Below are 72,089 nucleotides of genomic sequence, written 5' to 3'. Positions count from 1 at the left end.
CAAAGACACACAAGTTGGGAGGAGAAAGACTACCCTGGACGTCATCTTGCTTACCAAAGGGAGACAGCAGGGAAAACGGAATCAAACTAAATGGACAGAGAGATGGCTCAGCAAGGAAAAGAGCTTGCTGCCCAGCCTGACAGCCTGAGTTCCTTCCCAGAACCACGGTAGAAAGACAGAGCCAGTTCCTGGGTATTGACCTCCAACTTCCACACACACACATAGTGCATGTATGTGCCTTTGTATACACACACACACACACACACACACACACACGTACATAAAATGAGTCAATGTTTTAAAAGAAATAAAATATGAGACACAGTAGAAGTTGCAACACCTGTAGACTTGGAGATGTTAAAGAACTTGAAGAAAGAGATTCCCCAAGTGTCTGCAAATAGGCCATAGTTAAGATGCATTGATTTATTCCCTGGCATTTGGAATTGCATGATGGTAATATGATAGGATGAAACAGAATCAAATACGATAAATGAAATAATGAAAATAAGAAATAACTCCACAAGTTAAGAAAAAATTTAGGTTGTCTTCAACCATCTTGAGCGTGACCATGGGCAGAGTAAACAAGGATTCAATTTGATATTTCCACTATGGGGCTCAAACAGCATGGTTAGAAAATTTAGATATTTGTTCTGTGTTGCAGAATATTCCTTTACATTGTGTTAGTATGTGTCACTGTGATTGGTTTAATAAAGAGCTAAATGACCAATAGCTAGTCAGGAAAAGGTTAGGTGGGACTTCTGAGTACAGAAAAGACTCAGAGAGGAAGAAGGTTGGAGTTGCCAGCCAGATTCAGAGGAAACAGAACATGCAGGAAGAGAGATAAAAGCCACACGCCACATGACAGCATGTAGATTAATAGAAATGGGTTAATTTAAGTTATAAGTGCTAGTTAGAAATAAGCCTAAGCTAAGGCCAAGCTTTCATAATTCATAAGAAGTCTCCATGTCGTTGTTTGTGAGTTGGCTAGTGGGACAGAGAAAGACTCATTACAGTTCTGTAATAGAAATGTGGTGACTTCAATAAGAATGGCCCTCACAGGCTCACGTATTTGATTGGTTAGTCAACATGGCAGGACACTATTTGAGCAGGATTAGGAGCTGTGGCCTTGTTGGTAGAAATGTGTCACAGAGGTGAGCTTGGAGATTTCAAAAGCCCACACCTGGCCCAATCTTCATCTCTTCTCTCTCGATGTGTTTTTCTGTCTCTGTCTCTGTCTCACTGTCTCTGTCTCTCCCTCTGCCTCCAGATTAGGAGGTAACTCTCAGCTTCTGCTCCAGTGCCGGGAGTGCCATCATGTTCCCACAGTGCCCCCCAAATGGTAATAATGGACTAACCCTCTAAAACTGTAAACACCCCCAGTTAAATGTTTCCTTTTAGAAGAGCTGCCTTGCTCATGGTGTCTTGTCATACAACATCTCATCTCACACATTAAAATGCAATGACTTATCAACATTCACTTTATTATTGCACTTCCTTAATAGAGACAATTGTTATCCATTGTAAGTGGTTTGGAAAAAGAGATCTACTAGAAGAAACTGGAGCCAGAGATATTGGATTCAAATTTCACTTCTGTACTTTCTATTTATTTATCCAGGCTCTGTGTGTGTGTGTGTGTGTGTGTGTGTGTGTGTGTGTGTGTGTGTGTGTGTGTGTGTTTACAGCTGGTGCTGGGATAAATGCAGAACCTTGCATTGAACATGCTAAACATAGACTTATATATCTCAACCTCCAAGTCACCTTTTAAAAAGCTTTTAAGAAGATTTATTTACATTGTGTGTGTCTCTGTGTGGATGCCCACCTGTCATGGTATGTATGGAGGCCAGAGGACAGTTTTTAAGGAGTCAGTTTTCTCCTTCTACCGGGTGGGTGCTGGATATTGAACTCAAGTCCTCAGGCTTGGCAGCAGGTTCCTCTACCCTGAGTCATCTTGATGGCCCCATGTCTCTTCTTACACTGAAAGGTTTCTGCTAATTATGTAAAAAAAAGGCTATAATAGTACTGAATTTATGTTGATAAAATAAGATGATATATAAAATGAAGGTCCTTATTTATAAGGTATACAAAATAAAATCTTAAAGTTAAAATGAATTTTATTTTAAATTAGCCTCATTACACCATAATTAAACTCCTAGGAAGACAGAGGAAATATGATTGACAAACTTTGATGATTATAAAACGTACTCTCTGCAATTTGTCTAGTTATGAGGTACTGCAGTAACCATTGGCCACTTCAGAGAGAAGCTTCTGTGACTAAAACTTATGGCAGCAGCAATCTATGGGCATAAATGTGAGTTTTCAGAACTCATTTTGTAATTTGACGCCCATCACGTCCATTTTGCAGAACAACAGCTGCACCTTCCCTGCTAGGGCTGTGGGCATGCCACCCACCTCTGCCACAGGCTTCCGACCAGGTTTACGGCAGCAGATGTGAATTCCTTCCTGTATATGGGGTTTCAAGTCCAACCAGAAAGTGTCTGGTTACTTCCACATCAGTCATGCCTTTATCGCAGCAGTGGGCATGTACTGTGTGTCAGGTTGCTAGTGTAGCATGCGTGGTCTGCAGATATGGACAAATGGGGCCACAGAAACAGGATATCCACATGTAGAAGAAAAGAGCTAGGTCTATATAGCCCGCCTTTCACAAGAACTGACTCTCAGTGGACCAAAGACCTTTGATGTCTGTTGTACAGCTCTGCTTGGTGGCATCATCATTCATGTACGTCATCCAGGCCAGAAGACATTCTTCACATTGGTCACCTTAAAGACACATTATCTTATCCCTAACACTCTTCTTATTCTTGCTTTTATCACCAGCTTTTGCCTCAGTCACAGGAACCCACTTCATAAGAACATGTCACCAATGGTCACTCACTTTTTATCTGTTTGTGCACTTTCTCAGCTTTCATGACCCTCTTGACATCACCTCTGATCAGGATTTCCTTCCGGGCTGGAACCTAGCTACCTGACAAAGTTCTCATTGAGCTAGAAAGCCTGGGATGCACACCATGGTCCTGCTTGTGCTCCGTGGCAGCTACAGTCACATCCATCCAAGTATGTGGTGACCAAACTCTCAGGTCTTCGATGTGTCTGGACTCATCTTGTGTTTACTCTTACCAAATTGATGCATTGGAACCGACCAATGCCAGACAACTACCATCTTGAGATTGTAGTATGGAAGGAGTTAGCTTCTTTCTGGTCAGCAAGCTCATCTCAGATAAAGGATATCCCCGTCTTACAGGGTGGCACTGAAAATTCATAAACCCTAGTTGGGGAGGCGGCTCAGTGGCTAAGGTGCTTTCCTTGCAAGCTTGAGTGCTAACTCACTCAAATGCCTGGTGGGGTGGCAGCCTGCCTGTAATTCCAGCCTTGGAAGCCAGGGGCAGGCTAGCCCTAGAGGAAGCTGAGTAGTGAGATTAACTATTTTGGTGAGCTCTGTGTTTGCCTGAAAGATCCTGACTCAGTAAAATGGAAGATGGAGGATGATTCCTGACACCAACCTCAGTCTCATGCATGCAGGTGAGCACAAATGTGCATGCACATCTCTCTCTCTCTCTCTCACACACACACACACACACACACACACACACACACACACACACGCCGATCCAATCATAAAGATATACATGCAGGCATACACATGAAAAATGGAAACTGCTGTCCTTTAAGGAAATTAGGAAACAAACCGACAAAGCCAAAGAAACCAAGCACAAGGCTTTCTCTCCCCCTCCCCACTGCTGTGGCAATGTTATGATGTGTAACACAGGAAGAAAATGCAGGAAGGTGCCTGTCATCAGAGCCATGTGAAGCCTGGGGGGGTGGGGCAAGTTCCTCCTCTGAGAGTCCCAGGGCTTCAACCTTCCCCGTCTGCAAGACTAGGAATGACTCCTGAGCAAATGTTATTTCTTTGGGTTTATTGTATGGAGTAGATGAATTTCTAAATGGTCTTATTAAATAAAAACACAGAACCAAATATAGGGGTGAAGGCCTTAGAGCAGAGAAACAGGAAAAGCCACCAGCTAACCTTACCTCACCAGCTCAGCAGCTTCCAAATGTCACGACTTCCTGTCTATCCGCGTCTTTATTGCCTTGCTGTTCTGCCCTCTCATTGACTCTCTTAGCCCAGCTACTTCACTTCCTCTTCCTACACAGCTCTATCACTTTCTGTCTGTCTGTACAGACCTCCAGGTCTCTATGGTTGGCACCGGGTTTGAAGGTATGTGTCACCACACTTGGCTCTGTTCCCTAGTGTGGCCTTGAACACATAGAGACCCAGTCTGCTAAGTGATAGGATTAAGGGCAGGTGCTACCACTGCCTGACTTTTGTGTTTACTTAAAGTGGCTTGCTATTTCCTCTGATCTCCAGGCAAACTTTATTTATTAACATACAAATAAAATATCACCACATTTCAGCCCAAATAAAATATCGCCACAGTATCAATACTATGATAGTGAAATAGAGGGGACAAATGTCTCTCTTTAAAATACCTGCTCTCCTGCCAGGACAGTTACATTCTGACACCTTTTTTTCTGTTGTTCTTCTGCTCATGGCTCCTGGGAGAGCCCATGACAAAAAGGAAGTGCTGGGGTATTTCCCTTCATGATAACCATTGAGGGATATAAATGTGGACAACTGTTACTCATTTCTTCTTAATTTGCAGTTCTAACTCCCTGGCAACAGAATCACCTCCAGTTCTTTCCCCAAGGGAGCAAGAGATCTAAAGCCGTGTGATGGGTGGGCACAGCGGGGTGGGAGGCGGGTAAGGATCTGTCCTTTCAGCTTTCTAGACTCCTTGAATAGGGCTTAGACTGCCTAGAATGAATTTTGTAAAAAATAATGCAAACTTACTTTTAATAGACTTGATTAAGTTAATGATTTGATATGTTAGAACATTAAGACAGAATAATCAGTATTATACATATATACATATACATATATATATATATATATATATATATATATATATATATATATATATGAGAAATGTGTGTAAACAGTAACTGATAACCGTTTTGTCAGGGTAACTCTCATCATTCAGCAATAACAACATCCCTCCTCATCAGGACAAAGGGGCTGAGAAGAACAGAGCCAAGTTTTAGAACTAGCCTAACATTTAGCATTATACAAGCTTATATCAAGGTTTCAAGTTTAGTGTCAAAGGAGGTTTAGGGAGGCAATGGGGTGACTTATTGTTTGAGGGTAAGAAGTTTATATTAGAGTTAATAACACTGAGGACAGACAGCAGCACGCTGGGGCTCTGAAGCAAGATCTGTCTCACAAGCACATGGCCTCTCCTCACCTCCACTATTTTGTTTTCCTTCTCTGGCTTTGGGGAAAAAATAGATACTAATTTCTCCAGCGTTTTCCCCAGTGCTAAGGAGAAGCAGAATGTCCCATGACAGGGATGGAGGAATAGGAAGCAGATGGTAAGAATCTGAGTTCTACCTGCCTAGAAACCCTGAACTAGTCTTAAGATTGTGCACTGCTAGACTTTTTAAGGAAAGAAAATTTATTATTATAATATTTAGTTCAATGTTGTGATACTGTAGGACATTTAGGCAAATGGCAGTTTGGTGTGGAATGCCTGTAACACCAGCATTTGGAATTCCAAAGTATCTCAAGGTCAGCCTGTGCTATGCACTGACTGCCAGGTCAGCCTATGCTACATAGTGAGCATTAGGTCCCCCAGCTCTAAAATTCATCATGGCAAAGCAGTTCACAATATGCATACCTTTAGCTCATAGAGAATATGTGTAAACATAATTCCCACGCTTCTCACTGAGCATGCAAGACATTAGGAACACGGATGTCTCTGCTAATCAGAACATAGGGGCTAAACCCAGCATAACCAAGTTCTAAAAATGTTTTAATATTTAGTGAAAGAGAACTGTGTGTCACTGTGAAACCGGTGTGAAAGGAGAGAATGAAATCTACCCAACAGAAGAAAAGAAAGCAGGACATTAGAATGAGAACACTCCATGTCGCTCTGATTTCTGGAGGGGAATTGTTTTCAGACCTGGAGCTGTGAAGGTACAGGACTCTCTTGTGATGCTTATAAAGATGGAGAGCCATGGACCCACTGCTCCAGCCCATGAGACTCTGAAAGGTGACATCACGAAGAGTCATGAGAGAGAGGAAAAGCCACTTGATTATATTTCTGGATGGCAGCATATAGCAATGGCCAATGAATGTTCCGGGTGTAGACATGTTCAAGCCCCCACCTGCTTTGATGTAGCAGAGCAAGTTGGAGCTTATGAGAACATTACCAATCCAAAAGAGGAGGAGAAAGGGAAGAACTTGCCATGAGGTCTGTGGTTTGAGCTTTGTCCAAAGGGTGGTCCTGGGACTGATCGTGACAGCCTGGAACATGCTGAGGAGACAGGTGGTGCAGATGGAGAGGCCCCGGGCCGTCCTTGCCAGATAAACCACAGCTTTACAGCCAGTATCTCCGAGGAAGTTTCTGAAATAAAACACTGTGGCTATGTCTTTGATTACCGTGGTACAAATAATAATCGTATTAGAAAATGCCAAGTGGATGATAATAAAATCCACAGGCTTTTTCTCAGTGCCCAAGACAGACGTGTATATATGTCTCGCAAATATTAGGATATTTCCCACAATTCCAGGTCCAGCAAGAGAAAGGACGATTACTGTGTGGTGAATATTATTCCACTTCATCTTCTGACTTCATGCACAGCGCTAGGGAAAATCATTTGAGAAATACATGTAAGATTTTCTCTGTTTATTCTGATGAAAATAATTATATCAATTATGTAAACACATATGGTTCTTTCCTTGATGGTGCCTGATCATATTCTTTATTTTCCTGGTTTGTCTATTTTCCATTCCCACAGAAGTGGTGCTAGCTACAATCAGGGCATAAACTTCATTAATCCTGCTTTCACAAAGACCCTTCTTTGAATTCCTTCATCCTTCATCAACAGTCACATGTCCATGCTCTTCCCAGACAAAAACTAAATGCATGGCATCGCTTTGGCAGTTTTCCAAACAACACAGTCCTGACAGGACTCTTCCTTTTCCCTCCTCACACCCAGTGTGACCTCAGGCTCCTGGACTGTGCTGGCTCCTCATCCTGGTCCTCTTCACTGCCCAAATGCAACTATCACCTGATTGTTGAACTAATAAAAAGCTTGCAGCTTCTCAGAAAGCTGTTCTTGGTGAAGTGGTCCAGTTTCTCAGGGAGATGATATGGTATTCTCCTCTTCCCAAGCCCGTTGATCATAAATTATACAGATGTTAGTGAACTAGTGGGGCATGAAAGTCTAGATCACTGGTCTACTTACTCTGTAGACCAGGCTGGCCTCGAACTCACAAAGATCCACCTGGCTCTGCCTCCCAAGAGCTGGGATTAAAGGTGTCCGCCACCACCAAGAGGTTGAATTACTTTGAACCCCTCCCAAGCAAATGTTAGCATTCACCCTTACTTTTCCACAGGACTATGTGCTGTATCCACAGCTGATCTTTGCCAGCTATCTTGCCTTATTGAACCCTGATTGGAGTTTCATCTCTTACGCTTTCTCTGCTCTCGGAAGGCTCCCTTCCTGCACTGGGCAATGGGCAGGCCCTGGAGATGCTGCTTCTGTATGTATAGTTTATAAATACTGGCAGAATACCTGCTCAAAAAGTTTGTAGGTTGCTCAATGAAACTGTTGGTTTTAAAACTGCACTTTAATCACAGAGATGAACTGACAGAGGAATTTTGAGAAACGTTTGAATCGGGCTCTTGGATTAAGGTTGATAAAGCTGAGGACCCTCCAGAGTCTATTCTGTCTTGGTGGCCCACTCAGCAAGTGTTTAGCACTTCTTCACTTGTGCAGTGATGTGAGCTTTCAGGCTTCACACAACTTAGTGATGGGCATGGGTTATCCTCTAAGAACTTGCCAACAATGCTGTATTTTCTCTTGAAGTGCTTCTGTACTGAACTGCTTATAATTTGATACCTTTTCAGATGTACCTATGTGATCTCCTAGATGCCAATAGCAAAATTTATAACCATGAAATTGTCTTTGATTTCATGTTTCACAGTGTCAGAACTTAGCTGGAAAACTCTCTCTCTCTCTCTCTCTCTCATTCTTTTACACACACACACACACACACACACACACACACACACACATACACACACACGTCTATTCCAGGGTGATTGAGAATATACATTTATATACATCTTCATATGCATATTTAATATGCTTTCTCAACCATTACTCCTCCAGCATGTAAGAAATAGCAAAAAGCAACCTGTGTGAAGCTAATCAAGTCAGAGTTTTCCTTCAGAAATAGATCATGGACTCTATGGGCAGATGCAAGGTCCAGATACATGGAAGAGAAATCAGTAAATTAGAGAAAGATTATTGCAAAATCAGCAAGTTTTGTGACCAGCTATCCTGTCTGTCAGACCCCGCCTTTCCTATCTGCTCTGCTCCTGGCTTTGAACAGTTCGCTGGGCCCCTTTAAGGCTCACTAAGGTAGGGATGGTGCTTGGCACCACTCACTTGTGTTGTGAGGATTCACTGGAGTGGAGGCACTAGTGCTCAGGATGTGCCTGCTGAGTGTCAAACACTCTAACAGCACTGTTCTCTGGCTTTGTGTCATGTCACTTTCCCCCATGATTCTCTGCACTTGTGCACTGTGTGATGGTTTGAGTCTGGACAGGGAAGCTTCGGGAACAACAAAACCACAACAAAGAAGGGCAAAGCCACCCAACCCCCTTCTGAGAAGCTGAAGGACTCCAGATCTCAGATACTGTTGAGCAGAACCCTTCACTCCTGTGAGGACAAACACACAAACTGGAGACCGCAGAGAGGAAAAGCTCCTCACACTCAGGCTCAGATCTCAGCCCATGTCTCCTAGACCTGCCTGGGCTGTCATGAGCATCTCTGGCCCAGAGCATCCGACGCAGCTGCACACGGCTCCCTCATGGACCTGGAAACTTTCCTGCATGGCAGGTGGGAATGAGGGACGCTTTTTCCCTGGGTCTTGTCACCTTCCTCTTTCACAGTGACAGAGGAGCCCAGACCCTTCTCTTCAGTCGCTTCTCTCCCCAGCCTACCTCACAGCATCTCCGTCAGGGGGAAAGGCAGCTTCAGTCCACCATGACGGATGGAACACCCACCTGCGGAGTCTGTGCGGGGCTCAGGGTGGGCGTTCTCACAGCACAGCCAGGCCCGTTTATCACCCTTAGCCCTGTGTTCCCAGCAACTGTCACTGCAGTTAGGATGTCACCCTCAGGACTTCCCTTCTCCAGGGGAAAGGGCTCCTTATGCACCTCTCCATCCTGGATGGCACCTCTGCGCTCTCCCTGGAGCCCTGCCATTTGCCGAGGCAGAAACTTTCTGTTCCTAATTACAATCCCTGTGTGGTGACAAGGAGGGCTGTGAGGACGAACAGCACCCCGAGTTTCCTGGCTCCTGGGAATTTTACCTCATTTTACCCCCAAGACAGGAATTGAATTGGGAGAAACTTCTGAGAAATTGAACAATTTTCTCTCTAAAATTTCCAAGTTCAATAGCCCTAGTGAGGGCTGGAGAGATGTCTCAGTGGTTAAGTACTTGTTGGTCCTACAGAGGTCCCAGGTTCAATTCCAAGCACACACAGAGAGGCTCACAACCATTTAATAGCTCCAAGGGATCTGATGCCCTCTTCTGACCTAGATGATCATCAAGCACACATGATGCACCAACATCCATGCAGGCAAAACACACATTAAATGAATGAATCTAATACAAATACATTTTATTTTATTTTATTTTTTAAAGCTCAATAACACCATAAACAAAATTTTCAGGGCCGGAGTCAGTGGCTGGTCTTCAGATGTGGTGTCCAGGGTGGGGCAGCAGGGGACATTTTGGAGGTCTGTCTGTCTGTCTGTCTGTTTCTTGCTCTGAGTGCTGACTCTACAGAGGAGTCACCTCCCTCCTGGCTGAGTTCTCCATTTCTCCTCCCGCCTGTTTCTCTTTTCTTCAATATCTCGATTTTCTTGCTGAATGTCTAATACGGATTGGTGACTTTCTGGTCTACACCTCGAATTCACCTCTGCCATCCCATTTTCTGAATCCTCTTTAAGGTCACTGATCAACTGAAAACAGCTTTTCTTTTATTCAGCATTTCAAACCTTTCATTATTTTCACGTACAATGTAGTATGTGTGAACTTAAGGAGACTCCCCGGGTGGATTCATAAAAGAACATTGCCATTTGAATTCAGTCAACATAGGATCAAGCAATACAGTAAAAAAGCAAACGGCTTGGAGCCCAGAAACTCACCAAAATTGGGTGAATACAATTTCTAAACTCCAGTGATGCAGCCAGTGTCATGAAGCAGGACACAGCAGAAGCTGAAGAACAGTGAGTTCCAAGAAACTTTGGTAAAGTTTCTGGTTGAAGCACTGAGATGGTCTCATGCACAGGCCGCTCTGGAGCTCTGTGATGAGCGCAGATCCTGAACACAGCGACAGGGATGCTCGAGACTGCTGGAGGACATCTGTCAGTGGAAAGGCCAGCATTCTGGCCCCCGGCACTCACCTTTCCATCTCAGGTAGGGAGGGAAGATCCTCAGGCTCACCTTTCCCGTTTCCTGATCGGGTGATGTTTGTTTGTTAACGTGTGTATCTCCAGGGTTTACAAAGTTATTGGCTACCATAAAATATCAGTGAAACTTCAATTTCCAAAGTTGTCACCATGTGAGGAAGAAGCAAGGCCACTGTGGAATCTCTCAGTGCCTGATACACAATTTTCATCTCCATGCTCCCACAATTATTTCATCTAACTCTCAAGTTTTCCTAGGCTTAATTATTTATTTATTTTTTACTACATTGGTTTTTTTGTTTTTTTTTTTTTTTTTTGGTTTTTTGAGACAGGGTTTCTCTGTGTAGCTTTGCGCCTTTCCTGGAACTCACTTGGTAGCCCAGGCTGGCCTCGAACACACAGAGATCCTCCTGCCTCTGCCTCCCAAGTGCTGGGATTAAAGGCGTGCGCCACCACCGCCCGGCAGTACATTGTTTTTTATGTAAGTTGACATTTCTTTACAGATGTATTTTTATATTTTGGTTTTAGCTCGATCTCAGGGAAGAGACATGTAGATCTGAGCAATGTCTCATGATTTGGTACAAGAATGTTTTGTGTAGAACATGTTTGCCTACATCTACATCTTGAAGTATTTTTTCTGCTGTAGTGTTAGAATTTGGGTCTTCACATGAAGGTCTGTGATTTATCTTGAATTGCCTTTTCCACAGGATGAAAAATAGGGTCCAAGATCATTCTTTACATGTTGACTTATTTTTCCAGGAGGATTTATTGAAGTTTATTTTTAGTTTTTTCTTTTTATTGTTTGAGACTATTCCTAAAAGTATTGTTTTGCTGATTTTGTCTCAATGTTGTTTTTATTAGCACATAAAATACCTTTGGATTTGTATATTGACTTTATATTCCATTTTTTTTAATGGTCAGATCCAAGAGATTTCTAGGGTCATTTAAGTGTAACATCATGTCATTTGATGCAAGGGTAATCACCATCTTCACTCATAATCAGTATAGTGCTTGAATTATTTGCCTAAGTGATAAGGCAAAAAAAAGGTAGAAATAGGAAAGGAAGAGATAAAATTACCCTCCTTTGAAATACTTCAGAAATACTTCACTGTTTGTTGATTCACATAGAAGTAAGTTTCAAAAATTAGGGTGTTACCTGAAAGTTTGTCCTTTTTCAAGAGTGACATTTGGGTTTTTTCATGGTTCCTTTTGAATTTTATATTGTAGCTTTTTGTTTCTTTTTCTAGGATATTATAGTGATTATGAAAAGCTTGCATTGAATTTATAGGTCTTATTAGCATTGACATCACAGCAATATTGTCTTTTAATCTATGGACATGAGGTATATCTTAGTTAAGGTTATAATTGCTGTGATATAACACTATGACCAAAAACAGCTCGGGGAAGAAAGGGCTTATTCTGCTCACAGTTTTATATCCCAGTTCATCATCAAAAGCAGTCAGGGCAGGAACTCAAGAAGTCAGGAAACTGGAGGCAGAGGCCATGAAGAACGCTGCTTACTGGCTTGCTCTTTGTGGCTTGCTTAGCCTGCTTTCTTATAGAACCCAGAATTTCCCTGGCACAAATGGAGAGCTTAAGCTATCTTTCACAGTTGAGAAGATATTGTTATTTGACAAGATATTGCAGAGTAGTCACGCATTTGCATTCATAGACAGGGAAAACCTGATCTTGAGTCACTTACATACACACAGCATCATAATAAGGCCCATTCATGGTTCAGTTATAATGGATCTTTCATGTTGTCAAAAACCTCACATACAAAAACATGTGCATGGTAACTGCTATCGTATGAATTACAAATAATTTCCTCTCACGGTCTTACCATTTCTGTTAACTATTAACACACACCCTAACTTATTTTATGAACTAACCACTTGGGGGAGGCATTGCTGTCCTTAGAATCCATGTCCTCACAAAGTAGTCATACCTCACCCTTCAGTAAATCTTTCCAATCTATTTCATGCCCCAAATTATAAGCTTATATGGTAGAGAAATTTTAACAACAACAAATTCTACAATATAAAGAAAGGAAAAAAGCCCAAAGTTAATACTATGGAAATATAACCTGAAACATAATATAATCCATTAGAACATGCTTCTGTATGATGATTTTTGCATAATAAATAAATATAAATTTTTTGACAGAAAACTTTGAAATAAAGCTGGAGACACCATCATCCTCACTTTGTTAAATGATGGCTGAGCCAAGCCACCTACATTTCCAAAAAATATAGAAAATCTAAAATATAATGAATCTGTATAAAAAGAGAGAAATCTGAGCAACACTGATTTGCCATTAGTGATCAAGTTTAAAGTCACCAGTGGTATGTCACGTCAACAGGGTCCACCCCACATGATGTCTCTTCCCTCAAGGCCAAACTTCCCTCAAGGCCAGTCCACCCCCAAATGGTTGTTTTTTTTTTGTCTTTTTGAGAAAGGATTTCTTTTTGTAATAGCTCTGGTTGTTTTGGAACTCACTTTGTACACCAGGCTGGCCTTGAACTCACAGAGACCTGCCTGCCTCCTCTACTTCCCCAGTGCTGGAATTAAAAGAGTGAGCCACTACTGCCCAGCTTCCAAATGCCATTCTTCCTGGTAGTATCCTGATACAGGTTAGAATTCCAACATACAGTTTCTGGGGTGAGGTGGGGTGGGAAAGAAACATCCAGTCTACAACAGAGGAGACGAGAAGGGTACCTCATCTCTTTTGCATTGTCTCCCTAAACTCATAATCCCAGTTTATCCATAAACAGACTAAAAGACTAGTCCTAAACCTTAGATATCTGCAAACTACTTGATAGATTTCTCCAAATGACCAATGCACAAAACACAGAAAGGTTTAAAGACATTTTAGATTCACTAAAGCAATCATTGGTCCACAGCTGGTTGGTGAAAGTCAACTGTTTTGCTTTCTATGATTGGAGGAAGCAGACTGGGAGGATCAATGCAGCTGCTTTGGTGGCTTCTTGTCCCCTTCGACCTCAGAATGTTCTACCATTCAGTTTCCAGGAGACTGGCCTGCTTCAAGTTTTCTCAGGTCCCAGAAGGTTGAGTGGGTTGGAGAACCCATTTTGCCTTCAGGTTTTCTCAGCTTGTGTCTTGACACATCTGTGTAATCATGGGGAATGGGAAATATGCATTTTACAGAGTCTCACCCTAAAGGACTGAGGATCTGCCAGCAGCCTCCATTTGTCGCCTCTTTGAGATTACTTTTTCAGTTATCTGACTCATTTTCTCCTCACTACACTAGGGTATTTTAAAGAAAACCCAATTTATTCTTTTATTCAAGTGCTAAAAACTTGAATAAATAACTTAATAAAGGATGATAAATATTGACAAGAATGGAAATGCCACACACTGTAATAATACTAATTCTTTATTAAAATATGATATCTAGCAGTTTTCACACAGTAGTTGTTCAGTTATCAATTATTCAATTATCTGTTTTCATTAATTTCCTTAATTTATTTGAAGTAAGACTCTAATGAAATCCAAACTGTGCTTTCTTCAAAGTTCTTTAGCTCTCTTTCTATCTGTTAGATTCTTGGCAGAGTGTGGTGGTAATCCCGGCACTTGAAAGGCAGATCTCTGTGACTTCCAGGCCAGCCAAGGCTACATAGTGAGACCCTGTCCAGGTTATTCCCATAAGAACTTCACCAGGATGGACAGCTTCAGCACCAAAACTCAGAGGTGGGTCTTCCCTATTGACATGGAATCCCTGGTCACATTGGGATAATCTGAATCTGAGGGGACAGGTTGGCATGGTTACATAACACACAGAGATCATAGTAGCTCTACTCACAGCAATCTTTGGTACTGACTGGTTGATCACAGAGTTGGGTATCTGTGGACCTGAAGTAAGGGAGAGCCTCTGTTGGTTGGTTTTTGTCAACTTGACATAAACCTGACATACATAGGAAGAGGAACTCGTAATTGAGAACACACTTCTATGAGATAGGCATGAAGGCAAATCTGTGGAGTGTTGTCTTGATTAATGATTGACCCAGCTCATTGTGGACAATCTTGAATTCTATAAGAAAGTAGGCTTAGCAAGCCATAGGTCACAAGCTTATAAGCACTAATCCTCTGTGGCCTCTGCTTCAGTTCCTGCTTCCAGGTTCCTGCTTTGAGTCTCATGTGACTTGAGAGTGAGTGTAAGCAGAAATAAATAATTTCCTCCACAAATTGCTTTTGGTCAAGGTGTTTTATCACAGCAATAAAAACCCTGACTAAGAGAGAGCTCTGCCTTAGTCTTACTTGATCAGCTCAAAGAGGAAAACCCTGGATTCAGTTAAACAAATCTTACTTGAGTCTCTAGAACAGGTAATCAGTAAGGTCCCAGGTTTGAGTTAGTGCTCAGTCTCTTTAAGCTCCACCCCCAAGGAAACGGGAAACCCCACATCAGCCATGCTGTCCTATACACACACTGACTATCTGTCACAAACATTCCCTTGGTCACTAGTTAGGTATCATGTAGGTGTAGTTGGGACTGAAACTTAGTGGGGACTTTCTGAGGTGAATGAGTATTTGGTACAAATGACACTAGTTTCTGGAGACCCAGTTTGCCATTCTGCGCCATCGGTCAGAGAAGGCATTTCCTAAGGGAAGATGATCAACTGAGTTCTGTCTCGCTTTTATGGTGTCTTATGAGAAAACAGCGCTATTTGGAAGCCTCCCACTGCTGTGATAAACAGCATAACCAAAAGGAACTTCTGAACTTTGGTATGAAATAGACATCATTCATAGCTATTCGTCCCTTTTGTCAGAGAGAAGGGAAGTGACTCCTTTTGGTAGGGGGAGGGGAACCAATTTCCTTTGGATCTAATATTCCAGCATTTTGTTAATGATAAGGGGCAGGGTACTTTCTTTCATCTGAAGTTAGGATGCCATGTTCAGGCCTCAGGAAGGCTGGAATGCCCACCAAAGGCTGGGAGGGGGCAGGATACATCGGTTTTGCTGTCCTGTTTATGTTGGACCACTGGGGTTATGCAAAGTGCAGGTAACTTTGGAGCAGTCTCGAATGCTGGGTTGAAACTGGGGCTCAAGTTGGTAGGAAGTTTTCTCAGAAGCATCTGGCTTAAAATGGCTTTTAGTAAGTCCAGGGCTTGCTAGTTTTGAAGGACCACCTGAGGCTGGTGGGTTTGGAGCAGTTTACAGTCTCCAGTGGCTTGGAAATCTGCTGGAGCAAATACAGACTAGGAACAGAAGGTAAAGTCAAAGATGTCAGGGGAAATTTGAACTTCACTTATTAATGTTAAAACTCTGAACTTTTGAAGTCTTAATATAATAATAGCACACTGAGAGGGAAAGAACTCTGAAACATTTTTTAATTTTTTCCCATAAACCTTAAATCATTTTTAGACCTTTACAATTTGCCTTTACATACCTTAAGTTACCTTTTCAGAACCTCACGATTTACTTAAGCTTTTATATCTCCGGACCTCTATAATTTGCATTTATATACCTTAAATTTCTTTCTTAGACTCTCATAATTTATTTAAGCTTTTATATCCTTAGATCTTTAGAGCCTGCATTTTAAATCATTTTCCTAGATACAACCTTTAGAAACTCCAAATCTCTTATAATGTGAAGCCTGTTTGCAATGTAAACTGTGTGAGTCTGACTTTTTTAGCTGGAGACCTAGTATCTCTAGAATAATGAAAGCCAGATTTTTTTTTTTTAAATATATGCAATGGACTGACCAGCCAGCCTCAGCCTTGGGGAGGAACAGGGTGCTTGCTGTTGTCGACCTAACAAAGCTACAGTTAGCCGTCAATATCATCTGAGATCTGAGGGTAATTTGAGCAGGAATTAGAATCCAAATGGCCTCTGTATCAATTAAAATGGCAGAGACATACCTAGATGGTTACTGTAGGCTCCTCCATGGTGGTCTTTAGGGCAAAGGTTGTTGGTCTTTGGCAATTATATAGGACAGAATTAATTCTTCCATTGCCACATAGGGTTTTATTAACTTTAGGTGCCAGACCCAGAAGATAGGACAGAATTCCTGTGGATGAGGAACTTGAAAGACTGGCCTACCTTGGTCAGGCAAAGAGGGACAGTCAATTCTCCAGTGTCCTGCTTGTCCAGAGTTTGGGCAGGGTCCTGATGGCAGGCATGGCGTGGAGCAGTTCTTGGCCCAGTGGTTAGTGTCGTGACAATCCAGGTGGAGCTGTTTGAGCCCTGTCATCTACTCTGGAGGAAACCTTGAGGCTGCCTCTAGGAGCTGACAGTTTTGTCTAATGTAAGCTTTTTTGTTAAACATTTTAAATGCCACATTCAGTAGAACTCTGAGGCATTTGAGGGCCAACATTTAATTTATTTAGTATACTTGATTTTAAATAAACTTTGTTTTCAGTTACTTGCTTCAGGCTTAACCTTGAAAATATACAGAGAAGGATATAAAGCTTGTTGATGTAGTTGAATTACATTTGTCCTTAGCATGACTACAAGCATAGTCCTGAGCACATTAAAGAATTTGATCATTTATAAGGTGAATGACTATTAACTTGTATGTATTAATTATCTTTAATAATTTATAGCAAATTAGCAGCTTTTATAAGGTTAGGATTTTACAGTTTTATCCCTGTTAAATCTTAGCCTTAGAAATTACATTTTTAAAATTGAAACTCTTTTAGTAACAAAATAAAACTTTAAATCATAAATGCAGTCCATAGAGAGATTGGAAATTTTATAAAGCCATAAATATAGCCCACAGAGAGACTGGAAATCTTATTTTCTTGATCTTTTCACAGTGTACCATTATAGAATATCACAGTTTCTGCTAAGTCTCACTTATCCAAATAGCTACAGCTTAATGAGTTTAGCAAAGACCAAGAGACTATACATATACCTTTAAGTCCTTTATTGTTAACCTGAGTAGAGCATAGGAATTTATAAACATTTCTTATTAAATATGTTTTATTTAATAAGCATAGTTGTTTTTTATTTACATTTTTTATTTTAGGACAAAAATCATCCTATAAAGATCTATCCTAATCCAAAATATCTTGCAGACCTCTTGTTGTCTATTTAGTCTCCAAAAGAGACATAAGATTTGATTTTAAGTTACATATACGTGTGTCCCAGAGACTGGGTCTACATTTGTGTTCAGTTTTTTTTTTTTTTGGTCTCTCCAAATGCTAGAACTCCAAAACAGAAGACAGCTCACAATCGGTCCAAACTTGAGAAGTACATGGGTTGGAAATTCTTTTTGTTTTGCTTGCAATTTGCAAGTCTGGGGCATTTGTGGTCTGGGCTCCCCATGGCCTATCAAGTCCATTTGGACTTGCTCACTCTGGGGCCTATCCTGGACCCCCTGGCCTGTGACTGGGGTCGCCACTGTATTTAAAAGATCCATTGATTAGCTGCTGACAGGGTAACAGCCTTAAAGCTGAATCTCAGGCATGTTGTGAAACAGGGGAATGGGGAAGGCCTTTATTTTTTAAGGTGAAAAACACAGGGAGACCTTCAATCTCTACCAAAGAAATTAAGAACTGCCAAGTTTAAATGATTAAGGCACCCCAATGCAATATTTCAGTGTCTGCATAAGCAGGTTACAGACACCAAAATAGCAATTAGTCATATCATAACAGGTTGATGGTCATGCTGTAAATTTCTGGCTTGGGGTCACTGAGTCAAGGTAGCTGAGAATTTATTATCCAGGGACTGAAGTCAGAGACAAATGACTAGTGGGCAACAACGTAGATGTCTACCATAAAATGGAGCAATCACAATTACATGTCAATATCTTGGGAATTACTTTTCAGTGTTTATTCTTACCAGTTCTTTAGAGCTTGGCACCCAGCAATGCCAAGCATTCACCTGCTGCTGTGAATTCGCTTCTCTCCCTGGTCATCCCACTTTGCAAGTGATCTTCAGATAAAGGATGCTTCCTGACATCCTTCTTCTACACTTGCTCTCCTGCTCATTGGATTTAGAATAGCCTCTGACACATAGGAAGTGCTTTGTAAATAAGTAGAGAAGTTGATGATCACAGAAGTACATTAGAAGGAAGAAGAAGATAGGAAACGTTTGTTAGCCTTGTAAGAGTAAAACTCCAGCATACAGAAAAATACAATTCTACTTTCAGGTGATTGTATGTCCTCCTGCATTTCCTGATGAAGGATGCAGCAAGCTAAATAAACTGCTTGATAGACATGATGTGATGGTGGGATAGAGCAGGAATCTTAACAGTTCTTATTAATAAAATCAAACCTGAGGCCAGGTATTGGAGTGAACACTCGAAGATCAGAGAGACAGAACAAGCCACAGCTACCTCGCCTGGCCAACTTCTCAGCTGACCTGTTTCCTCAGACTGGAAGCCTCTGAGTCCTCAATCAGAATGAATCTCAGCTGAACTGCTGCCTGAACGTCTGAAGCTTAACCTGCTAAAAGCTTAACCAGTCAAATGCTTAACCAGCCAAATGCTTAGCCAGCCTAATACTCAACCAGCCAAATGCTTAACCAGCCAAATGCTTCTAGTTTCTGGTCTTCACGCCTTATATACCTTTCTGCTTTCTACCACCACTCCCTGGGATTAAAGGTGTGAGTCACCATGCTTGGCTGTATCCTTGAACAGATGGATTTCTGCCTCTGGAATGCTAGGATTAAAGGTGTGCGCTACCACTGCCTATCCTAAGAAGCTGGTGGCTTTTCTGTTCTCTGACCCCAGATAAGTTTATTAGGGTACACAATATTTTTGGGAACACAATACCACCAGAGTGGGATAGTGAGAATCCCTGCCAAGTCCCTGGAAACTGAGCCAGTCTTCAATTATCTAGCACCAGCTGTCTGAAAAACAAAACAAAACAAAACAAAACAAAACAAAACAAAACAAACAAAGCTATTATCTCAATTAATTTATTGCTGTGATACATTAGAATGGCAAGGCAAAGCCATTCCAGTGTTAGCTTGAGTTCATAAAGAACTGAGTGTAGAAAGGAATTTCTTATTTCTCAGGGGACACTGCAGTGCTTAGCAACACGGACATCCCTGATGATCAGGACAAAGGGACTGAGGCCAGCATAACTAAGTACTAAAAATGCTTTCATATTGAGTATTGTGGAATCGTGTGTCACTGTGGAGCCTGTGTAGAAGGAAAAAATGAAATCTGCACAGTAAAAGAAAAGGAAACAGGCCATGAGAGTGAGAACACTATGGGCAGCTCTGATGTCTGGCCTGGAATCATTTGCAAACCTGGAACTGTGAAGGTACAGGACACGTATGTGATGTTTATACAGATGGAGAGCCATAGACCCACTGCTCCAGCCCATGAGACTCTGGAAAACAACATCACGAAGAGCCATGAGAGAGAGGAAAAGCCACCTCACTGTGTGTGTGGATGGCAGCATGCAGCAATACCCAGTATACATCCCGACTTCAGACCTGTTTGTGCTGCTGGCTGCTGTGATATAGTGAAGCAAGTTGGAGCTTATCAGGGAATTAAAGATCCAAAAGAGGAGGAGAAAGAGAAGAACTTGCCATGCAGTCTGTGGTTTGAGCTTTCTGCAAAGGATTGTCCTGGGACTGATGGTGACAGCCTGGACCACACTGAGGAGACAGGTGGTGCAGATGGAGAGGCCACGGGCAACCCTTTCTAGGTAAATTAGAGTTTTACAACCAATGTCACCTAGGAAGTTTCTGAAATAAAAAATTGCAGTTATGTTTCTGACCCCTATGCAATGAATAATGATTATGTTCACAAAAGCCAAGTGAATGAGCATAACATCTACATTTTTTCTCTGAGGACCCATGAAAGTATACACACGTCTCACAAATAAGATGATGTTCCCTAAAACTCCAAGTCTAGTAAGTGAAATGAAAATTAGTCTCTGGATGAGGTCTCTCCAGATCATCTTCATGAAATTTCCAGCACTAGGAAAAACCCTTTTGAGAAACACAAGGAAGTAAACATGATATGGTTCAGGCCTGTGGGTGTTCTGTTTTCTTTAGTGAAGAGAACAGTGTATTATGTAAATGCAGAGTCCTTTGTTACAGATGCCTGAGTTCGTTCTTGCCCCTCCTGTTCTTGTTTCCATGGATACAGCAATGATGCTGATGGTGATTGGACATAAACACCATGCTGATGCACTCACTGCTTTACAGAAGACAGTTCTTTATACCCTCCATCTCTAAACTCTTTTCCACGAGGACACCCAAACAAAGGACAGTATCACTCAATTTCTGAGACATGATATGGAGCATCAACTTAGATGCCTCTCTTCCCAGATCCTCTTTGCCATCCTGTACACACTCATCCCTCAAGTATCAAACTAATAGAAAATTGGAGATACTCCAAAGTTGTGTAATACTTGTCCAAATGGGGATGCTTTCCAGGGAAAGTCAGGTGGCTTTTCTCTGTCTCCAACTCTGAATTGACCTTGGAATAAAGGACACATAGTTTAATTGGGCAGGGCAGCAGCAGCCCATTCCCTCACCTTGACGGTGTGATTAATTTTGGTTCCCTATCGTCTCTTGCATGGGAGTAACAAACTCTTCTATTTATGTGCGTTTACTGACCATTCCCTAAGAACATTCTCCCAAATCTTAGCTCTCAGCATAGTCATTGTTCATTTGGAATCTAAACAAAGGCACATCCTACTGTTTTGATTTTCAAGGTTCAGCAAATGCAGTGATTTTATCAATCAGTATTGCCCCATTCTATAAAGGACAAGCCACCTAATACCTAGTACTGATTTGTATTTTTTACACATGATATCCATTTTCTTTCTTCTCATTCTGTTTAAAGTTCAAATCAGGATTAAAACATAAATGCATTAATTTTACTTACATTTTTACAAATCATAAATAGTTTTATATAGGATCCTTAAGTATATTTGACTTCCACACTTTAATATTCTGTGCTGTTCACCAAATTTATCTCTGAATTATTTTGGCTCCTCCCAAACTTATGTGATACTGGCACCTACCTTGCCACAACAGTACATGTAATATTCTCTATGTGATCTGACTCCCGCCTCCACACTACACAGCTCTATGCTCCCCACAGGTCACAAATGTATCTCCTACAATTTCTCTGAATCCTCTGGACTGTGCTGTCTGTTAGTCTGTTTTTATCAACCCCTCTGTGCTGGGAAACCCCAAGAGATGCTTTAGTACATCAGTTACCTTGTATTTTTGCAGATGTATCTCTTGGTTTTTGGATATATCAATAATACATATTGAATTGTTTACTGAAATCTTTTTTTCTGATTTTTTGTCACTCCTGGACTGCAAAAACATCTACTCAAGGAACTGTCAAAAAGAAATTTATATTTTACATCATATCTTTTTAATTTTAGTCATTTTTGTGTATTGGGTGTTTTTCCTGCATGTATGTCTGGATGCCACACGTGTGCCTGGTGCTTGCAGAGGCCAAAATAAGGAATCGGATGCCTTGAAACTGGAGTGGCACATGGCTGTTAAATGTCATATAGGTGCTGAGAGTTGAATCAGGGAACGCTGCAAGAGCAGCCAGTGCTCTTAACCAGGGAGCCAGCTCTTCAGTCCACATATGGACAATTTAACAGGCTTTCACAGGCTCCTTACCTCCGCCATGCTGGAACCAATGCAGTCTGTGTGCGTCCAGTTAAATGAGGGATTGTGCTTCAATGATGTGGTGGAGGCTTACACATACTCTAGAAACTGGAGGAATTTCAAAACTTTAGAAATAGAAATTTCAGGATTCACAAGAACCTGCTTTGTGACCACTCACTGTGGTTTTGATTGTGTCTTTCCCAATTCATATATTCATCATATTGAGAATATTATTTGGCTTCCTTAAAAATATTTTTATATGTAAATTGTATTTTGTGTAATACAGGTATATTTTAGAGAGTCAGTGAACTGACAGGTATAGCGCCTAGGGAAGTGCCCAGCATGCTTTAAAGACCCATTTTCTAAAAGCAGTTATTAGTGTTAGTGTTTAGCCTCATGTCTGCTTTATCCACAATTCTCATGTTCTATGGTTTACATTGGATCTAGGGAAGAGAAATTCACAAGAAATGAAATCATGGTAAAGAAGGAAAGAGTGCCCCATCTGCAAAAGACTGTAGTCACTAGAGGTTACACAGCTCAGATGGAAGCTCCCAGTCCTTGGAGGGAAAAACACACAAAGATTGTGCAGAAGCTGTGGGAACCGGAGCTTCCTCCTCCAGGCTGCAGTGCAGGTCCCCCTGTCTCCTGCTCTGCCTGTCCTGTGTAATGAGCAGCTCTGGCCCAGTGGCCGCACACACTGTCCACACGGCTGATGCAGCCATCCTGGATTGCAGGTAGGAAATGATAGACCATCTTCTCCCTGAATCCTGCCTCTTCCCTCTCCCAGAGTGACAGGGAGCCCGCATCCTTGTCTCCTGCATCTCTGCCCTCCACAGATTTCTGTCCACACCAAAGGCAGCTCCACCCCACCATGACGTGCAGTACTCACCATGCAGTCTGTGCAGCAGCTCGGGGTAGGTGTCCTCACGGCACCAGCCAGGCCCTGTTTATCAACCTGAGACCTTAACTCAAGAGAGGTGTCAAGATGTCACCATCAGGAGTTTGGCTTCATCAGGGGAAAAGGCTCCTCCTGCACATCTCCATCCCTGAGGCCGCTCTGCCTTCTCCCTGGTGCTCTGTCATTTCCTGAACCCAGGAACTTAATTACAGTGCCTGTGAGTAGGTGATGAGCAGGGCATGAGGGGTCTGGGCTCTTTGAACTTAAATCCATTCTTTCCTCTTTCCATTCATTTACCCCCTAAACCAAGAGCTGCTTCGGAAGAAATATCTGATACTCGAAAGGGATCACTTTCTGAATAATTTTCAAGCATATTCTTTATTAATAACAAAAGATCATTTAGTGCTACAGGCAGGGGCTATGGTCAAGGTCATGTTTAGGACAATCACCAGGACACTGTGGGAGCCTCTGTGACCTCACTACTGTTTTGAATGCCTTCCCCTCCTCCTTCCTTTTAGGCTATGAAGGTCTGTTTGTATTTCTCTTCACCATCGCCAACTTTATTGTGGGCTGGATGTTTTGCCCTTTATTCATGTTATTTTTTTTTCCTTTTGCGTGGTGATGTTTGTTTTTATCCTTTTGTTTATCTATTTCAGCATTTTTATTTCAGCATTCAGAATAGTTGGCTCCATTATGGCATTTTAATACCTGCTGGGTTTTGGTTGATCCTCTCCCAATTTCCTCCTCTTCTATTGCTCCTCACTTCCTATTCCCATCTAGACCCTTAGGATTTCTTTCTTTGTGTGGATGAATAATATTTCCTTCAGTTTATATATGACAGTTTTATGTATTGATCTATTAACAGAGTTAGGTTGAATCCATGTGCATAGTGAGTGCTATTGTGACTAAACATAGAGTGCAAGTGTCTCTAACATTCTGATTTCATTTCCTTTGGCTGTATATTCAGTAGTTGGGATTGCTGGATCAAAAGGAAGAAAACTACACTTACCTTAAATGCAGTAAGTGACTCTTAGAAACAGTACATATCTACAAAACCACACCCAAATCTTCACAGTAAGCCAGAAGCCCTTCCATGCCCCTCTCCTATCATGTCCTCAACAGAGCAGGGAAAAGCCCACCGTGAAAGACGCTACTGTGGCTCTTTCCACCTTCTACCAGTTTGACTTGCTATTTCTGTCAGTAGGAGCACTGACCAGCACCATTCCTACATCTCTCAGATCGTCACCACAGCCACCAACATAAATGTGAGCAAGGCATAGTGGCATATACCTCTAATGGTATATGCATAGTCCCAGCAGTTGGAAAGCTTGAGGCTGAAAGATCAAGAGTTCAAGGCCAGTGTGGTGGTTTGAATAAACATGCCCCCCATTAGCTCATAGGGAGTGGCATTACTAGAAGGTGTGGCCTTGTTGGAGGAAGTGTATCATGAGGGGGTGGGTTTTGAGATCCCAAATGCTCAAGCCAGGTCTAGTAGACATTCACTTACAGCTGCCTGCAGATCCAGATGTTGAACTCTCAGCTCCCTCTCTAGTGCTGTGTCTGCCTGCATGCCACCATGCTTCCCACCATGATGATAATGGGCTAAACCCTTGAACTGTAAGCCAGCCCCAATGAAATGATTTCCTTTATGAAAGTTGCTGTGGTCATGAAGTCTCTTCACAACAATAAAACCCTAATTTAGACAGCCAGCCTCTGCCTTAAAGCAAGAGGCCAATTTGGGTTCAATAGCCAAAATGTTTATTTTTATTTGTAGTTATGTGTGTGTGTGTGTCTGTGCACATGAGTACAGGTGCCAGAGAAGTGCAGAGATGCTGGATCCCCCCAGACCTGAAGTTATATGCAGTTGTGAACCACTTGATGTACTGGGAATCAAACATGGGTCCTTTGCAAGAGCAGTGTGTGATCTTTACTGCTGACCTATCTCTTCAGTTTCCTCATATTTTTAAAAAACAAAATAACTCAGAAAGGTAAAAGGAAGTACTTATTAAACTTCTGTTCTAGTTTTTCTCAAATGTAATAATTCTTATAGTTTTTTACTCTTGCAAATGATAGAGCAAATCTAATTAAAGCTATGACTATATTCCATTATTTTCATGCTTTTATTTTATTACATTGAAATGCACTTGAATATTTCATTCTATATCAATATATTTTGAGCTTATTTACCATCTTATAAATATCACACCAAAAAATCTTGTAAATTTTTAAAATACATTTATTTGTGGGAGGGGAGCACGCATGTGCCATGGTACATATAGAGATCAGAGGGCAGCTTAAGAAAGTAAGTTTACTTCTTCTTTTTTTTTTTTTTTTTTTTTTTGGTTTTTCGAGACAGGGTTTCTCTGTGTAGCTTTGCGCCTTTCCTGGAACTCACTTGGTAGCCCAGGCTGGCCTCGAACTCACAGAGATCCGCCTGGCTCTGCCTCCCGAGTGCTGGGATTAAAGGCGTGCGCCACCACCGCCCGGCATAAGTTTACTTCTTTAATCGTGTGGTTCCTGGGGTCAAGGTCAGGTGTCAGTCTGGTGGTAAGTGCCTTTCCCTGCTGAGTCATCTCCACCGGTCCTCAATGCCATAATTCTCTTCTAAGTGTGGAACTGCGGATGTGTTTCCTGTTGTGTTGTTCTCTTTGCTTTGGTTCTGGAGGCTGAGCCTGGGCCTTGTCCATAGAGGAAGTCACCCTGACACTGAGTTAACTCCCCAGCCCCCGGATATTATCAAGTAGCTAATAAATGCACATCGTTTGGTATTTAGGCAATGTGTTTGGAATGATGTAGATAATTTGTAAATTGTATTTCTTCAGTGAACACCTGTATCTGAAGGATTAGTTCCTAGAAATGGGGTTCCTGAGTCAAAGGGATTCACTTCAGTAATTTGTGCAGATGCTGACACATCATTCTGCTGATCTTCACTACCTAAAGCTCAGTGGAGAGAAACTTCCATCTATCTATGCAGAGTTCACACCAAATGACCTCATCTATCTATGTAGAATTTACACCAAATGACCTCATCTATCTATGCAGCATTCACACCAAATGACCTCATCTATCTTTGCAGAATTTACACCAAATGACCTACATCTATCTATGCAGAATTCACTCTGAATGACCTCTGTCTATCTACACATAGTTCACACTGAATGACCCCCATCTATCTATGCAGAGTTCACACCAAATGACCTCCATCTATCTATGCAGAATTCACACTGAATGACCTCCATCTATCTATGCGGAATTCACTCTGAATGACCTCCATCTATCTATGCAGAGTTCACACCAAATGACCTCCATCTATCTGTGTAGAGTTCACACTGAATGACCTCCATCTATCTGTGCAGAGTTCATACCGAATGACCTCCATCTATCTATGCAGAGTTCACACTGAATGACCCCCATCTATATATGCAGAGTTCACACTGAATGGCCTCCATCTATCTGTGCAGAGTTCACACTGAATGTTGAAGTATGATGTGAGAGTAAATGAGAAGATACCTGGGTCCCTCTCTCTTTGATCTGACCCTCGTATCAGACATAGGCTGCTCACCCCAAGCTGTACTGTGTGAGACTGTCTTTACCTGCTTAAGCTTTTCTTACTTGATTAAAAAACATACACAAGGCATAGAAAATACTAAGAGCCGTTTCAAACCTCCTTTTCTGAAGCAACGTGGCTCCTCCAATCTTACTGAGCATGCCAACATTCAGCCAGGTGTCCTTCCCTGTGAATCAGGATAAAAGGGCTGAGAACTGCATAACCAAGGGTCAGAAATTCTTGAAAATGCATTGTGAAGGAGTCATTCTTCAAAGAGAAAGATAAATACAAAGAGACAACACAATCTGCCCAATAGAAGGAAAGAAAACAGAGCATCAGAAGGAGGACACTCTGGGCAGCTCTCAGCTCAGGGGGAGTTCTGTAGAGAAGCTTGGCCTTCTGAAGGTAGAGGACATGCTGGTGGTGCTTGTGGAGAAGAGATACCATGTAGCCACTGGCCCCTCCCATGGCTCCCTGAAACACTGCATCTCTCAGGACCATGAGAAGGAGAAACATGCTGTTTATTTTCTGACATTCTTTTTTGAAATAACAGTATAAACTATTGTTACTCAGTTGTAATGTATTTGTGACTCTGTTTCTGATGGAGTGGAGGAGGTTCATGCTGATCAAGGAATTGAGAATCCAAAAGAAGAGCAGGGAGAGAAGCATATACCATGTGGACCTCAGTCTGAGCCTCCCCCACCAGGAGTCTCTGGGGCTCATGATGATGGCCTGGACCACTGTGAGGAGACTGCTGGTGCAGATGGAGAGGCCCCGGGCCATCCTTTCTAAATAAACAATAATGTGACAGCCCACATCACCTAGGAAGTGTCTCAGACCTAAAGCTGCAATTGCCGTTGGTATACTCTTGGAGAAAAGCATTATAATATTTGTAAAAGCCAAGTGCATGAGAATAAGGTGTATAGATTTCTTTCCAGAACCCACAAAACCGCCTATGTGATTCACAAAGACAGAAATATTCACCATAGTGCCAAGTCCAGTTATAAGAAGGAATATTGTTATTTCACTAATATTCAAAACCATTTCTTACTTCGTAGGGAGAAAATTTTGCATCTTCCAAGTAGAGTCTGAGGAAATGATATGTATCTATAAAATATATTTAATGTCATAATATGTTTCTGGTATATAAAAGACAGCCCTGATGTTTAATGGAACATATTTTCTATTTAAAATATTCTTTTTTTCTTGTTAGTCTTTATGGGACATCTTATACCTTAAGTGGAATCTGTGGGAGAAGATAAAAATATTTGAAATCACAAAACAGATTTATATTAGCAAATAGACTTCCATATTACCAAAAATTAAATTACATCTTCAGATGTTTACATATTCCATGTATTTTGAACCCCAGCATGTGTTGAAATAAACTCAAATGCTCACCAACCTGAATGTCTCCTTGTGTTTTCTATTTCATTTTGTTACCTCTGCTGTGAGTCTGTTCCCAACTGGGACACTCCCTTAACCTCCCCTCCTGCACAGCTAATCAACAGACACTTCTTTAAAAAACTGTGTCAACCCTGGTCATTCACTTCTGTAATCCCAGCTCTTGAAGAAGGGTGAGGCAGGATTATTGTGGATTCCCTGCAATCACAGTAATCAGGTCAGCCACAGTCACATAACAAGACCTTGTCTGAGCCCCCACCCTAAGAAAACCCTAGAGCGGCCCCAAAAGCAAAAGAAAAATCAATATGAAGCAAAATAACCCTATCTTACTGCATCAACATTACCATCTTTCAGAGTGGGAGACCTTTCTTCTTCTGTAATTCCTTTTGTTTTGTTATTATATGGCTTTTCTGTTAAAATGAATATAGAAAAGATCTGTGCTGTGGGATGGTCTTCCTTTATGCCGTGAGTATGTGTTGTTATCATTGCTTAATAGTAAGCTTCTCTATGGCAAAGCAGCTAGGAGGCAGGTGGGAAACCCAAGCAGAGATACATGGAGAAGAACGCCGGGGCTGGAGGAGATGCTGAAAGCTGCCCAGGGAAGTCGGGAAGCCAGATGTGATGTAACAAAGGTAAAGTCATGGGACATGTGGTGACACAGAGATGAACAGAAATGGGTTAATTTCAGATACAAGAGCTAGGTAGTAAGCTGAACCATAGACCAAACAGTCTGTAATTGATATGTAAGCGTCTGAGTAATTATTTTATAAGTGGCTGTGGGACTGCGGGTGGAGATATCTGTCCAGACCATGGGCCTGGGTGGCACAAACTTCCCCCTACAGACCTTTTTTATGTCCTGTCTGTAGTTACTGTATCTTTGATTCATTAATTTTTATACTCCATAGATGTGTGCCTCTATGCCTGTCTTTTATCTTTTATCTCCAAGATCACTGGCAGCAAGAACTGTGTGAATATTGGCTTGTTCCCAAGTCTGGGATGATGCATCCTCATTAGTAGAAACACTCACAAAGTACTGTCTTTCAGCCTCAGTTTCCTTGACTGCAAAATGAGACATTACAATCTGTAGTCATGCATTAAATAAAGAATGCTGTTGTTTGAAATTCTCAGCCCATAGTGCAATAAAGCACCAGGTACATGAGCAAGAACAGTTGAAATTGGTATATTTAAATAAGAGGTGATTAAGACTTTAGTCAGACATCGAGAATCTTAAAACAAATTTCAAACAAATCCCAATACCCTCATGTCATTAACAAATACATTTATGATTTTCTGATTTTGGTCTAGTGTTTCCCATCTTCCCAGGATTCCTACCTTAATGTTAGTGAGGACCCAAAGCTCCAAATCAGATTTGGGGTAAGCTTTGAGACACCTATTACAATACTTCCAGCAGTTTTTGATCAACAATTTGAACAGTAGCAGGGACAATATGGAATTACCTTCCTAAACAGCTTTTGAATTATTGTTGGAAACTACTTAAAAGGGTGTGCTGTGCATTGAGTTAGGTAACAACTCAGGCAGGCAACTGTGCCCATTTCAGACAGAGTTTTCTCAACTAACAATGGCAACAGTGCTTGATGCTTCAGAAAACTAAGTCAAATTTACAATGGGTCATATTAACTTGCAGCCTGGCCAAGATAAAGAATAATTATAATTTTCAATACAAATTGTTAGCAGTTTTCTCCATCATATTGGTATATAATGAAGTTGACTCAGAGGTACAGTATGTTATTTATAAGATTAGGGGATACTTTGAGGATGAGTGCAGAAAAATATTTAAGATAAATACACATACAGAGATAGAGAAAGACAGGGGGACAGAGGGGGTGGCCATTTGTAGAATTAATATCTTAATGGGTTAAGACAACGTTTGTTCACATGTAAGAGACAAATATGCCATGAAGACATTTTGTGGAAACTGATAATGGTGCAGTCATGGTACAGGTGAAGGCAGAGCTTACAGAAGAGAAAGATTTCTGGTTTGTTTCCCCCTAGGAACTGGAGATATTCTTGTATCATTCTTATTCTCCCCAAAAGGAAAGATGCAACACACGGAAAGACCCTCCCTGAGCTCCCCAAAGCTGCTGGCTCCTAAGCATGGAAGCCTGGCACTTAACCATCTTTCCAGCCTGTGGTACATACCTGTGGAGATCAGGTTCACCCAGCCCTGTGCCTCACAGTCAAAGAAAAGGAGCTGATGTGCTTCAGAGGGAAATTTTGCAGCCCCAGGGAGGAACATCAAAGAGTGGTCAGGTGTGCTCACTGCAGGGCCGAGGTGCAAGACAGGCTCTGGATGAGTCCTCTGGCCGGGTGAGCCTTCCAGGGCTGTGTTTGAACCTTCTGGATTCAGTCTTGTTTTCAACAACCTGTCACTGGACTTCAGTTTTCATACTTCTCAGTGTGTAGGGGAGAAAGAAGTTCTCTGTGGAATCTTGTCCCTGGGGCACATCTCTCTCTCCCTCCACAATTACTACATAGGTTTCTTCTAGAAGCTCTTTCAGACTTAATTGGAATTTAATTACCGTATGTAACAAACTATAGAAGTGATCCCTGGAAGTACAGTCTGGAGTTGAATTACTTTAATGGACACGCAGTGAGGAAGTGAACAGCAGCTAGGTTCTGAGTCTCGCTGCCTATGTCTCCAGTCTGTGTCTCTTCGCTGTCACAAGGTTTTGAAGCTGGGAATTAGAAAGGACTTGCTGTACAGGTGCAGAAAAAGCAATGTCCTATTCTTTCCTTGACCTGTTCCACACGTGAGAGTATGGCAAATGTCAACCACCTCTGGAGATTCCACTTTCTCAGTGGAAAAAGTCTCAGATACATAGTTGGGAGCAAGAGGCTCTCCTTACTGTAGGCATGTTGATGGTTCAAGGTCTTCCATGAGTGACTGTTTCCTTCTTTGTCCATCAAACAGCAACTGGGACCCCGAAACCCACTGGAACTCCATGTGAAAGATTTGCATGTCCTGTAATGACTGTCAGTACATACGGGAAGGTTATTGGCGGATTTATTGGTGGAGGCAGTAAATTTACACAAGGAGCCAAAGTACCAGGTGAATTTAGGATAAACTGTATTTTACAGAATGTTATGCCCCTTATTTGTCATAGAGTTATAGTTTATCTTGGAAAGGTTTTTCTGTTGGCTTAGTGCATTCTCACTAATGGCTGCCTGTCTTTCAAGCAGAGGTCAATACTGTCACTACTTGGTGGAGAACAAGTGGGTCTAGTTGGTAATGACAGGCTCCATCACGATGGTGGTCTCCCTGCCTTCCATGTTTCAAGATGGAAGTCTAATACTACATCATCATGGGGAAGGGCAAGCTGGCCAGTCCTCGGGACAAGTGTATTACTGCTAATTAAATAGACAAAGGAGCTCTGGCTAAGCTGGTGGAAGCCATCAGGACCAATGCCAGATATGAGGAGATCCATGATCATGGAAAGGTGATGTCCTGGGCCCAAACGTCCATCCCTAGTGACACAAGAGACCACACCTACTTTAACATTCTTTCATGTTATTCTTTCAAATGCCCTAATTCTTTCAAATGCCACTCCCTATGAGTATATAGTGTCCATTTTCATTCAAACTATCACAATTAGTGAGAGGTGTACTTATCTGTGGGCATAAGCATAAATATTTGGAGCGCAGTTTAGAGCTTTATTGATTTAGGAAAACGGCAGTAGTAGGTTTCTCCTCTACAGTCTGTGACCTTTCCACCCATGGGGTCTTAGCTAGCTTTACAGATAGGGCCAAGCATGAGTTTTCTCCTATTGAGCATCCATTAAATCCATTTAGACAGCTGTTAGTTATCCCCAAGATGCTGTTGGTTATCCCCAAGATGCTGTTAGTTATCCCCAAGATGCTGTTGGTTATCCCCAAGATGCTGTTAGTTATCCCCAAGATTCTGTTGGTGATCCCCAAGATGCTGTTGGTTACCCAATATATATGTGCCTCTGTTGAGCCATTAGACATACCTTGCCAGGTCACCCATTGTGGTTTGCAGGCTTTACAGCTGAATACTACTACTGTTTGCTTTTCTCCCTCAGCAGTGTGTACATCACCTTATAACACTATTAAGTGGTAGCTCTCAGGAAGGAGGCTTCCAGGTCAATTACCAGGCTGATTTCCCCAAGTTCTTTTATGTGAATTTGTGATATCCTCAGCAATAGGGTCTTGCCCTCAACTTCTGGGAGGTAACCAAGTACCTGGAAATTTCTCCGGTCCTGCCTCACCCAGCAGTCCAGACAAAGCTCTCCCACCTGCAGTCTCACAGGCGCTTATAAAATAAATATTCAGAGGCTTATATTTTTTCTTTTTCTTTTTTCTTTTTTTCGAGACAGGGTTTATCTGTGTAGCTTCTGCACCTTTCCAGGAACTCACTCTGTAGCCCAGGCTGGCCTCAAACTCACAAAGATCTGCCTACCTCTGCCTTCTGAGTGCTGGGATCAAAGTGTGTACTATCACCACCCGGCGTCAAAGGCTTATGTTATTTACAAACTGTATGGCCGATGGCTTCGGCTTCTTGCTAGCTAGCTCTTTCATATTAAATTAACCCATTCCTATTAATCTACATGCTGCCATGTGGCTGTGGCGTTACTGGTCTGCTGGCGTCTCGTTACTCCTGTGGAGGAGCTGTCGTCTCTCTTGACTCCACCCTTCTCTGTATCTCTGCTTGGATTTCCCACGAGCCACACATATTCACAGCATATAGAAATACATCCCACTGCAAAGCAAGGATGATGGCTATAGACTATATTGTTTTGGGGGTCTTTGGATATCCTTGACCAATAACTCAAAGAGCAGTATCCCTTACTAAGCACTAGGGTTCTTTGTCCATTGCTTTTTGGGAGGTTTATTATCCTCTGTGTTGGGTAGCTCTATTTAAACTCTCTCTCTCTCTCTCTCTCTCTCTCTCTCTCTCTCTCTCTCTCTCTCTCTCTCTCTCTCTGTGTGTGTGTGTGTGTAGTATGTGTATATTTAAGTATACATATATATATATACACACACACACACGTATATATACACACAGAGATAAATAATATATATCTTAATGTAAGCTTATGAAGTTTCCTATAGTGTTATTTATCTTACTCCTTTTTTACCCCTTTGTATTACTTTCCATCCTCCTCCTCTTGTGTTTCTTTTTCAGACAAAATTTATTTTTCAAATGATCATTATAAATTTATCTACTGACAGTTGAAAACTTTCTAGATAATTCTGTATTTTACCTTAACTAACCCATTGTTCATTTGGTATTTAGCAGATTTCTTCATAAGCCTTCTGGTTCCAATGATCACCTAATCAATATGGAATCCTTTAAAGATCAACATTAGAAGGTTGTAAATGTTTGAAGCTGGGGGAGGAAGATTCAGAGAGATTCAGAGTCAAAAGTTCAGGACCTGATTACACACACATTAGTTAGCACTGTGAGAAGAGATGATCTTGGAAACATGTTGATCGTTTATTTTCCACAATTCACAATGTGCTTGTGTATGTGGGGACACATGTATATACAGGTGTCAGAACGTCACTTTATACACTATATAGTCTTAGTGGTGCACAGCCTTGCACTGTGGCTGTGAGAAATCATTTAATAGAATAGACAGGCCCCAGCATTCTGATAAGCTCTGTGCTGGGGCTCACCAGTTGACATGGAATCTCTAGTCAAACTGTGATGATCTGATTCCAAGGGGCTAGGGAACAAGTGATGAGACCCAATCACCATAGGGAAGGTTGCTATGGTTATGGAAATAACAGTGATCAGAACAGTTCAATGCAGAGAAACTCTTGTGCTGATCGGCTGATCATGGTATCTGATAACTGTAAAATTCAAGTGGCCTAGAACTCCACCAGGATTCTATATGCTATATACAAGGGGGAAATCACCAGATCTGGATTCATTTCACTTGAAACACTAGAATGTTCATCAGTGAGTTCCCAGATATGAGTCAATGTTCAGTCTCAAAGCTCCTGCAAAGAGGGTGGAGCCAGATTCCCATTCGTAGATGCCACCACAAATATGTGCTGTCAGTCAATGTGCCTTCTGGTCAAATAAACTGCACTCATTTGCTAGGTTACTTTGTGGTGAGAAATGAACTTACTTACATCTTTTCAGATTTGATAGGACACTAGTCTAAACTGACATATTTTTAATTTTTTTTATATTTTATTTTTATTTTACATTTATGAGTATTTGCTTGCATGAGTATCTGTACTATATGCATGCAGTGTCTGTGGAAGTTTGAAGTGAGCATCAGGGCCCCTGGGAATGGAGTTACAGATGATTTGAGCTACCCTATGGGTGCTGGGCATTGAAATGGGGTCCTGTAGAAGAGCATTCAGTTCTCTTAACCCCTAAGACATCTCTCCAGGCCCCCACACTAGTTTTTAGAGGTGTAAAATGTCACTGTGCCCCACCAATCTGAGTAGAGGTTCCATAAGGAAAGGTGATCAATGCAAATTCTGTATAACATTCACTGTGCCCTGAGAAAACTCCAGTGTCATTTGAGAATCCAGGATTCTTCATAAGAAGTGTCTTGTTTCTCTCAGGTTAATTTATTGATTGAATATTTAGCAATTTATGATGTGCCTGGGTGTGAACTTACTCACTTACTGCTGAAGCCTTGCATGCTCTCTCTGTCTCTCTGTCTTTGTCTCTGTCTCTGTCTCTGCCTCTCTGTCTCTGTCTCTGTCTGTCTGTCTGTCTCTCTCTCTCTCTCTCTTTCTGCACATGTAAATATGGAGGTTGATATCTGATGTCATCTTCCATGGTAACCCCCCTGCACTATCATTATTTTTTTGGTTCGTGTGTGTGTGTGTGTGTGTGTGTGTGTGTGTGATGCACATGGAGGTCAGAGGGGAAGTTATGGGAGTCAGTTCTGTCCTTGCACTATGTGGGTCCCAAGGACCGAACTTGTTTCATCAGGCTTAGTGGCAAGTTCCCTTACCTGGTGAGCTCTCTCATCTGCCCTCTACATCTTATCTTTTGAGACAGGGTCTGTCTCAGATCTTACAGACTGGATAGACTGGCTGCCAGTGAGCTGCCTGGATCTGTCTTTCTCCACCTTTCTGTCCTAGAGTTACACAGGCCACTGTGCATGGCTTATTTTATTACATGGATCCTAGGGATCTGAACTCAGGGTCTCATAATGCACAGCCAGCACGTTACTGATAGAGTCATCTTCCCAGCTCGGCCACCACCTCCTTCTCCTCTTCCTCCTTTATCCTCACCCTCCCTGTCACCCCTTTCTTAACCCCTTCAGTCCTGAGATTGCAGGCATGCACACCACACTGGGTAAAACGCCTTGATCTGAAGGGACCAGAGTTCACAAAAGCACTTTCTAAATCAGTCTTTGAGCGCTGACTCAAAGGAAGTGATGTAAGATCCTGGGGATGGGGTGACACACAGCGTGCCACATCTGAACACAAGAGAAGGTTGCTGAGCATTAAGAGCAGACGGCAGATGCATGACCATTGACACAGCGCGAGAGAGGACAGACTGGAATTGGAGCTGCTTTCACTCTCTTCTCTTCATAGATTTTGTTGCCAGTAAAATAAAAATATAAAAACAAATCCTGCAGTGATGATTGCCTACAAAATCTTTCATAATGTTTGAATAAATGATAACTGAAGAAAATATTTGAAATCTAAGATATTTTTACATTCACACTGCAAGGTAATATTTATACTAGAAAGCCAAGCTACTTAAGGAACTATAGCATAAAATTATAACAGAAATTGCTAACATTTTTTGGTGCAACCAAACACAAAATAAATATGTATTCACCATTGTAAAGTAGAACCATGATGTACCCAGATGTTTAAGGGGTTCTCACCATAGGTGATAGAAATGTTATTTTCAAATAGGGTACAAATCTGTCTCTAACAATTCTAGAGTTTTATGTTCAAAGATAATATAATAAGTTAACTATTAGTAAGTATTTTTCATAATGGGTTCATCCAATATCTGATAACTAGACCCATATTCTCTACCCAGTACCTTATTGTGTGGCTATAATTGCAAAAATTGTCAATTAAATTAAATTAAATTAGAATCAGATCCTTATGCAGTTCTTTCATGACAGAGAGATGACTAGTGTTGTGGAGAGTCAGGGTGCAACAAAGGGCAGCTACCAACAAGTCCTGTCTGCTTGCAAACACATTTATTTATCAATATTGAAAAATGAATTCACATTTTTATGAATAAAGCAATTATAGAGGGATATAGAATGGCACTTTACTGTGCATACATTACCTGGTTACACAGTCTATAATCTATGTTACTGCAGACTCTCTTCATGCATCGATTAAGTGTTTCCATGCATTTCGGTTCTGTGATTGGTGTCAATGGATTCTATTGACTGAAATTTCATAGTACATGTCATTCCAGATAAAGGTGTCTTGATTCTTCACCATTTATTTACAATTCCATAAGATCCTTTCTGTGGCTGGATAATTAACCTGCTTTCAAGCAGTTAAAAATGGGCTTTTTGTTGTTAAATTATTGTTTTAGGAAACAACAATTCCATAATGTATAACATTTTCCCCCAGTGAAATTCTCAAAGAACAAATCTACCTGTGGCTATAGATCTAAGATAAGAAATTCCTGTCTAAAAGAGAAAAAGACTAGTTCTTTTGATAAAATTTACCCAATTTGTCCTCACACATCCCACTCCTGGACTCACAGTGCTGAGAAAATCTTTTTCATAATCTGCTGTTAAAGGCACTTCTCCAGGGTGCGTAGCTGGAGAAAATATCCATATCATTGTGCTTTGCTTAGAACTCTCTCAAGCCAAGGCTGTGAGTCACTAGGATAACTGTCTAAGAATAAAAACATCTTTAAAGTGCTTTGGTTGAATTTTGTCTTACCCACAATATTAGAGAACTGAGATTTCTTTTATGCTTATTAAAAAGATAAACGAGAGGGACATTTCCTCAATTTCTTCCACTGAGCATGCCAACACTCAGCCGGAAGTCCATCCCTGTGAATCAGCACAAGGGGGCTGAAGACTGCATAACCATGGACCAGGAATTTTTGAATAATCATTATCTCAGAATCGTTTTGAGATAAGTCTGAAGAGAGACTTAAAAATAGAGATAAAGCACAGTCAGTCCAATAGAAAAAAACAAAACAGAGCATGAGAAGGAGGACACTCTGGGCAGCTCTCAGCTCAGGGGGAGTTCTGCAGAGAAGCTTGGCCTTCTGAAGGTAGAGGACATGCTGGTGGTGCTTGTGGAGAAGAGATACCATGTAGCCACTGGCCCCTCCCATGGCTCCCTGAAACACTGCATCTCTCAGGACCATGAGAGGGAGAACAAGCCACTTTGTTTTCTGACTTTCTAGCGAAAAATAACAATAGTTGTCACCATTTTCAAGCTGTGACATATTCAGGTTTATACTTGTGATGGAGTGGATTAGGTTCACACTTATTAAAGCATTGAGTATCCAAAAGAATGAAAAGAATGGAAGGATGTGCCATGCAGACTTAGGTCTGAGCCTCCTCCACCCAGATGCTCTGGGACTGATGATGATGGCCTGGACCACAGTGAGGAGACTGCTGGTGCAGATGGAGACACCGCGGGCCACCCTTGACAGGTAAACGATGATCTTACAGCCTATGTCATCTAGGAAGTTTCTCAAACCAAAAGCTGCTATTGTCTTTGGCAATCCTTTAGCAAGAAGGATTATGATGTTTGCAAAAGCCAAGTGGATGAGAATAAGGTGTATGGGTTTCTTCTCAGGGCCTCTCCACCAACTGAACATATAATTCATAGAAACAGAAATGTTTCCCAGAGTGCCAAGCACAGTCATGAAGAAGAAAACTATTTCGTTAATAATCTTCAAAACCATTTCTTTCTTCTTAGGTAGAAAAACTTGTTTCCACGCTGTAAACACTTTTCAAAAAAGCATCAGTAATGCTAGACATGGATCTGAAAAACACATTTTGCACAATGGCATTTTCTAGTGTGCAAGAGGTAGCAATGGAAACATGTAATGTTTCAGATTAGATCTTTGAAATGCCTCCTTTTCCCCACTGTGGACTCTGGGATATTGTGTGTTCTTTGACAGATGAGTTCGGTAACTGCTATTCAAAAATCTAAAGTTTCAAAGGAGATTTTGATTTTTTAGCTGTGCACGAGCAAAATTGACTTGGTTTTGTGTATGTGTGTGTGTGTGTGTGTAATTGTGTATGTGTGTGTGTGTCTGTCTGTCTATTTATGTGCATGGATTATCCTAGTTAACTCTCAACATAGCTGAATTGAACTCCAAGTTTATCTAACCAACATTTCTTCCTCTGTTTCTCATTCTATTTCATCATATTTTCCTACCTGACTCCAAAAGCCTGAGGCTCATACTGAATCTGTGTGCCTTCCCCACATCACCTCCCAGACACTGGAATTCCTGCTGGGTCACCACCTGTAATTTATCTCAGATTTGGTACCTCACCCTCCACACTGTCTCCTCCTTTGTTGATATTCCTTTCTTGTCTGCATCTGGATTAGTACAACCATTCCCAGGTCTGCATTTGGCGTCAAAGCTTTATAATTTGGATTTCTCCATTTAAATTTTTTGACATTAACTATTCTGTGATTTCACTCCATATAAATGATTATGCTTTAAAAAAAAACAATCCTCAGTGAAAAGTCATATTGAATAATCTTTTCAGATAGGGTCCAACAATTAAAGCTGAATCATCAAAAGACATCCTGAAAAAGAGTCCTGGGTTAAAAAGTCATGTTACTACCCCGTTGTAATTAGGAAGAACATCAAGAGGAATCTTGGGACATTTCTTAGGAGAGTGGGTAGCAGAGGGCTGTGATCTCGGTGGATGTCTTCAGGGAATCTGTGACCCCCAATGAGCAACCTAAGGGCATCTAAAAGAGTTTGGAATATCTCTGGACCAGGAGATGATGATGACTTGGATGGGAGAAGGAGATTAATGAAGTATTATGTGATGCTATGAAATGAGTGCAGTTCATGACTTACAACTCCTCAGTATTTTCTACATACAGTACCATAGGTTGGGGCATACTGTGTGACCAGGGATTCCCATCTAGGAGTTCACGGTGCATTTGCCTCTGTGGGGCCTTGTGAGCAGCAGTTTGTCAGTTTGCTTTGCAGCTGCTTCTCCTGATTCTTCTCCATCCTGTTTATCAGGCAGGCTGCTTACTCTGCATTTGTGTGAGCTGATTCCAGAACCTTAGATCTCAGCAGGATGTTATTCTTCATGTTCAGGAACTCCGTTCTCATTTCTTAGGGATTTATGGTAAGCTGGGGCACCTTTTCTAGAATGAGAGGAAACTCGATATTTCAGTGGCTCCATGGGTTTGTGTGTTCTGAGTACTTGGAATGCCTCGGTTCCCTATGCTCCCTCCTGTTAAACTTACAGGATTTCTTTAAATGTCTGTGTCTTGATGATATCACCTGTGACCTGCATGACCATAGCCTTGTGGGTTCATGTAGCCTAATAACTCTAGTAATGTCATTTATGGCCTTTGAACTGCTCCTCTAACAAAGGGGTAATTATCTCCTGTGCTATTGCATGCTAGAACTCAGGATACCATCCTATATGTCTGTAAATAATGAAACACGCTCCAGACATTAGTAGCAGGCATATCAGCATCACTACATTCATTACTACATTTGGAATATTCATTATTTACCTAGAGATTGGAATCTGTAGAAATCCCTGCAATCCTTTTACCTCTAGTCCCAATGGAAAATATGAATGTTTTCCACTTGTTCACAGACTAAGGATTCTACGTTCTAACTCTTTCCTTTCCTTTTCTTTTCTCCAAGGGACTAGGGATTCTACTTTCTAACTCTCTTTTGTTTTTCTACAAACTTTAAAGCTCTGTGTCTTGTTTGAAGCCAGCTTCTGGGACATCTCAAAAGTGATTTATCTTTTCATATGAAGAATCACACGGAAATAGAGCCGGCTTATCTCTTAGATTATCTTGTGAAATGTTTTAGGAGACATGATTTCTATCTACAGAGACAAAGAATACCACATCCTGTATAACTCCAGAACCTTGAGGTTCATTGGTAATTTCTTCCATGCCAATAAATATAAGATTATTGCTTCTTTTCCTTAGCACTGGGATAAAATTACGATGAGCTGTTTCAGGATGTATCCTTCACAGCCTGGATCCTTTACGGCAGGGATTCTCAAGATGGTAACGGCAGCTGCTGCTCTAGTGGTTTATACTTCTCCCCATCTTCCAGCACACAATGATTAAAATTGACTTACAAGTGTGTAGGATATCATGAGACAGAATCAAGAAACTTTAACCAAATCCTTCCAGTTTATCTTCATTGTGTTTAGGACCTACCAACACTTTGTAAAAGAAAACATTTGCCAATATTTGAAATATGGAAATGCACCAAAATTGAAAAGTACAAATTTTATAGGCACAATGGTAATAACGTGTTAGAATCAGTATGCTAGTAAATCTGGAGACTGAAAACAACATTTTGTTTGGCTTTCTCTCTCTTTTTTTTTGAGACAAGGTCTTCTTATGTAACAGGCTGGTCCTCAGCATGTAATCTTTCTAATTCATTACTCTAGTACTGATATAGTAGGAGTCTTCTATTCTGCCTGTCTCAGTATTTATTTTGTTTTATTTTAGTTCATTTTTTATCAATTTATATGTATGGGTGTTTTGTCTGCATATATGTATATTCAACATGCATGCCTGGTGCCTGATGAGGCCAGAAGAAGACATCAGATCTCCCAGAACTATAGATTCAGATGATTGTGAGATATGGTGTGAGTGCTGGTACAAACCCAGGTTTTGTGGGAGAGCAGCAAGTGCTTTTAACCACAGAGTCATCTTTCCAGTCCCTGTCTCAATATTTTGATACACTCTTAAAATTTTTATACATCCTATACCTTCATTTAAAAAAAAAAAAGGCAAGGAGGTAACCATAGGCAAAGACCCAGGCAGAGCTCTGTCATGATCCTCCAGCCTGAGGATGGATAGAGATGCCTCAGCATTTCTGTTCCATTTCTGTGTCTCCAGGAACTTGACTCCTTTGATCTTTTTGGAGTCAGGGACCAGCCTCCTCAGGGTCAGAAGGAAAGCAGAGGTCCTGAGGATCACAGAGCCTCTGAACTGCTCCCTGGCTAGGTCAAAGGGAGAGACTTCTGCTTTAGTGAAACCCTCCCTGGCACAGCTGAGGGGATCGAAGATCTTACCTCCATGAACTCACCTGGACCTCTGTGGTGCAGACAGCCTCCGGAGCAGCTCTGGGAAGTGACACTTGCCAGGTCCTATTTGTACTGTCAGGATTTGTGGGGCTCTTGGCTGCCATCAGGTAGTGCGGACATCAAGTTTCATGTTGTCACGGTGTCAGGGGGAAGGAAGGCCTCTGCAGGGCCCCAGTTCCTGAAGTACAGCTTCCCCCTCTCTCCACAATTACTACATCTGTTTTGCTCAGAGGTTATTTCAAGCTTAATTAGGTTTAAATTATTTTGAGAGGAAGGATGTGAGATGAGAAAATGAACAACTAACTGAGTTTCTTTGTACAGAGCTCCCGAATCTCCAGACCGTTTTTCACCTTCCCAAAGAGACAAGCTATGATCTGGCAGGGGACCGGCTTCTAACACATAGACTAAGTCACCTGCTTCTCTTTCTTAAATCCCTCCTTAGACAGAATTAGAATAAATGATGCTCAGCACTGGGGATTCTGCTTATTGAGCAAGTTCCAAACATGGACCAGGATGAGTTTAGGTCCCTTGTTCTCTCTGTGCCGGTTGGTAGTTAAGGTGTTAGCTGTAATTGACTGTTTCATTCCTGCACTTTAAATATCTTATGAGACTTGAAATATAAAGTCCAACCTTCCCCAACCACGACCTTATTCCAAAAACAATGTTTAGTTGTTATAAGACTTCAAGGACACTTCTAAAACTCACGTGTGTCCAAGAGTGGTCCTTCTGTGTACTTTGCATTCTAGTGCCCAGGAGTCCTTCCTATCCCAAATGCAAAATGATGGAAATAAATGTGGGTGTAGGCTGACTGTGGAACTGATAGCATCATCGTCTTGTTCTTGAGGAGAAAGCACCACTGGGTTTCCTTGGGAGATGAGTTCGAGGTCACTCGTCTCTCTTTGTGCATTGTGTGGTGGTGTCTCTACACATGTGGGTGAAGCTGACATCTAATAGAAATCAGAAATGCTTCTGCTGTAAATGAAAAGACAGCTTTTGAGGAAACCAAGATTTCCATCCTCTCTACTGAATGGGGAAATCCAGGTACACAGAAACTCAGTTGTACATTACATATGTCAGGGTGGACAGAAGTTGAAAAATAAAATAATTATTTCTGGTCCAACAAGGAGCACTTTCCTCTGTTCTCTCTGTTAATTTGTGTAGAAAATTTCTTAGTGTCTTTTTTACCTTTGAAGTATAAAGAAAAATAAGCAATTTAAAGCTTGTAGTAGTTTCACTGATTTATTAAATAAAAGGCAAGAAAATATCAGAGAGTCCGTCATGTGGCTTCCATCGGGGATGAGTTCTGTGGAGAAAATTTGTCAACTGTAGGCTGTGGTAATATATTGTGTACCCTAATAAAGCTTATCTAAGGATCAGAGGAAAAAGCTAGCCACTATATTAAACATAGAAGTCAGGTAGTGGTAGCACAGGCCTTTAATCCTAGCATTCCAGAGGCAGAGATCCATCCTCTGTGAGATCAAGGCCACACTGGGAACAGAGCCAGGCGTGGTGGCACATGATTTTAATCCCAGCACTAACCATAGAGGTCTGGAGGCCTGTACAGACAGACAAGAAATGATGTAGCTGGTTAGAGAGAGGAAGTGAGATGCTGAACAGAAAGGCATATAGGCATGGGTATACAGGAAGTAGGTCTCTTTGGCTGAGGATTTCCAAGTGATAAGAACATGGCTGGCATCCAGATTCCTCAGTCCTAGGATGGGGTTTCTGGCACAACTATTAGGGTGTTTGGCCATCCCATTCCCCAGAGTAGGTCAGTTCTGGCTGTCTCTCAACCATTGCCAGCAGTCTATTGTGGGGGTATCTTTGTGGATTTCTGTGGGCCTCTTTAGCACTTTGTTTCTTCCTTTTCTCACGTGGTCTTCATTTACCATGGTCTCCTATTCCTTGTTCTCCCTCTCTGTTCTTGATCCAGCTGGGATCTCCCACTCCCACAGGCTCTCTTTCCCTCGACCCTTGCGCTTCATTACTCCCACTCATGTCCACGGCTAGGCCCCGGGTGGAGCTCCGGGAGTCTAATTAGCAAAGAAGAGGAGGGTTTATATGAGCGAGAATTGTTGAAACCAAGGTTGGATAAAGCACAGGGACAAATAGCCAAACAAATGGAAACACATGAACTCTGAACCAAAGGCTGAGGGGCCCCCAACTGGATCAGGCCCTCTGAATGGGTGAAACAGTTGATTAGCTTGATCTGTTTGGGAGGCATTAATGCAGTGGGACCGAGTCCTGTGCTCATTGCATGAGCTGGCTATTTGGAACCTGGGGCTTATGCAGGGATGCTTGGCTCAATCTGGGAGGAGGGGACTGGACCTGCCTGGACTGAATCTACCAGGTTGATCTCAGTCCTCGGGGGAGGCTTTGCCCTGGAGGAGGTGGGAATAGGAAGTGGGCTGGGGGGAAGGGGAGAGGGGCAGGAGGGGAGAGAACAAGGGAATCCCTGGCTGATAAATAGAACTGAATGGTATTGTAAAATAAAATAAAAATAAAATAAAATTAAAAAAAAAAAAACATGGCTGGCTTCTTTCTGCTTTTCTGATGTCTCAGTTCTTGCCCCAATATCTGGGTCTGGGTTTTTTATTAATAAGATCTTTTAGCAATTCATGCTACATTTGGTGCACAGACATGGTAGCAAGAATTTCTACCAAAAATCTGAGAATACCTTAAAAAATTCCAAAATGAAGCTAAAAACAGCTTCTTCAATGTGTTGCTCAGGCAAGCCATGAGGTACAATGTGGTGGGTTTGTGGTATGCAGGCTTGAGCTACAGCATGGTGGATTTAGCTTTTGCTGGTACATACCAGAAGAAAAACAAAACAAAACAAAAAGGTTTCTGGGCTACATGGTGCTTGTTGGAGGCATCGAACCACTACTTCCTGGAGTTGGTGGTAGGCATACCTCCACCATGTTGAAAAGCTAAGATGGGCAGAGTCAGCAGCCAAGGCTGCCGAGTTGGTCCTAGCAACACAGTTTAAGAGTTTAAAATCTCTCCTCGTCAGAGGAGGATCATAGATTCACAATAAGAAGGTTCAGATGGAGTAAAACTCTAAATGGTTTGCAGTGTATGTAAAAATGTACATTGGCTTGGAAGAGAGAGGAAAAGGAGTATACAGTTATATAAAGAAATAAATAAAGAATATATACAGTTATAAAAAGAAATAGTTAAAAAAATAAAGTCTTTAAAGAGACAGTAAAAGTAATACAAAAAATAAGCCACGTAAAGATGGAAATTACACAGAGAGTCTGGATTATATTGTCTTTGGGATTTTTAACTGCAGAAAGACATTTGATTGTAAAAGGTACTCAGTTCAACTTATATATATATACACATATATATATACATATGTATGTATATAAAGGTAAAGATACTTTTAATATATATACATATATATACACATATATACATATATATAATATATAATATATATATATATATATATTAAAGGTATCTTGCCTTCAAAATTTATGTCTAAGGATATGTTGCTTTGGAAAAGAGGTTCTGCTTTTGTTTCCACAGAAGATGAGAGCCTGTGGATTGCTTCTAGGCTAATATGGTTTGATCAACCAAGACCCCCTGAAAGTTCTCCAATGACAGCCATGGCCCAGATGATCCAACATCCAAAACAGCTTCAAAGCAACTGGCTGAGGCAATGCAGCCTCACAGACTACTCCAGTTAGGACTTGACCATAATTCTTAATTTTCTCAGGATCCCTATAACATTGCTAGCACCCTCAACTAGCAGAAAGTAGTATGAGAAGCTACACCCAAATTCCCAAAATATTGAAAATGAATGTTTATTTTTATTTAAAGCAGGTTGATTATAAATGCAATCGCTTTCTAAAGAAGAAAAGGGATGATATTATAGATATAATAGGATGAAAGGGTAGATTATAGAATCTACTTTTAAAGGAGCAACAGCTTGTTTAAAACATTTTACATTGATATAGATTTTAGTTTATTACAAATTTAAAGTTAATTTTGCTAAACTGTATGTATATTTCTATTCTTGTTTAAGGTATGTTTGTGCAGCTCATTTGAAATTATAATGTATAATTAAGAAACACAGATTAATAATTAGTCATCCATGAGAATCAATTTATAGTCATGTTAGTTAAGTTTTCTAGGTATACATAGATATATTTCAGTTAGATAGGTAATCTTCAAACACTCCAAAGACTTTCAGAATATGGCATTTAAATGTTTTAAAAACTTAGACTTTCTGGACAATAAGACACATCTGCTTCTGGCAAGCACTGATTTACTTCAAAGAGGAATATGGACATCGAAAACACTCCATATGGAGTTTATCTCCTTTTTGGCAGAACTGGCCATTTGGGCAAGAAATTTTCCTTGCCTGACTGCTCAACAAAATGTATCGACTGAACATACAGGACCCATGGAAAAATGGCCACTAAATTTTGCCAAAACAAGGCAAGATGATCCTTCAGGTTTCTGCTTCACAGAGGAGACTGCCAGACATTCTGCAGGACACAGGGAGAAGAAACTGAGAAATTCTAGGCCTATGGGCTGAAGATGGATGCCCCAACATTGCAGGCGAACTTCAGGTGACTGTCCAGGTAGCCAGCTGTCTCTGTCATTCTAGATTTTTGAAAGTTGCTTATAATGCACTTCCTGTTTACTTAGGTAATATTATATCCTTCTGGGGCATACACCACTGCCATTTGCTCCCATTTCTGTGTGCGTATGCACCTATGTTTGCATGCAACAGGAGGCCAGAGGACAGCTCGGGTGTCGCTTCTTAGAGACAGCGCACCTTTCTTTGGGAGACAGGGTCTCTCACTGGGACCTGGAACTTGCCAAGTCATCTAGGCTGCCAGTGACCCTCAGGGTCGGCTTGTCTCTACCTCCCCAGCACGGGAATGACAAGCACGGGAATGACAAGCACATACGGCATGCTTGACAAAAACAAAACAAAGCAGATCGAGGGCTCTGGGGCTCTCCTCCGGTCCTGATGCTCAATTCAAGCCCTTTCCTGGGCCGTCTCAACAGCTCATCCCCAGCACCACACAGATTTTGCTGTGGTTAGTTGAGCTGCTTTCTGCCTGATCTTCCCAGATGCAGCTGTCATGTGTCTGTTGGGGCTGGACTCCCACAACCTGTGGACCTCTGCATTGTGTGTGTGTGTGTGTGTGTGTGTGTGTGTGTGTGTGTGTGTGTGTGTGATTGTTTCCATGTGCTGTAAAGAGGGAGGTGCTTCTTTTATGAGGGCTGTTAGCTGCACTTCTCTGTGGGTGCACGGATAAGATTTCTAAAGTAGTGAGAGATGAATGGTGCTGGTCTAGCCAAGTGGTGGTAGCAGATTCCTTTCTGAGGTCCACGGCCTCAGTATTCCTTGGGAAGCTGGCTAAGTATGTCGCACCAGGCACGATTTCCCTCCTGTAGAGTGGAAACGAAGTCCAGTTAGACAGCGCTTGGTTGCCACTGACGTGTGAGTGCCACTTACTGCCCCTTGTGCCTGTTCTGGCTTGTTTTATTTTTATGTCAGCTTGACACAAGATGGACTCATCTGGAGAGATGATTGGGAAAATGCCTCCGTAAGATCCAGCTGGAGGGTATTTTCTTAATTAGTGATTGATGGGGGAGGGCCCAGCCCTTTGGGGGTGGGGTCACTCCTGGGCTGGTGGTCCTGGGTTTTATAAGAAAGCAGGCTGAGCAAGCCGTGAGGAGCAAGCCATGAGGAGCACCCCTCTGCGGCCGCTACATCAGCTCCTGCCTCCATGTTCTGCACTGATTGAGTTCCTGACCTCACGATTTTGGTGATAAATTGTTATATGGAACTGTGAGTGAAATTAACCCTTTCCTCCACAAGTTGCCTTAGATCATCACAGCAATAGTAACCCTTAACTAAGACATGTCTAAGCAGATACTGGTGGTGGTCACTTCTCAAGGAGAAGGACAGATTGTACACTCTCCAGGGAAGAAGCAGCAGCCTCACAAAAGCAGATGTCGGTAGCTTAGTTTAACTATGTTGTCTTAGATTAGAGTTCCTCTATTTATTTTCTTATTCCTATGCAACCTAATATTTCCTAAATAAGCTTTCTTAGGAAATCCATCCTATTCCCATTTTGACTAAAAACTTGTTTATATTCTTCTCCTTATCAGCAATTGCAGAATCTTACATGTGTATAAGTTCTAAAATAGACTTCTTTCTTCTTAGACCTCACAATGCCTCGGATCTATGGTAATGGCAAAGCATTCTCTGTACAGGTCAGACTTGGAATCGGCAAAGCTGTCCTCTGGTCTGTGTAGGAATGTTGACAGTGTGACAGATGATTGACCAGTGTGTGCAAAAGCTGGCAACTCCTGCAGGCTCTTCTTTCTGGATGTTTATAGCTGGAGACTATTTACAGAGACCTCTTATTTCCTACAGAGTTCAGCTAACCCCTCCTTCTGCATTGTACATAAAAAATATGCTAAGATTTCTGGTTGCTGTATAGTTGGGGCCACCCAATCAGAATGCTGACTGTCCTTCATTCCATTGATGTCCCCACTCAGATTTCCAGAACCAAGCTGTGCAGGAGGTGACAGAAGAGGGTGTCAGATAACTTGGAACTGGAGTTACAGATATTTGTGAAGCACCATGTGGGAGCTGGGAGTTAAACTCAGGTCCTCTGCAAAGCCACTTAACCATCTCTTCAGTCTCTGATATTAAACCTTAATAAAATGTATGGTTTACAAATGTAGTCTTCCAACCAAGAGGATAGGTTGGTTTTTCATTTTCTTTGTTTCTTTTTATTATATTTATATATTTATTGAGAGAAGGTCTTGCTAGGTAACTCAGGCTATCCTCAAACTTGTGACCTTTTTATCTTAGTCTCCATGTATTACCAAGCCTAGCTGTTTTGAAATATGAATACATTGGGGAATGACTAACTTGCATCATTAATGTATGCATTGTCTCACATACTTTATCGTTTTTTTTCCTGTAGTAGGAACACTTAAAATATACTCAGCAATTGTTCAAGATATAGTACATTGTGGGGGCTGGAACAATGGCTTAGTGGTTAAGAGCATTTATTGCTCTTGCAGAAAACTGAAATTCAGTTTTCAATAACCACATGGCAGCTCTCAATCTTATTTGTAACTCCAGTTCTGATTTCTGTGGGCAGTAGACATGCGCATGGAGTACATATATACATGCTAGTAAAAAAATCATACACATAAAAAATATATGTAGTGCATTGTTATTAATGGTAGCAATCATAGTCACAGTGTTGCTTAATTGGTCTCCTGAGCACATTCCTCTTGTCTAACTGGTTAATTATCCCCCCTGTGCTTGGGTTCGGGCCAGAGCCTTATGACTGATAGGCAAGTGCTGTACCTCTGACACGCTGACCCAATCCTTTAACCAGTATCCCCCAAAACCTGTGAGTCCCCAGTCTTGGTCCCATTGTTCTGTCTTCTTAAGAATGTAAACCGCTATGTAACTGAAATCATGTGGCATTTTCAGTGTCTAGTATATTTCACTGAACACACTGTCTTCCTGGCTCTTCATATTGCTCCAAATGACAGGATTACTGCTGCTGATATGCTGCTTCTCCCTGTCCCTGTCCCTGTCCCTGACCCTGTCCCTGTCCCTGTCCCTCTCCCTGTCTTCTCCCTGTCCCTGTCCCTGTCCCTCTTCCCTGTCCTTCTCCCTGTCCCTGTCCCTCTCCCTATCCCTGACCCTCTCCCTGTCCCTGTCCCTCTCCCTGTCCTTCTTCCTCTCCCTGTCCCTGTCCCTGTCCCTGTCCCTCTCCCTGTCCCTGACCCTCTCCCTCTCCCTGTCCCTGACCCTCTCCCTCTCCCTGTCTCTCTCCTTGTCCCTGACCCTCTCCCTGTCCCTCTCCCTTCCCTTCCCCCCTCCCTCTCCCTGTCCCTGTCCCTGTCCCTGTCCCGCTCCTTCTCCTTTTTGTCGGTGCCAGTAGTCTTGTCAGAGGAACAGTAGATGGCAATTGAAGTTCAAGTGTCAGCCCACCAGAAGGAAACTCTCTGATGGGCATGTCTCATTTAAGCAAGGCTTATGAGAACACAGACTCCAGAATGTATTTTGCTTCTGTTGTGTCCCTGAATGCTTGCTGCTACAATGTATATGATGTGGGGAGTCACCACTACCTGTATTGTAGTGTGTCTATCTCATCTGGATCTACTGGGCATTTAATTCTGTGGATTGTCAGAAAGATGATTTCTTCTTAAGCTGTATTGTCTATTGACAGAGTTTTGTTGAATAAAAATAATACTAGAATGTTTCATAACTAAGTTCCACAAGGACTGTGAAACACTTAGGACTTGCTTTAGATCACAGCTTAGATTTATGATTTAGGAAAACATTTGTGTCCCGGAGCTAGGCCGGCTCAAATTCCTTTAATCTTTATGCTGAGATATGAAGTCACAGGTTTCTTGTACATCATTAGGTGAAACAAAGTTTCAAAAGGCTTACTATTAGACAAGATGCCTTGCTAATGTTTTTTAGATAAATGTTTCCAATTTTTTGTTCATGACAACACACAGTTGTACTGTTTGGCTAAATTGTATATATAAAAACAGCCCAATTATAGCTGGCTGGCAAATGATTAGTTCCTTGCACCCATTCCTGACCTCAATTTGTGAAAATAAATTCTGACTAGTCAAGGCTACAGATTATAATTTGACTTTGTAGCCCCAAATGAGGGCTGCAGATATTCTTGGGTAATTAGAACTCTTATATTGCCTGAAAGAGTTTGTTGGGATATATAAACTATAAAAAGAAATGATAGGATGGAGCAATGTAGGAGCAACAGAATTGTTCAACATGAAAGAGAACAGTGTGATGAGAACATGAACAAAATAAAGAAAAGAAACTATCAAGAGAGAATGTGTGAGTGTTTTCCTCCCTCCAAACCCCTCAGAAAAGTCTTAACTTCATCGCGCTGTGGACTTTTCCTTTGAGCCTTGTGCTGCTGGAGGCTGGTCCTCCCGGCAGCGATACCTTTTCCTTGTCCTTCTTCTCCTTCTCTTTCATCTTTGTCTTCTTGTCCTCCTCCTCCTCTTTCCTTTTAGGCTATTGAAGAGCTGTTTGTATTTCTGTCCACCATCACCACCTTTATTGTGGGCTGGATGCTTTGCATTTTATTCATGTTATAATTTCTTTCCTTTTGTGGTGATGATAACTTTTTGTCCCTTTGTTTATCTATTTCAGCATTTTTTATTTCAGCATTCAGAATAGTTGGCTCCATTATGGCATTTTAATACCTGCTGGGTTTTGGTTGATCCTCTCCCAATTTCCTCCTCTTCTATTGCTCCTCACTTCCTATTCCCATCTAGACCCTTAGGATTTCTTTCTTTGTGTGGATGAATAATATTTCATTCAGTTTATATATGACAGTTTTATATATTGATCTATTGACAGACACTTAGGTTGAACCCATGTGCATAGTGAATGCTTTTGTGACTAAACATAGAGTGCAAGTGTCTCTAACATTCTGATTTCATTTCCTTTGGCTGTATATCCAGTAGTTGGGATTGCTGGATCATAAGGAAGAAAACTACACTGACCTTAAATGCAGTCAGTGACTCTTAGAAACAGTACATATCTACAAAACTGCACCCAAATCTTCACAGTAAGCCAGAAGCCCTTCCATGCCCCTCTCCTATCATGTCCTCAACAGAGCAGGGAAATGCCCACCGTGAAAGACCCTACCGAGGCCCTTCCCACTTTCTACCAGTTTGACTTGCTTTTTCTGTCAACAGGAGCACTGACCAGCACCATTCCTACATCTCTCAGATCTTCAACACTACCACCAAAATAAATTTGAGCCAGGCACAGTGACATATAACTCTAATCCCAGCAGTTGGAATATTAGGGACAGGAAGATCAGGAGTTCAAGGCCATTGTGTTGATTTGAATAAAAATGGCCCCCATTAGCTCATAGGGAGTGGCACTATTAGAAGGTGTGGCCTTGTTGGAGGAAGTACATCACGAGGGGGCGGCTTTGAGATCCCAATGCTCAAGCCAGGTCTAGTAGACATTCACTTACTGCTGCCTGCAGATCCAGATGTTGAACTCTCAGCTCCCTCTCTAGTGCTGTGTCTGCCTGCATGCCACCAGGCTTCCCACCATGATGATAATGGGCTAAACCCTTGAACTGTAAGCCAGCCCCAATTAAATGTTTTCCTTTATGAGAGTTGCTGTGTTCATGATATCTCTTCACAGCAATAAAACCCTAATTAAGACAGCTAGCCTCTGCCTTAAAGCAAGAGGCCAATTTGGGTTATTACATGAGACTGTGTCTCAAAAACAATAGCCAAAATGTTTCCTTTTATTTGTAGTTATGTGTGTGTGTGTGTCTGTGCACATGAGTACAGGTGCCAGAGAAGTGCAGAGATGCCAGATCCCCTCCAGACCTGAAGTTATATGCAGTTGTGAACCACTTGATGTACTGGGAATCAAACATGGGTCCTTTGCAAGAGCAGTGTGTGATCTTTACTGCTGACCTATGTCTTCAGTTTCCTCATATTTTTAAAAACAAAATAACTCAGAAAGGTAAAAGGAAGTACTTATTAAACTTCTGTTATTCTAGATTGTCTCAAATATAATAATTCTTATGTTTTTTTATTCTTGCAAAATGATGGAGAGCAAATCTAATTAAAGATATTACTATATTCCATTATTTTCATGTTTTTATTTTATTAAATTAAAACTCACTTAAACATATCATTCTATATTAATATATTTTAAGCTTATCATCTTATAAATATCATACCAAAAATCTCATAAATTTTTAAAATTACATTTATTTGTGGGAGGGGAGCATGCATGTGCTATGGTACATATAGAGGTCAGAGGGCAGCTTAAGAAAGTCAGTTTACTTCTTTAATCGTGTGGTTCCTGGGGTCAAGCTCGGGTGTCAGTCTGGTGGTAAGTGCCTTTCCCTGCTGAGGCATCTCCACCAGTCCTCAATGCCATAATTCTCTTCTAAGTGTGGAACTTGCCCATGTGTTTCCTGTTGTGTTGTTCTCTTTGCTTTGGTTCTGGAGGCTGAGCCTGGCCCTTGTCCATAGAGAAAGTCACCCTGACACTGAGTTACTCCCCAGCCCCCGGATATTATCAAGTAGCTAACAAATGCACATCTCGTTTGGTATTTAGGCAATGTGTTTGGAATGATGTAGGTAATTTGTAAATTGTATTTCTTCAGTGAACATGTGTATCTAAAGGATTAGTTCCTAGAAATGAGGTTCCTGAGTCAAAGGGATTCACTTCAGTAATTTGTGCAGATTGTTGACACATCACTCTGCTGATCTTCACTACCTAAAGCTCAGTGGAGAGAGACTTCCATCTATCTATGCAGAATTCACACCAAATGACCTCCATCTATCTATGCAGAGTTCACACCAAATGACCTCCATCTATCTATGTAGAATTCACACCAAATGACCTCCATCTATCTATGCAGAGTTCACACCAAATGACCCCCACACTGAATTCTGCATATATAGATGGGGGTCATTTGGTGTGAATTCTGCATAGATAGATGGAAGTCTCTCTCCACTGACCTCCTTCTGTCTATGCAGAGGTCACAACAAATGACCTTTATCCATCTATGCAGAATTCACACCAAATGACCCCCATCTATATATGCAGAATTCACACTGAATGACCTCCATCTATTTATGCAGAATTCACTCTGAATGACCTCTGTCTATCTATACATAGTTCACACTGAATGACCTCCATCTATCTATGCAGAGTTCACACTGAATGGCCTCCATCTATCTATGCAGAGTTCACACTGAATGACCTCCATCTATCTGTGCAGAGTTCACACTGAATGACCTCCATCTATCTGTGCAGAGTTCACACTGAATGACCTCCATCTGTATATGCAGAGTTCACACCGAATGACCTCCATCTATCTATGCAGAGTTCACACTGAATGGCCTCCATCTATCTATGCAGAGTTCACACTGAATGACCTCCATCTATCTGTGCAGAGTTCACACTGAATGTTGAAGGATGATGTGAGAGTAAATGAGAAGATACCTGGGTCCCTCTCTCTTTGATCTGACCCTCGTATCAGACATAGGCTGCTCACCCCCAGCTGTACTGTGTGAGACTGTCTTTACCTGTTTAAGCCTTTCTTACTTTATTAAAAAACATACACAAGGCATAGAAAATACTAACAGCCGTTTCAAACCTCCTTTTCTGAAGCAACATGGCTCCTCCAATCTTACTGAGCATGCCAACATTCAGCCAGGTGTCCTTCCCTGTGAATCAGGATAAACGGGCTGAGAACTGCATAACCAAGGGTCAGAAATTTTTGAAAATGCATTGTGAAGGAGTCATTCTTCAAAGAGAAAGATAAATACAAAGAGACAACACAATCTGCCCAATAGAAGGAAAGAAAACAGAGCATCAGAAGGAGGACACTCTGGGCAGCTCTCAGCTCAGGGGGAGTTCTGTAGAGAAGCTTGGCCTTCTGAAGGTAGAGGACCTGCTGGTGGTGCTTGTGGAGAAGAGATACCATGTAGCCACTGGCCCCTCCCATGGCTCCCTGAAACACTGCATCTCTCAGGACCTTAAGAAGGAGAAACATACTGTTTATTTTCTGACTTTCTTTTTTGAAATAACAGTATAAACTATTGTTACTCAGTTGTAATGTATTTGTGACTCTGTTTCTGATGGAGTGGAGGAGGTTCATGCTGATCAAGGAATTGAGAATCCAAAAGAAGAGCAGGGAGAGAAGCATATACCATGTGGACCTCAGTCTGAGCCTCCCCCACCAGGAGTCTCTGGGGCTCATGATGATGGCCTGGACCACAGTGAGGAGACTGCTGGTGCAGATGGAGAGGCCCCGGGCCATCCTTTCTAGATAAACAATAATGTGACAGCCCATATCACCTAGGAAGTGTCTCAGACCTAAAGCTGCAATTGTCGTTGGCATGCTCTTGGAGAAAAGCGTTATCATATTTGTAAAAGCCAAGTGCATGAGAATAAGGTGCATAGATTTCTTCCCAGAGCCCACAAAAGTGCATATGTGATTCACAAAAACAAAAATATTTACCACAGTGCCAAGTCCAGTTATAAGAAGGAATATTGTTATTTCACTAATATTAAAAAACATTTCTAACTACATGGGCAGAAAATTTGGGATCTTTTAAGTAGAGTTCGAGGAAATGATATGTATCTATAAAATATATTTTATATCATAGTATGTTTCTGGTACATAAAAGATAGCCCTGACATGTGCAATAGAAAAGATTTTCTTCTTTAATCAAAAGAATCCTACTATTTTTCTTGTTGTCTTTATGGGGCATCTTGTACCTTAAGTGGAATCTGTGGGAGAAAATAAAAATATTTGAAATTACAAAACATATTTATATTAGCAAATAGACTTCCATATTAGCAAAATTAAATCACATGTTTAAATGTTTACATATTCCATGTATTTTGAACCTCAGCATATGTTGAAATAAGCTCAAATGCTCACCAAATACCTCCTTGCATTTCCTATTTAATTTTGTTACCACCTCCTGTCCCGCACACCTAGTGGACACTTCTTTAGAAAAAAAATGCGAAGCATGGTGGCTTACTTGCTCTTGAAGAAGGGTGGGGCAGGAGGATGACTGTAGATTCACTATAGTCATATTCAGCTTAGGCAATATAGAAAGTTTCAGGTCAGCCACAGTCACATAACAAGAACCTGTCTGAACCCTCACCCCATGAAAACCCTAGAACAGTCCAAAAAGCAAAACAAAAGTCAATATGAAAGAAAACAACCCTATCTTACTGCATCAGCATTAGTATCTTTCAGAGTGAGAGACCTTTCTTTTTCTGTAACACCTTTTGCTTTGTTACTATGTTGATTTTCTTTTAAAATGAATATAGCAAAGATCTGTTTTATGTCCTGTCTCTAGTTACTCTATCTTTGACTCATATATCTTTATACTCCAGAGTTGTGTGCCTCTATAACTGTCTTTTATCTTTTATCTCCAAGATCACTGGCAGCAAGAAATGTGTGAATATTGGCTTGTTCCCAAGTCTGGGATGATGCATCCTCATTAGTAGAAACACTCACAAAGTACTGTCTTTCAGCCTCAGTTTCCTTGACTGCAAGATGAGAGATTACAATCTGTAGCCAGACATACAAACATAGCATCTTGGAATTTGAAATTCTCAGCCCATAGTGCAATAAAGCGCCAGGCATACTATTAAGAACAGCTGTAACTGGTATGTTTAAATAAGAGTTGATTAAAAATTTAGTCAGACATCTAGAATCTTTTTTTTTTTTTTTTTTTTTTGGTTTTTCGAGACAGGGTTTCTCTGTGTAGCTTTGCGCCTTTTCCTGGAACTCGCTTTGGAGACCAGGCTGGCCTCGAACTCACAGAGATCCGCCTGGCTCTGCCTCCCGAGTGCTGGGATTAAAGGCGTGCGCCACCACCGCCCGGCTGACATCTAGAATCTTAAAAAAACAAAAACAAAAACAAAATTCAAACTATTCCCCAATACCCTCATGTCATTAACAAATATATTTATGATTTTATGATTTTGGTCTAGTGTTTCCCATCTTCCCAGGATTCCTACCTTAATGTTAGTGAGGACCCAAAGCTCCAAATCAGATTTGGAGTAAGCTTTGAGACACCTATTACAATACTTCCAGCAGTTTTTGACCAACAATTTGAACAGTAGCAGGGACAATAGGGAATTACCTCCCTAAACAGCTTTTGAATTATTGTTGGAAACTACTTAAAAGGGTATGCTGTACATTGAGTTAGGTAACAACTCAGGCAGGCAACTGTGCCCATTTCAGACACAGTTTTCTCAACTAACAATGGCAACAGTGCTTGATGCTTCAGAAAACTAAGTCTAATTTGCAATGGATTGTATCAATGCATAACCTGGCCAAGATAAAGAATATTTTTCAATACTAATTGTTAACAGTTTTCTCCATCATACTAGTATATAATGATGAAGTTGATTCAGAGGTACAGTATGTTATTTATGAGATTAGGAGAGACTTTGAGCATAAGTGCAGGAAAACATTTAAGATACACACACACACACACACACACACACACACACACACACACGAGGGCAGGGATTTGTAGAATTAAGATCTTAATAGGTTAAGAGAAAGTTTGTCCATATGTAAGGGACAAATATGCCATGAAGACATTTTGTGAAACTGGTAACGGTGCAGTCATGGTACAGGTGAAGGCAGAGCTTACAGAAGAGAAGGGTTTCTGGTTTGTTCCCCCCTAGGAACTGGAGACGTTCTTGTATCATTCTTATTCTCCCCAAAAGGAAAGATGCAACACATGGAAAGACCCTCCCTGAGCTCCCCAAAGGGACTGGGTCCTGCTGTGGGATGTTAATGTATGTCCTGTGGGAGCCCTTCTTGGGTTCCTTGTGGCGTTACCCAGCAGGTTTGCATAGAGGATGATTAGGACCATGGGCCTGAGTGCAGGTGTCTGAAATGGTCTGCACTTGGCTGTACTGGGGGATGGTCTGTATGTCAAGTTGCTCTGATTGGTCAATAAATAAAACCTGATTGGTCGTGGCTAGGCAGGAAGTATAGGCGGGACTAACAGAGAGGAGAAATAAAAGAACAGGAAGGCAGAAGGAGACGCTTCCAGCCACTGCCAGGATAAGCAGCATGTGAAGATGCTGGTAAGCCACGAGCCGCGTGGCAAGGTATAGATTTGTAGAAATGCGTTACTTTAAGATATAGGAACAGTTAACAGGAGGCCTGCCACGGCCATACAGTTTGTAAGCAATATAAGTCTCTGTGTTTGCTTGGTTGGGTCTGAGTGGCTGTGGGACTGGCGGGTGACAGAGATTTGTCCTGACTGTGGGCAAGGCAGGAAAACTCTACCTACAGGGTCCTAAGCATGGAAGCCTGGCACTTAACCATCTTTCCAGCCTGTGGTACATACCTGTGGAGATCAGGTTTGCCCAGCCCTGTGCCTCACCGTCAAAGAAAAAGGAGCTGATGTGCTTCAGAGGGAAATTTTGCAGCCCCAGGAGGAACATCAAAGAGTGGTCAGGTGTGCTCACTGCAGGGCCGAGGTGGAAGACAGGCTCTGGGTGAGTCTTCTGGCCGGGGGAGCCTTCCAGGGCTGTGTTTGAACCTTCTGGATTCAGTCTTGTTTTCAACAACCTGTCACTGGGCTTCAGTTTTCATAGTTCTCAGTGTGTAGGGGAGAAAGAAGTTCTCTGGAATCTTATCCCTGGGGCACATCTCTCTCCCTCCACAATTACTACATAGGTTTCTTCTAGAAGCTCTTTCAGACTTGATTGGAATTTAATTACTGTATGTAACAAACTATAGAAGTGATCCCTGGAAGTACAGTCTGGAGTTGAATTACTTTAATGGACATGCAGTGAGGAAGTGAACAGCAGCTAGGTTCTGAGTCTCGCTGCCTATGTCTCCAGTCTGTGTCTCATCACCGTCACAAAGTTCTGAAGCTGGGAATTAGAAAAGGACTTGCTTTACAGGCACAGAAAAGGCGACATCCTATTTTTTTCCTTTACCTGTTCCACACCTGAGAGTACGACAAATGTCATCCATCTCCGGAGATTCCACTTTCTCAGTGGAAAAAATCTCAGATACACAGTTGAGAGCAAGAGGCTCTCCTTGATATAGGCATCTTGATGGTACTGACATGGTGCTGGTTTTACCAAATGAGTCTGGAAGTGTTCTTTTACACACCATGGTGAATAAAGCCTTTGTGTAGTAGTGGCCCTTTTCCTGAATAAATGTTTGGAAGAATTCATGAGGGAATGCTCTTGGGTTTGGAATTTATTTTCATATCATGCAGTAATGTTTGTGCATAAATATTTAATTTATTCACTAAAAAAAAGCTTCAGATTTTTTAAAATGCTCTTTGTTTTGCTGTGTTTCTTCCCATGTTGTGTGGATCTGAACCCACAGAAATCCATCTGTCTCTGCTTCTAGAGTGCTGAGAATAAAAATGTGTACCACCATGCTCAGCCAGAGCTTCCGGTTTTTATGCTTTCTCTACCTGCCATGTTTGTAAATTATGTTTTCTTTCAAATAATTAATCTGCCTGGCCTATGTTTTAAATTTTATCTTGCAATATGAGCCTACTGTTCTCTGTCGGTATATTTTCAGTAACATTTTTTGATGTGTTATCTTAGGATTTCTATTGCTGTGATAAAACACCATGACCAAAAGCAACCTGGGGAGGAAACCTGGAATTTATTTTGCTTCCACATCCAGGAAACAGTCCATCAACAAGGGAAGGGAGGCAGGAACTCGAGGCAGGACCTGATGGAGAGGCCATGAAGGAGTGCTTCTTGCTAGTTTGCTCTTAATGGCTTGCTCTCTTTGCTCTCTCATGGCACCCAGGGCCATCAGCTCAGAGGTGGCACTGTCCACAGTTAGCAAGGCCCTCCCACGTTAATCGTCAGTCAAGAAAATGCACCACAGGCTGGCTTACAGGTAATCTGGTGGGGGCATTTTCTCAATTGAGGTTCCTCTTCCGAAATGGCTCTAGCCTGTGTCAAGCTGACATAAAAACTACCAGCTCATGAATGCTATACTAACATGATTCTTCCAATACATAATTCATTGAAAACATCAGATTTTGGAAAACAGTATACACAGTAGCATGCTTCCTTACGACACTTCCTGGACACTTCCTGTTGCTCCCCCTCCTCCTCACTCTGTCCCTCCTGCCCACTGCTTGCCGCTTCTTCCTCCCTCAGTTAGCCTCATCCTCTTTCACATCACATGTGTTCTATTACCCTCTTTTCTCCCCCTCTTAAGTCCTCTCTTTTCCTTCCCATGGCCCCCTCTCCAATTTCATGACTCCCTCTCAGATATACAAATATAAAAATTTAAATCTGGGATTGATATAAGAGAGAAAATATGCAGTATTTGTCTTTCTGAATGTGGATTATCTTGCTTGCCACAATAATTTCTAGTTCCATCCACTTTGAAAATGTCATAATAATTTTTTTTCTTTACATCTGGAATGGAACTCCATTGTGTATTTGTGCTTCTTTATTCCTTCTTCTGCTGTGGAACATCTTGGCTGATTCTATTTCTTGCTTGTGATTCCTCCTTGCGTTTTTGCATTCCTTCAGGTCTGATTTATGTAGACATACACGTGTTTTCGCCTTTAGAAATCTGAAATTCTCATTACTCTTCAGTACCAGCTGTGCAGTGCTCATGTTCCTTGCTTTTGGGATTTGACACCATCTTCTGGAGACTGGTGTCTGTGAATACAGCAGGAACTTCCCATTCTTTAGAACTGTGGCACTCCATGTACTTTAATTGTTCATCTTTACTTCCTACGAGGACATTTTTGTGTCTCACTGTTTGGAATTGAAAGAGGCTGAATGCTGCCCTTTGAACTTTTCTTTCTCCCTTTCCTTCCCTTCTGTTACGTTCCCTTCCATTCCCTCCCCTTCCCTCCATCCCCTCCCTTTCCTCCCTTCCTTTTCTTTCTTTTGGTTGCCCTGAAACTTGCTATGCAAATCAAAAATCACACTAGCTTTGAATTCATGTGCGTCTGCCTCCGGAGTGCTGGATTTAAAGGCATGCACCACCACACCAGGCTTTTCTTTTCTTCTCTTCTCTTCTCTTCTCTTCTCTTCTCTTCTCTTCTCTTCTCTTCTCTTCTCTTCTCTTCTCTTCTCTTTTCTTCTCTCTCTCTCTCTGAATTGAGAGAAGCTGTAGGATGACTTGTTAACTCCACATGCACTGCAAGAAGTCTGGGGCTACTCTTTAATCTTCCCTCTGTCCTTTTCTTAAGTCACAATGTGCAGTGTCTCCTTTAGTACCTGGAGGGGCTGTCACAGAACCTCCCGACTCCTCAGTGAGCATGCCAGCAGCTAGCCAAGTGGAAATCCTTTATTATCAGGATAAAGGGGCTGAGATCAGCATAGCCAACTCCCAGAAACACCTTAGCATTTAGTATTATGGAATCAAGTGTGAAGACAGACCCAATGTAGAAGGAGGAAATGAAATCTCCCAAGTAATAGAGGAGGAAACAGGTCATAAGAACGAGAACACTCCATGTAGCTCTGACTTCTGGGCTGGCCCTATTTGCAAGCCTGGAGCTGTGAAGGTAGAGGACATGCTTGTGATGTCTATACAGGTGGAGAGCCATGGACCCACTGCTCCAGCCCATGAGACTTTGAAAGATGACATCACGAAGAGCCATGAGAGACAGAAAAAGCCATTTAACTGTATACCCGGATGGCAGCATATAGCAATACTCACTGTATAGCCCAGCTCTAGATCTGTTCAGACTGCTGCCTGCTGTGATGTAGTAGAGCAAGTTGGAGCTTATGAGAACATTAAAGATCCAAAGGAGGAGGAGAAAGGGAAGAACTTGCCATGAGGTCTGTGGTTTGAGCTTTCTCCACAAGGAAGTCCTGGGACTGATGGTGGCAGCCTGGACCACGCTGAGGAGACAGGTGGTGCAGATGGAGAGGCCCCGGGACACCCTTCCTAGATAAACCAAAGTTTTACAACCTGCGTCACCCAGAACATTTTTGAAATGAAGGCCTGTGGTTATGTATTGGATCCCTGAAGTACAAAGAATGATTATGTTTGGAATCGCCAGATGAGTGAAGATAAGGTCTATCGGTTTTTTCTCAGAACCCATGATAAACATATGTACATGTCTCATAAATAAAAGGATGTTTCCTAAAATTCCAAGTCCAATAAGAGAAAGGAAGATTATTTGCTGGATGAGATCACTCCAGATCATCTTTTGACTTCATGATGAGAACTAGGGAAATTCATTTTGAGAAACACAAATGAGTGAAGCCGACATTCTTCACCTCCCTGGACTGTCTCTGTGTTACATGAGGAATTTATGAAATATGAACATGTACATGGTTCTTTTCTAGCAGGCAGATGATTATTGTCTTTGCTTTTCTTTTTCATTTTCTTATTTCCACTGACATGCTGATGATAGAGATATTTTAGACACAAATTCCACATTAATTCATCTATTTGCTTTTCCAAAAAAATACTTCTTTGTGTTCCTCACTTCTAAAATTTACATGATTATTTTTTCCTAGAAAAAAACTAAACATGAGCAGCGTTGCACAGGAAATGTGCAACTAAATGTTTTTAAACCAGCGTGACCCCAAGTATTGGCTTCTCTTTCGTTTTCACTCTGCACACCTGTTGTGTATCAGTTTTCTTCAAGATTAAGACTTTGCTTCTTGGAGCGAAGCTCCTTGAGACACATGATGTTAAAGGGAGGTAAAAAGTGTTCTAAGGGGCTGGGGTGAAACATTTCATTCTACAGGGAAGGAAGCTCATTAAACTCGGCAAGTAAACAACTCAATAGTTGCAGGAAGTCCCTGAAACTGATCCCCCGCCCCTCCCAACCTGTGTATAAACAGGACTTCTGACAAATATTTTCAGACAAACCTAGATGCCTGAAAGAAGCAGAGATCCCCTAAGCTGTCAAGAACAGGCTCAGACCTACTGAGCTATGTGAAGACACTCTCTAACCTGTTGAGCTGACTTTGAACTTGGGATGTAGGTGAGGATGAACTTGAACTGTCCCTACCTCCCAAGTGCTGGGTTTACTGGATGTGCCTAGTTGAGGGGTTTGTTTTTTGTTATCTGTGAGTGCCAATCTGGCGTCTCACTGCTGTGTGACAGAGCTTTTCCTGGGGAGATGCAACACCCATCTACTCACCCCAGACAGGGATCCCACGACAGACCAAAGTGTGGATGAAGGGACTGGCCAGCTCAAGCGTGGCAAGCATGGCTCTAGCAGGCCTTGCCCTTCTACCAGATTCCGTCTGCCTTGCTAAAAACTGTTGGATTACATTCCTAAGGCTAGCCACCAAGGTCTATACCACTTTCCTTCTGAGACTGACTACCATGGTCCAGCAATCAAAGTATTAAAGTCCAGCAAAAGCTCCCTTTGGTTCACCTAATTATCACGCCCAATCAAAATATACCACCACATCCTAGCCTATTCTAACACAGACCTCCCTTTTTTTCTCTTTCTGAGAATTACACCTGCAAGGTCATTTGCTGCTGTTTTTCTGCCTGAGTCGGAAAGTAGACACTTTAAGTTCCTCCCCAATTAATAAAGGATCTCTCTGTGAAAACAGGTGTTTGGGTAGGGTTTGTGCTAATCTGGTCCCGGAGGGAACACCTGCTGTGCAGGGCTCTCCTTCAATGGATATTGCCAAAGTTCAACTTGGTGAACCAATAAATATTCTTGGGGTTACTTAACGAGAGTATGGGTGAGGGATTACTTACATGATGACTCCAAGATAGCTGCATCACTGAGGTTCACCCAGCATGAGCAACAGCTCACAAATGCTGGGAAACCTGGAGCGCACCATGGGCTGCTGGACAGGTTGGAGACTGTCCTCTCCAGGTGACTCAGTTGGTCTAAACCTCTTCCAGGCAGCCAGGCTGTTTTCTGCTTCTCCCAGGCAGCTGGTCTGGCCTCCGTATTCTTTGCAGCTTGGCTGAGAGTCTGAGTCTTTTTTTGTATTTCATCTTTTTCGTAGCTTAGCTCAATTAGCCTGAGAAGGACTCTCAGCTTTTCTTGTTTACTCTGGCAGGGAGGAGCCTAGTGGATCTGGTTGCATTTAGGGACTTTCTGAAGTTATTTTGAACTGTTTACCTTTTTGTTTAAAGAGCTTCACTGCGGGGTGGAATGTTTTAGTCAAGGAAAGTGTTCTATGACTCTCAGCTATGAAGTCATGTAAGACTTGGGACTGTTTCTCAGGAATCAAAGACTCCAGGATGCCTGAGCCTATCCCTGGGATACTGCACTTTGCATGCATTCTGTATGTTCAGAATGAGATTCTACAAGTCATCTGTTTTGCCTTGCTCTCTCTGGCCTTCACTATCTTCTAACTATTAAACAAGGACAGATCTCTCTGTCCTGAAGGTTTCTGGCAACACAGCTGCTTCCCTACTTGGTACTAGGCAGCCCCATGACTTCAGGCAATCAGTTGCTGCCTTTTGATCCTTGTTTCTTCTGACAGATGACAAGTGGGCAGAGTAAAGACTGAACCAGTGCACTGGGAAAGGCCTACCCAACCTTAATCTCTCATGTAATGCAGGATGTGACCAGCTTTAACTAGCACATCTGTTTTAAGTAACAAGTCTGGACTATAAAATGATTCATTATTTTGTCACTCCATATACCTCAATGCCTTTATGGACTCATCAAATATTTTCTTTGGCCTATTTTTTCCTGTTTTTCTAGGGGTTATTTTTTCACCTTACCAATAGTCCATAACTCAGAATCAGATTTGTTATTCACTTGAGATATCCAAGAAGTCACTTTTTTCACTACCACGGAGTAATGAAGAGTCAGAGGAAGGAGGGGCAAGTGTTATGCTAACCGTTTTCTTTGTTTTTTTTTTTTTTTTTTTTTTTTTTTTTTTCTTTTTGGTGGCCCTGGGGATTGAATTTCAGGCACCACGCTTTGAAGGCAAACACTCTACCTCTGAGCTACAGCCCCTACTCTGCAAATGCCTTCTGGAACACTACAGCAAACTGTTCTAGAAGATAAGCCTTGCTTTCAGATCGATGCATAGGATACCATCAAGTGCATCCATCCCAGGCTCTGGAGCCTCAAATAAAGATGAGATTAGAACTCCTTGAAATCAATACTGGGCTAAACTTAAGGGAGTTACCCCCAAAGAATACTAAACAACCTGGCAGAACAGTAGGAATCCTCAAAAGAACAACTTCTTGACAACAGAGCCCTCAACAAACAGGCATGCAGCAAGTGAAGCTGATTTACATGTGTGCAATACAATGAATGGAGATGGGGGGAGGCTAAGGATGGATGTTCAAATAACACCTTCAAATTAATCTCAGTGTTCATGGGACTTAAGAAAAAGAGAAAGATGGTCCATTTAAAACACAGTGACACACCAAAAATCAGGTGAAGAAATGGATGTAACTAATCCTGACAACAGAAGCATTGTATAGGTGAAAAGTGAGGCCAAAGCAAACTAGTTCTGGCTAGAAACCCAGACATATTGTCTTTCTGTTTTCCAAAAGAGCATACGATGAGGACCTGTGACGAGACTCCAGAGCTCTCTAAAGATGCATGATCTGGACTCAGATAGAGATACTCAAGCGATGGTGGACTGGCAGGTGCTAGAATTGGTCCCCTTCAGTTTCTTGCTCAGCCACATAAATTTAGATATAGACAGTTAGGGGAAAGTCTTAAATCTTTTGAACCCTGTCATGACTCTCTGGCTTACTAACAAAGAGGTTAACAAGTCTCAGAGGGAAATTTATGTGGCTCGTGTGTAAACCAGAGAGCTCCAGGTCTACTCACGTTCGCAGCTGAGGTGCAGTCAGTTCTGGGGAGTCCTGGAAGACGAGCCTTCCCACACTGCATTTGTACCTTCAGGGTTTGCTGGGCCGTGGCTGTCATCACGTGTCCCTGGGATGTCAAGTCTCTCAGTGCAGTGCTGTCACAGAGAAGGAAGTCTCTGCAGAACCTGTCCCTGAAGTGCAGCCTTCCCTCTCCCTCCACAATTACTTCATCACCGTGCCTCAGCAATTACCTCAGTAGTCATTAGGGTTTCATTGTGTCCATAGGAGTGTGTGAAATGAGAAAGAAAACAATAACTGAAGTGTCTATGTCCAGACTGTCCCATGTTCTAGACCTGTGCATAAGGGAACTTGGTCCTTCTCCTCCAGGTGGTACGTGGACTAGAATCTGACAGAAGACAAGTCAGACAGCTGAGGTGTGTGTGGCACCGGGAGAGCTGAGGATCAGGCAGACCGTCCGATAATGTCTCACGGATGTAACAGCGTGGGAAAGGAGCTCCTGCCCTTGAAAGGACAACTACTGAGGTGGTAGAGGGTCAGAAGGGGACCCTATTGTAGGTACAAACCCATTTTCACAGTCAAGAAAAGGCTGTGGAGGAAGCTGAACAAATGTACACAGAAGGTATCTTTTGGTTGTCACTTGGTAGACAGTACTGCACCTAAGCATGGAGCTTGTCACCCTCTCCTCCCATCCCTGAGAAGTACTTGGGACATGTCGCTGTCAACAGTGATATCTCAGAAGGAAGTGAGCAGCTGGATCCCAGATCATGACTTGATCCAGAGCTCAGTACACAGGTCCCTTCACACAAAAGTGCTGGGGAGCTGATGCTTCCTTTGATGTCCTTTCCCTATCACTGTGAATTTCCTACCAACTGCATCCTGTAAGAAGGACAAGAGGGCAGCTTTCCGAGAACCAGGAGAAGCACTGATGTTGCTGGTGGATCTGAACCTCATTTGTGAGTGCTGTGAAACCCCAATCCATTCTTCATTTTCTCCTAACAGCTTCCCACTCCAGAGTCTTGCTTGTGTGTGTGTGTGTGTGTGTGTGTGTGTGTGTGTGTGTGCCTGCTCCCTGCACAACTAGATGTCTCTAGCACATGCAAACATCTTCCAAAGACACCACTGAGTTCCGATTCCCTTCAAGCTCTAAAGTGTCATTTTATGACCAGATGGCCCCATGTGTAAAGCAATGGGCTACTAATGCACTGTGCTCTGAAGACATGGCTTCAGATTTTGCTTTAGTTAGTTAGGTTTTAAGTGTTTAGAGGCTTCCTCCTAGGATCTGCTCTGGGCCCACAGTTCTGCCAGGAGCAGCCCTTGGGCATGAAGACTGCTTTCCCTTGCTCTCCACCGCTCACTGACTTTTCATGTTCCTTTTTAAAAGAACATCTCTGTTGTTGTTTTTACTTTTTTAAGAACCATACATGAGTACACTGCACTCACACAATTTCCACCCTTCCCTGCCCCTCACTCCTTCATCACCTGTGACTCTTCATCTAGGGTGGGGCCTTGGGAGGAGTTTCCTTTGGTCTGAGCTGACATGTGTATTGGTGTGGTCAATGTGCAGGTCTTGTGCAGGCAAAGGTATTTTTGAGGTTGCCTGGGTGTAAATACCCCTGTCATATTTAGAAGACACTATCTCTGAGCAGGTGTGCTGGTCCTCTGACACAACCTTTTTACCGTTATTCTGGAAAGTTCCTTGACCCTTAGGTGTATGGGCACCCCGTTGTTTCTTATTCCATGCTCTTTGACCAGTTGTAGATCTCTGTGGTGGCCTTTGTCTGCCTCAAAGAATTTTTTTTTTTGATGAGGAGTGTCTTATTTAGGGTTTTATTGCCATGACCATAGCACCTCTTATAAAGGAATACATTTAATTGGGGCTGGTGTTGCTGGAGGGCTTCTTTCCAGGTTCCCCAAGCCCCGCAGTCCCACAATCCACTTATAAAATAATCACTCAGACGCTTATATCACTTATAAACTGTATGGCCGTAACAGGCTTCTTGTTAACTGTTCTTTTATCTTAAATTAACCCATTTTTATAAATCTATACCTTGCCACGTGGCTGGTGGCTTACCAGAGTCTTTACATGCTGCTTGTCCTGGCGGTGGCTGCAGTGTCTCTCCCTCCTTCTTCCTGTTTCCCCAATTCTCCTCTCTCTTTGTCCCGCCTACACTTCCTGTCTGGTCACTGGCCATCAGTGTTTTATTTATATAGAACGATATCCACAGCAGGCTGGCTTACAGTTCAGAGGTTTGGTCCATTATTGTCGTAGTAGGGAGCATGGGGGCATCAGGCAGACCTGCTGCTGGAGAGGCCTCTGAGAGTTCTACATCCAGATCAGCAGGCAGCAGGAAGAGAGTGACACTGGGCCTGGCTTGAGCTTCTGAACCATGAAAGTCCACCCCTAGTGTCATGCTTCCCCCAACAAGAGACCACACCTACTCCAACAAGGCCACATGCCCTGATCCTTTCAAATAGTGCCACTCACTCCCTATGAGTCTATGGGGCCCATTTTCATTCAAACTGCCACAGTGGGCGAGAGGTATACTTATCTGTGGGCATAAGCATAAATATTTGGAGCACAGTTTAGAGCTTTATTGATTTAGGAAAATGGCAGTAGTAGGTTTCTCCTCTACAGTCTGTGACCTTTCCACCCATGGGGTCTTAGCTAGCTTTACAGATAGGGCCAAGCATGAGTTTTCTCCTATTGAGCATCCATTAAATCCAAATAGACAGCTGTTAGTTATCCCCCAGATGCTGTTGGTTATCTCCAAGATGCTGTTAGTTATCCCCAAGATGCTGTTGGTTATCCCCAAGATGCTGTTGGTGATCCCCAAGATGCTGTTGGTTACCCAATATATATGTGCCTCTGTTGAGCCATTAAACATACCTTGCCAGGTCACCCATTGTGGTTTGCAGGCTTTACAGCTGAATACTACTACTGTTCACTTTTCTCCCTCAGCAGTGTGTACATCACCTTATAACACTATTAAGTGGTAGCTCTCAGGAAGGAGGCTTCCAGGTCAATTACCAGGTTGATTCACCCAAGTCCTTTTATGTGAAGTTTTTTGTATCTTCAGCAATAGGGTCTTGCCTTCAAGTTCTGGGAGGTAACCAAGGATGATGGCTGTAGCCTATATTGTTTTGGGGGTCTTTGGATACCCTTGACCAAAAACTCAAAGAGCAGTTTCCCTTGCTAGGCACTAGGGTTGTTAGTCCATTGCTTCTGGGAGGATTATTATCCTCTGTGTGGGGTAGCTCTATTTTAACTGTGTGTTTGTGATGTATGTATATATTTAAGTATATATATATATATATATAATATATATATATATATTCCCTTTTACCCCTTTGTATTACTTTCCATCCTCCTCCTCTCGTGTTTCTTTTTCAGACAAAATTTATTTTTCAAATGATCATTATTAATTTATCCAGTGACAGATGAAAACTTCCTAGATAATTCTGTATTTTACCTTAACTAACCCATTGTTCACTTGGTATTTGGCAGATTTCTTCATAAGGCTTCTGGTTTCAGTTAATTCACATAATCTATGTGGAATCCTTTAAAGATAAACATTAGAAGGTTGTAAATGTTTGAAGACGGGGGAGAAAGATTGAGAGAGATTCAGAGTCAAAAGTTCAGGACCTGATTACACACACATTAGTTAGCACTGTGAAAAGAAACAATGAACTTGTAAACATGTTGATCGTTTATTTTTCACAGTTCACAATGTGCTTGTGTATGCGGGGACACATGTATATACAGGTCAGAACATCACTTTATACACTGTATAGTCTTAGTGGTGCACAACCTTGCACTGTGGCTGTGAGAAATCATTTAATAGAATGGACAGGCCCCAGCATTCTGATCAGCTCTGTGCTGGGGCTCACCAGTTGACATGGAATCTCTAGTCAAACTGTGATGATCTGATTCCAAGGGGCTAGGGAACAAGTGATAAGACCCAATCACCATAGGGCAGGTTGCTACAGTCATGGAAATAACAGTGATCAGAACAGTTCAATCAATGCAGAGAAACCTCTTGTGCTGATCGGCTGACCATGGTATCTGAAAATTGTAAAATTCAAGTTGCCTAGAACTCCACCAGAATTCTGTATGCTATATATAAGGGGGAAATCATCAGATCTGGATTAATCTCACTTGAAACACTAGAATGTTCATCAGTGAGTTCCCAGATATGAGTCAATGTTCAATCTCAAAGCTCCTGCAAAGAGGGCGGAGCCAGATTCCCATTCGTAGATGCCACCACAAATATGTGCTGTCAGTCAATGTGCCTTCTGGTCAAATAAACTGCATTCATTTACTAGGTTACTTTGTGGTGAGAAATGAACTTACTTCCATCTTTTCAGATTTGATAGGACACTAGTCTAAACTGACATTAATTTTTAGAAATTATTTTTTTAGATTTTATTCTTATTTTACATTTATGAGTATTGCTTGCATGAGTATCTGTACTACATGCATGCAGTGTCTGTGGAAGTTTGAAGTGAGCATCAGGGCCCCTGGGAATGGAGTTACAGACAGTTGTGAGCTACCCTATGGGTGCTGGGCATTGAAACGGGGTCCTGTAGAAGAGCATTCAGTTCTCTTAACCTCTGAGACATCTTTCCAGGCCCCCACACTAGTTTTTAGAGGTGTAAAATGTCACTGTGCCCCACCAATCTGAGTAGAGGTTCCATAAGGAAAGGTGATCAATGCAAATTCTGTATAACATTCACTGTGCCCTGAGAAAACTCCAGTGTCATTTGAGAATCCAGGATTCTTCATAAGAAGTGTCTTGTTTCTCTCAGGTTAATTTATTGATTTAATATTTAGCAATTTATGATGTGCCTGGGTGTGAACTTACTTACTGCTGAAGCCTTGCATTCTCTCTCTCTCTCTCTCTCTCTCTCTCTCTCTCTCTCTCTCTCTCTCTCTCTCTCTCTCTCTCTCTCTGTCTCCACATGGAAATATGGAGGTTGATATCTGGTGTCATCTTCCATGGTAACTCTCTGCATTATCATTATTTTTTGATTCGTGTGTGTGTGTGTGTGTGTGTGTGTGTGTGTGTGTGTGTGTGATGCACATGGAGGTCAGAGGGGAAGTTATGGGAGTCAGTTCTGTCCTTGCACTATGTGGGTCCCAAGGACCGAACTTGTTTCATCAGGCTTAGTGACAAGTTCCCTTACCTGGTGAGCCCTCTCATCTGCCCTCTACATCTTATCTTTTGAGACAGGGTCTGTCTCAGAGCTTACAGATTGGATAGACTGGCTGCCAGTGAGCTGCCTGGATCTGTCTTTCTCCACCTTTCTGTCCTAGAGTTACACAGGCCACTGTGCATGGCTTATTTTATTACATGGATCCTAGGGATCTGAACTCAGGGTCTCATAATGCACAGCCAGCATGTTACTGATAGAGTCATCTTCCCAGCTTGGCCTCCACCTCCTTCTCCTCTTCCTCCTTTATCCTCACCCTCCCTGCCACCCCATTCTTAACCCCTTCAGTCCTGAGATTGCAGGCATGCACAACACACTGGGCAAAACGCCTTGATCTGAAGGAACCAGAGTTCATACAAACTCTTTCTAAATCAGTCTTTGAGCGCTGACTCAAAGGAAGTGATGTAAGATCCTGGGGATGGGGTGACACACAGTGTGCCACATCTGAACACGAGAGAAGGTTGCTGAGCATTAAGAGCAGACAGCAGATGCATGACCATTGACACAGCGCGAGAGAGGACAGACTGGAATTGGAGCTGCGTTCACTCTCTTCTCTTCATAGATTGTGTTGCCAGTAAAGGAAAAATATAAAAACAAATCCTGCAGTGATGATTGCCTACAAAACCTTTCATAATGTTGGAACAAATGATAACTGAAGAAAATATTTGAAATCTAAGATATTTTTACATTCACACTGCAAGGTAATATTTATACTAGAAAGCCAAGCTACTTAAGGAACTATAGCATAAAATTATAACAGAAATTTCTAACATTTTTTGGTGCAACCAAACACAAAATAAATATGTATTCACCATTGTAAAGTAGAACCATGATGCACCCAGATGTTTACAGGAGTTCTCACCATAGGTGATAGAAATGTTATTTTCAAATAGGGTACAAATCTGTCTCTAACAATTCTAGAGTTTTATGTTCAAAGATAATATAATAAGTTAACTATCAGTAAGTATTTTTCATAATGGGCTCATTCAATATCTGATAGCTAGACCCATTTTCTCTACCCAGTATCTTATTGTGTGGATCCAGTTGCAGAAATTGTCAATTAAATTAAATTAGAATCAGATCCTCATGCAGCTCTTTCATGACAGAGAGATGACTAGTGTTGTGGAGAGTCAGGGTGCAACAAAGGGCAGCTACCAACAAGTCCTGTCTGCTTGCAAACACATTTATTTATCAATATTGAAAAAGGAATTCACATTTTTATGAATAAAGCAATTATAGAGGGATATAGAATGGCACTTTACTGTGCATTCATTACCTGGTAACACAGTCTATAATCTATGTTACTGCAGACTCTCTTCATGCATCAATAAAGTGTTTCTGTGCATTTCAGGTATGTGATTGGTGTCAATGGATTCTATTGACTGAAATTTCACAGTACATGTCATTCCAGATAAAGGTGTCTTGATTCTTCACCATTTATTTACAATTCCATAAGATCCTTTCTGTGGGTGGATAATTAACCTGCTTTCAAGCAGCACAAAATAGGCCTTTGTGGTTAAATTACTGTGTTTAGGAAACAACAATTCTATAATGTATAACATTTTCCCCCCAGTGAAATTCTCAAAGAACAAATCTACCTGTGGCTATAGATCTAAGATAAGAAATCCCTGGCTAAAAGAGAGAAAGACGAGTTCTTTTGATAAAATTTACCTAATTTGTCTTCACATATCCCACTCCTGGACTCACAGTGCTGAGAAAATCATTTTCATAATCTGCAGTTAAAGGCACTTCTCCAGGGTGCCTAGCTGGAGAAAATATCCATATCATTTTGATTTGATTAGAACTCTCTCAAGTCAAGGCTGTGAGTCACTAGGATTACTGTCTAAGAATAAAAACATCTTTAAAGTGCTTTGGTTGAATTTTGTCTTACCCACAATCTTAGAGAACTGAGATTTCTTTTATGCTTATTAAACAGATAAATGAGAGGGACATTTTCTCAATTTCTTCCACTGAGCATGCCAACACTCAGCCGGAAGTCCATCCCTGTGAATCAGCACAAGGGGGCTGAAGACTGCATAACCAAGGACCATAAATTCCCGAATAATTATTACCTCAGAATTGTTCCCTGAAGAGAGACTTAAAAATAGAGAAAAAGCACAGTCAGTCCAGTAGAAGAAAACAAAACAGAGCATGAGAAGGAGGACACTCTGGGCAGCTCTCAGCTCAGGGGGAGTTCTGTAGAGAAGCTTGGCCTTCTGAAGGTAGAGGACATGCTGGTGGTGCTTGTGGAGAAGAGATACCATGTAGCCACTGGCCCCTCCCATGGCTCCCTGAAACACTGCATCTCTCAGGACCATGAGAGGGAGAACAAGCCACTTTGTTTTCTGACTTTCTAGCGTAAAATAA

At 41.8% G+C, this 72,089-nt stretch overlaps 5 protein-coding genes and 2 pseudogenes across 5 annotated transcripts in view; all 7 read right to left on the bottom strand.

The window, feature by feature from the left end:
• Positions 1-5,794: 5,794 nt before the first annotated feature.
• On the bottom strand, positions 5,795-6,697 carry LOC107400504 (putative vomeronasal receptor-like protein 4). The gene has a single exon (XM_015991484.3). It carries the CDS (start codon positions 6,695-6,697, stop codon positions 5,795-5,797), a length of 903 nt encoding a protein of 300 aa, XP_015846970.3.
• A 12,843-nt stretch (positions 6,698-19,540) lies between these two features.
• On the bottom strand, positions 19,541-20,461 carry LOC143273186 (putative vomeronasal receptor-like protein 4). The gene has a single exon (XM_076571560.1). It carries the CDS (start codon positions 20,444-20,446, stop codon positions 19,541-19,543), a length of 906 nt encoding a protein of 301 aa, XP_076427675.1. The 5' UTR covers positions 20,447-20,461.
• Positions 20,462-26,588: 6,127 nt separating this feature from the next.
• LOC143273185 (vomeronasal type-1 receptor 4-like) lies at positions 26,589-27,631 on the bottom strand. The gene has a single exon (XM_076571559.1). The coding sequence runs from the start codon at positions 27,608-27,610 to the stop codon at positions 26,717-26,719; it is 894 nt and encodes a 297-aa protein (XP_076427674.1). The 5' UTR covers positions 27,611-27,631; the 3' UTR covers positions 26,589-26,716.
• Positions 27,632-36,849: 9,218 nt separating this feature from the next.
• Positions 36,850-37,976, bottom strand: LOC102915882 (vomeronasal type-1 receptor 4-like; annotated as a pseudogene).
• Positions 37,977-53,417: 15,441 nt separating this feature from the next.
• LOC102927155 (vomeronasal type-1 receptor 4-like) lies at positions 53,418-54,323 on the bottom strand (annotated as a pseudogene).
• A 5,707-nt stretch (positions 54,324-60,030) lies between these two features.
• Positions 60,031-60,954, bottom strand: LOC121829683 (putative vomeronasal receptor-like protein 4). Its single transcript, XM_042278719.2, has one exon. The coding sequence runs from the start codon at positions 60,931-60,933 to the stop codon at positions 60,031-60,033; it is 903 nt and encodes a 300-aa protein (XP_042134653.2). The 5' UTR covers positions 60,934-60,954.
• Positions 60,955-71,650: 10,696 nt separating this feature from the next.
• The window catches only part of LOC143273184 (vomeronasal type-1 receptor 4-like), a 936-nt gene continuing 497 nt past the window's right edge, over positions 71,651-72,089 (bottom strand). Inside the window, exon 1 of the mRNA XM_076571557.1 lies at positions 71,651-72,089. This exon is cut by the window's right edge and continues 497 nt beyond it. Within this exon, the coding sequence (XP_076427672.1) occupies positions 71,651-72,089 (439 nt within the window).

This window comes from Peromyscus maniculatus, chromosome 5 (assembly GCF_049852395.1).
Source record: "Peromyscus maniculatus bairdii isolate BWxNUB_F1_BW_parent chromosome 5, HU_Pman_BW_mat_3.1, whole genome shotgun sequence".
NCBI classification, from domain to species: Eukaryota; Metazoa; Chordata; class Mammalia; order Rodentia; family Cricetidae; genus Peromyscus; species Peromyscus maniculatus.
Note: the sequence above shows the minus strand (reverse complement) of the source record. Positions and strands in the feature narration are given on the sequence as shown.

Coding starts and splice junctions, on each gene's coding strand:
- LOC107400504 (XM_015991484.3), bottom strand. CDS start 6,697: ATGAAGTGGAATAATATTCACCACACAGTAATCGTCCTTTCTCTTGCT.
- LOC143273186 (XM_076571560.1), bottom strand. CDS start 20,446: ATGAAGATGATCTGGAGAGACCTCATCCAGAGACTAATTTTCATTTCA.
- LOC143273185 (XM_076571559.1), bottom strand. CDS start 27,610: ATGGTTTTGAATATTAGTGAAATAACAATATTCCTTCTTATAACTGGA.
- LOC121829683 (XM_042278719.2), bottom strand. CDS start 60,933: ATGATCTGGAGTGATCTCATCCAGCAAATAATCTTCCTTTCTCTTATT.